The sequence below is a fragment of the Coregonus lavaretus genome (assembly GCF_964263955.1).
Source record: "Coregonus lavaretus genome assembly, contig: HAP1_SCAFFOLD_1296, whole genome shotgun sequence".
Taxonomy (NCBI): Eukaryota; Metazoa; Chordata; class Actinopteri; order Salmoniformes; family Salmonidae; genus Coregonus; species Coregonus lavaretus.
Window position 1 is genome coordinate 65,611 of NW_028163781.1, and position 72,089 is coordinate 137,699.

The 72,089-nt window shown below is 45.0% G+C and overlaps 3 protein-coding genes across 3 annotated transcripts; 1 reads left to right on the plus strand and 2 right to left on the minus strand.

Moving 5' to 3' along the window:
- Positions 1-22,600: 22,600 nt before the first annotated feature.
- LOC311117782 (centrosomal protein of 162 kDa-like) lies at positions 22,601-50,868 on the plus strand (the record flags this gene model as incomplete). The annotated part of the gene is made up of 29 exons (XM_084192696.1): positions 22,601-22,660; positions 22,881-23,043; positions 23,515-23,625; positions 27,190-27,492; positions 28,703-28,861; positions 29,074-29,269; positions 29,589-29,665; positions 30,012-30,064; positions 30,463-30,493; positions 33,435-33,557; positions 33,771-33,986; positions 34,208-34,292; positions 34,405-34,627; positions 35,015-35,261; positions 35,899-36,086; positions 36,484-36,666; positions 37,493-37,642; positions 38,274-38,386; positions 39,936-40,035; positions 40,165-40,291; positions 40,509-40,672; positions 40,835-40,933; positions 41,044-41,283; positions 43,580-43,780; positions 43,919-44,427; positions 49,851-49,992; positions 50,106-50,204; positions 50,368-50,502; positions 50,656-50,868. 29 exons carry the CDS (start codon positions 22,601-22,603, stop codon positions 50,866-50,868), a joined length of 4,710 nt encoding a protein of 1,569 aa, XP_084048822.1.
- A 3,487-nt stretch (positions 50,869-54,355) lies between these two features.
- Positions 54,356-58,981, minus strand: LOC311117779 (melanocortin-2 receptor accessory protein 2A-like; the record flags this gene model as incomplete). Its single annotated transcript, XM_084192693.1, has 3 exons — positions 54,356-54,899; positions 58,079-58,178; positions 58,858-58,981. The coding sequence occupies 3 exons, from the start codon at positions 58,979-58,981 to the stop codon at positions 54,356-54,358; spliced, it is 768 nt and encodes a 255-aa protein (XP_084048819.1).
- Positions 58,982-66,666: 7,685 nt separating this feature from the next.
- Positions 66,667-71,002, minus strand: LOC311117780 (cytochrome b5 reductase 4-like; the record flags this gene model as incomplete). Its single annotated transcript, XM_084192694.1, has 4 exons — positions 66,667-68,834; positions 69,075-69,236; positions 70,435-70,521; positions 70,852-71,002. Coding segments are annotated over 4 exons (455 nt in total), but the record flags the coding sequence as incomplete, so codon positions are not given.
- Positions 71,003-72,089: the final 1,087 nt, after the last annotated feature.

The following is a 72,089-nucleotide window of genomic DNA, read 5'->3' on the forward strand; positions in this document are numbered from 1 at the left end:
GTAATGTAGCGAGCGACCTTAACCCAACACCTAGCAATCTCCTCAAGGGGTTCAGACCTCTTGGCATAACGGTTACATTGTTGCATTGACAGTTGCTGGAGTCGGGTTTGAGAGTCCAGAGCTGTGTTCGAATACTCGCACTAACCGTACTATTTGTGATGTGAATTGAGTGTATAGTATGCTTATTGGTCATAGTATCGATATAGTTAGTATGCCAAAAGTTCCCGGATGTCGTACTAAATTCGCCAAAATCCGAAGTATACGTGCAGTGGACACTATTTCCGTGCTTTTAGGGCCCATAATGCAATTCTTCAGAAAACGGGCTTGGCTTCACAACGTTTTCAGATTTGAAGGAAATGGCGGAAAATATGTAGCCGAAGTCCGAAGAGACTGGATACAAATTCATTGTTTTAACTAATTATGACAAATGTTAAGAAAACGTTGTAAGTAATGACTTTTCAAATAAGTTACACATTATGTTGGCTGACAATTTGTTAGCTACGCTATCCTTACAAACCGCATAGTGTTACAGCATTATGTACCAGTATGTTGTTAGCTAGTTGCCTAACGTTAGTTGGCTACTAATACATCGAACTTGCCAGGCAGTATATTAACTATCTGCTATCTAACTACCCAACGTTTATTGACTTCATTGTTCACATCATTCTTAGCTAAGTGGTATCGTCGTGCGTTTCAATTGACATAGTTAATTTTTTTATTTTATTTATTTTTATTTCACCTTTATTTAACCAGGTAAGCCAGTTGAGAACAAGTTCTCATTTACAACTGCGACCTGGCCAAGATAAAGCAAAGCAGTGCGATAAAAACAACAACACAGAGTTACATATGGGGTAAAAAACATAAAGTCAAAAATACAACAGAAAATATATATACAGTGTGTGCAAATGTAGCAAGTTATGGAGGTAAGGCAATAAATAGGCTATAGTGCAAAATAATTACAATAGTATTAACACTGGAATGCTAGATGTGCAAGAGATTATGTGCAAATAGAGATACTGGGGTGCAAAAGAGCAAAATAAATAACAATATAGGGATGAGGTAGTTGGGTGGGCTAATTTCAGATGGGCTGTGTACAGGTGCAGTGATCGGTAAGGTGCTCTGACAACTGATGCTTAAAGTTAGTGAGGGAGATAAGAGTCTCCAGCTTCAGAGATTTTTGCAATTCGTTCCAGTCATTGGCAGCAGAGAACTGGAAGGAATGGCGGCCAAAGGAGGTGTTGGCTTTGGGAATGACCAGTGAGATATACCTGCTGGAGCGCAGACTACGGGTGGGTGCTGCTATGGTGACCAATGAGCTAAGATAAGGCAGGGATTTGCCTAGCAGTGATTTATAGATGGCCTGGAGCCAGTGGGTTTGACGACGAACATGTAGTGAGGACCAGCCAACAAGAGCGTACAGGTCACAGTGGTGGGTAGCGTATGGGGCTTTGGAGACAAAACGGATGGCACTGTGATAGACTACATCCAATTTGCTGAGTAGAGTGTTGGAGGCTATTTTGTAAATGACATCGCCGAAGTCAAGGATCGGTAGGATAGTCAGTTTTACGAGGGCATGTTTGGCAGCATGAGTGAAGGAGGCTTTGTTGCGAAATAGGAAGCCGATTCTAGATTTAACTTTGGATTGGAGATTCTTTATGTGAGTCTGGAAGGAGAGTTTACAGTCTAACCAGACACCTAGGTATTTGTAGTTGTCCACATACTCTAGGTCAGACCCGTCAAGAGTGGTGATTCTAGTCGGGTGGGCGGGTGCCAGCAGCGTTCGATTGAAAAGCATGCATTTAGTTTTACTAGTGTTTAAGAGCAGTTGGAGGCTACTGAAGGAGTGTTGTATGGAATTGAAGCTCGTTTGGAGGTTTGTTAACACAGTGTCCAATGAAGGGCCAGATGTATACAAAATGGTGTCGTCTGCGTAGAGGTGGATCTGAGAGTCACCAGCAGCAAGAGCGACATCATTGATATACACGGAGAAAAGTGTCGGCCCAAGAATTGAACCCTGTGGCACCCCCATAGAGACTGCCATAGGTCCAGACAACAGGCCCTCCGATTTGACACACTGAACTCTATCTGAGAAGTAGTTGGTGAACCAGGCGAGGCAGTCATTTGAGAAACCAAGGCTATTTAGTCTGCCAATAAGAATGCGGTGGTTGACAGAGTCGAAAGCCTTGGCCAGGTCGATGAAGACAGCTGCACAGTACTGTCTATTATCAATCGCGGTTATAATATCGTTTAGGACCTTGAGTGTGGCTGAAGTGCACCCATGACCAGCTCGGAAACCGGATTGCATAGCGGAGAAGGTACGGTGGTGGTCGGTGATCTGTTTGTTAACGAAATGGTCGGTGATCTGTTTGTTAACTTGGCTTTCAAATACTTTCGAAAGGCAGGGCAGGATGGATATAGGTCTGTAGCAGTTTGGATCTAGAGTGTCACCCCCTTTGAAGAGGGGGATGACCGCGGCAGCTTTCCAATCTCTGGGGATCTCAGACGTTATGAAAGAGAGGTTGAACAGACTAGTAATAGGGGTTGCGACAATTTCGGCGGCTAGTTTTAGAAAGAAAGGGTCCAGATTGTCTAGCTATCTCTGGCTATCTCCGATTTCAGAGCACTTGCGAAGAATAACTGAAGAATTTAGGAACGCTCAACACCGGTTGATTATGGCGGGTGTCAGTAAACATCGGCAAAAAAAAAAAACATAATGAAATTGTTGCCAGCAGCACAGTTACAGTCATCAGCGCTCTGGATAACATGAAAACAGCTTAACCAGCTCTGCTAGGTTAAGCTGAATAAAGTAAGTTGAGTCTATTCCTTGAAACATTGAACCGCTGTAGTTCACAACAATTCTAATTTCTAAAGTGGAAGTTGGGAGAGTTTTATTCGGGTGGTTCAGTGAAACAATTATAGTTTCTGAGGTGAAGTTGGGAGAGTTATATTTGGGAGTTTTGGTTTTACTCTCTCCTTTCCCAGATGTGTAGTTCATTTCATTCCGATCTCCTCTGCATTATTGTAGCCATTTCCTACAGCCTGTCAACTATGCCTCTGCCTATCCCTGTTCTCTCCTCTCCGCACAGGCTACACAAACGCCTCACACCGCGTGGCTGCTGCCTCTCTAACCTGGTGGTCCCTGCACGCACCCCACACCTGGAGTTCCAGGTCTCAGGCAGCCTCTGGAACTGCCGTTCTAGTGCCAACAAGGCTGACTTCATCCCAGCCTATGCTACCCTCCAGTCCCTCAACTTCCTGGCGCTGACGGAAACATGGATTACCACTGAAAACACTGCTACTCCTACTGCTCTCTCCTCGTCTGACCATGTGTTCTCGCATACCCCGAGAGCATCTGGTCAGAGGGGTGGTGGCACAGGAATCCTCATCTCTCCCAAGTGGTCATTCTCAATTTTTCCCCTAACCCATCTGTCTATCTCCTCATTTGAATTCCACGCTGTCACAGTCACTAGGCCATTTAAGCTTAATATCCTTGTCATCTATCGCCCTCCAGGTTCCCTTGGAGAGTTCATCAATGAGCTTGACGCCTTGATAAGTTCCTTTCCTGAGGATGGCTCACCCCTCACAGTTTTGGGGGATTTCAACCTCCCTACGTCTACATTTGACTCATTTCTCTCTGCCTCCTTCTTTCCACTCCTCTCCTCTTTTGACCTCACCCTCTCACCGTCCCCCCCTACTCACAAGGCAGGCAATACGCTTGACCTCATCTTTACTAGATGCTGCTCTTCTACTAATCTCACTGTAACTCCCCTCCATGTCTCCGACCACTACTTTGTATCCTTTTCTCTCTCGCTCTCCTCCAACACTACTCACTCTGCCCCTACACAGATGGTAATGCGCCGCCGCAACCTTCGCTCTCTCTCTCCCACTACTCTCTCCTCTTCCATCCTATCATCTCTTCCCTCTGCTCAATCCTTCTCCCTCCAATCTCCTGATTCTGCCTCCTCAACCCTCCTCTCCTCCCTTTCTGCATCCTTTGACTCTCTGTGTCCCCTATCCTCCCGGCCGGCTCGGTCCTCCCCTCCAGCTCCGTGGCTTGATGACTCATTGCGAGCTCACAGAACAGAGCTCCGGGCAGCGGAGCGGAAATGGAAGAAAACTAAACTCCCTGCCGACCTGGCATCTTTTCACTCCCTCCTCTCTACATTTTCTTCATCTGTTTCTGCTGCTAAGGCCACTTTCTACCACTCTAAATTCCAAGCATCTGCCTCTAACCCTAGGAAGCTCTTTGCCACATTCTCCTCCCTGCTGAATCATCCCCCCCCCCCTCCCCCCCTCCTCTCTCTCTGTGGATGACTTCGTCAACCACTTTGAAAAGAAGGTTGACGACATCCGATCCTCGTTTGTTAAGTCTAATGACACTGCTGGTCCTGCTCACACTGCCCTACCCTATGCTTTGACTTCTTTCTCCCCTCTCTCTCCAGATAAAATCTTGCGACTTGTGACTGCAGGCCACCCAACAACCTGCCCGCTTGACCCCATCCCCTCCTCTCTTCTCCAGACCATCTCCGGTGACCTTCTCCCCTACCTCACCTCGCTGATCAACTCATCCTTGACCGCTGGCTATGTCCCTTCCGTCTTCAAGAGAGCGAGAGTTGCACCCCTTCTCAAAAAACCAACTCTCGATCCCACTGATGTCAACAACTACAGACCAGTATCCCTTCTTTCTTTTCTTTCCAAAACTATTGAGCGTGCCGTCTTTAGCCAACTCTCTTGCTATCTCTCTCAGAATGACCTTCTTGATCCAAACCAGTCAGGTTTCAGGACTGGTCATTCAACTGAGACTGCTCTTCTCTGTGTCACGGAGGCTCTCCGCACTGCTAAAGCTAACTCTCTCTCCTCTGCTCTTGTCCTTCTAGACCTGTCTGCTGCCTTTGATACTGTGAACCATCAGATCCTCCTCTCCACCCTCTCCGAGCTGGGCATCTCCGGCGCGGCTCACTCCTGGATCGCGTCCTACCTGACCGGTCGCTCCTACCAAGTGGCGTGGCGAGAAGCTGTCTCCGCACCACGTGCTCTCACCACTGGTGTCCCCCAGGGCTCAGTTCTAGGCCCTCTCCTATTCTCCCTATACACCAAGTCACTTGGCTCTGTCATATCCTCACATGGCCTCTCCTATCATTGCTACGCTGACGATACACAACTAATCTTCTCCTTTCCCCCTTCTGATAACCAGGTGGCGAATCGCATCTCTGCATGTCTGGCAGACATATCAGTATGGATGACGGATCACCACCTCAAGCTGAACCTTGGCAAGACGGAGCTGCTCTTCCTCCCGGGGAAGGACTGCCCGTTCCATGATCTCGCCATCACGGTTGACAACTCCATTGTGTCCTCCTCCCAGAGTGCGAAGAGCCTTGGCGTGACCCTGGACAACACCCTGTCGTTCTCCGCTAACATCAAGGCGGTGACCCGATCCTGCAGGTTCATGCTCTACAACATTCGGAGAGTACGACCCTGCCTTACACAGGAAGCGGCACAGGTCCTAATCCAGGCACTTGTCATCTCCCGTCTGGATTACTGCAACTCGCTGTTGGCTGGGCTCCCTGCCTGTGCCATTAAACCCCTACAACTCATCCAGAATGGCGCAGCCCGTCTGGTGTTCAACCTTCCCAAGTTCTCTCACGTCACCCCGCTCCTCCGCACACTCCACTGGCTTCCAGTTGAAGCTCGCATCTGTTACAAGACCATGGTGCTTGCCTATGGAGCTGTGAGGGGATCGGCACCTCTGTACCTTCAGGCTCTGATCAGTCCCTACATCCAAACGAGGGCATTGCGTTCATCCACCTCTGGCCTGCTGGCTCCCCTTCCTCTGCGGAAGCATAGTTCCCGCTCAACCCAGTCAAAACTGTTCGCTGCTCTGGCACCCCAATGGTGGAACAAGCTCCCTCACGACGCCAGGACAGCGGAGTCACTCACCACCTTCCGGAGACATTTGAAACCCCACCTCTTTAAGGAATACCTGGGATAGGATAAAGTAATCCTTCTACCCCCCCCCCCCCCCCCCTAAAAAAATAAAATAAATAAATAAATATTGTAAAGTGGTTATCCCACTGGCTATAGGGTGAATGCACCTATTTGTAAGTCGCTCTGGATAAGAGCGTCTGCTAAATGACGTAAATGTAAATGTAAATGTAGGGTGAGTAAAATGGTGAGAGTGAGGTGTTCTCTCATTTGTATCTGGAAGGAGCTAGCCAAAGTTAGCTTGGGTTAGCTGCCGGTGTTGAACGGTCGGATCAACCCTACTCCTCAGCCAGAGCGTCCAGTGTACGTTCAGAGCGAAACACTCTGAATTTACGAACGGACAATCTGACAACGCTCTGGATTTACGAACGCCCAGAGCGCACTCTAGCACTCCAGTCCAGATTGAATTTACGAACACACCCTAAATCGTTAAATGTTTAGCTAGTTATTTGTAATACTAGCATCAACTTCCGGTAGACAGGCGAAGCTCTAGTACGCTCAATTGAAACGATACCGTTCGTTTACAGTATACTAAAATGAACTTATAGTATGTAGTATATTCTCATTAAGTATGTAGTATACAGTATGTTCGTATGGGTATTCGAACACAACTCTGTTCTGGGCTACCCCCCAAATCCGCTACAATGTTTTGGGAGTTTAACCAGGCGGAAGAATTGGCAGCGACCAAACAAACTCTCCCAAAATTTGCGGCAGCCATACCGGAATTAAAATATGTAAAAAATGTCAGTGCATATCCCAGAGACTGTAAAATATCCATGCATACAAAGACTAGCCTACCAAATAAACAACAACAATGTGGGTTGTAACCAATGATGTGTATAAACCCCGGATTACTGTATTGAAGCCACCGGGCAGCCATCTTGGCACTCCTCCTCAATTGTAAAAAAGAAAAAAAATATTTGGGAATCTATTCACCTTATTTTCAACGGAAATATGGGTGGGGTCTGTTTAGGTTTTTTTGTGGGGGACTTCCGGTTAAGCACTTTCGGCCAATAGTTTGCAGCTAGCTAACTAACTCAGTATCGCGTCTCACAACTTTCCAAGCATGGATTCACGCAAAACAGGCATTTTATGTTCGGTAAGGGGATGCCACAATAACTGGCAGAAACGGAAGCTGTTCATGGAGCAGGAGTGTTTTGTACACCTAATTTTTTTGAGGGGCGAGTGCAGTTGTGAGGCGCCTTTTGATTTGCACCCACCTCCTAAGGACGAGGAGTCTTGAACTTGAAGAAACCACCAAACCGATCCTATGTGTGTTCCTATCGCTTCGTGGACAAGAGGCCAACTGAAGAGCATCCTTTCCCTGAGAAGTGGCTGGGCTATGATGCTCCAGTACAGACCAGAAGGCGACATCTCATCAGGACATCAACACATACAGGTAGCTGTTAGCTAGCTGCTTCTCGCTAGCTATCGTCACAGATGGGTGTCCTGAATCAGGCAGAAGTTAGCTAGCTTAGCTAATTATGTTATTAGTTGGTAGCCACTCCTAAGTCCTAACATACTGTAGCTAGCTAACTGTTGCCTAACTTACTCACTTAGCTGGCTAGCTTGAGGGCAGCCCATCTGATAGTGTTGCTAGCTAACTAGCCTAGCTAGTTAGTCCCTACATTGTTAGCTGTCTAACAACTTCTGTCTGACAATGTCTCCCCCATGCCATGATTATCCCCATCATTGCTAGCATGCCACTGGTGATGCTCATAAAATGTCTAACTAGCTACATTAATAAACGTTCAAGTGTTTTTTTTTGTTCCTAACCATGACCAGTAGGCTGTCTGTGTATTTTATTGTGTTAAACTTGTGGTTTCTCTTATGTTTGTTTGACAGATGAAGACAACTGTGGTGATGCAGAATCTGAGTGTGCCAATGCCACTGCAGCATAAAGACGCTGATACTCAATGTGAGGTTCCAGCACTGACTGATCACAGCTACGTGTCAAGAGAACTAGTCAACAAGGTAGGTAGGTAGGTAGGTAGGTATTGTAGTTAGATATTGTAGGTAGTTTATTTAGGTAGTTATTGTAGGTAATTATAGGTAATTATTGTAGGTAAGTATTGTATTCGAGTGAGCCCGGCGAAGCACGAGGCTAGCTAACCTAGCGGGTAGCTACTGGTAACTTTTAGCAACGGTGGATAGTTGTTTCCAATGTTATTTCACGCTTAAGAGTACCTGTAATTAAGCCAGCTAGCTACCTACCATTCAGCTGTTTTTCTAACCTCATTATCTGAAGCATTAACCGATAGAGCTAGCTAGTTAGCGGGTAGCTACTGGTAACTTTTAGCAACGGTGGATAGTTGTTTCCAATGTTATTTCACGCTTAAGAGTACCTGTAATTAAGCCAGCTAGCTACCTACCATTCAGCTGTTTTTCTAACCTCATTATCTGAAGCACTAACGTTAGGTAGTTAGTAGCTAGTGTACTTAATTACAGCTACTGATTGCAGAAAACCACACAGACAGCTGTCGTCGGGTAAGTTTGGCTTTATGCATAGCTTGGGCTTTGTCGAGTAAGGCTTAAACTATGTATTTAGATTGTAGTTGGGTATTGTAGCTAGGCATCGTGGGTTGTTGTGGGTAGTTGTTGTATGTAGTTATTGTAGGTTACTTTTGTATTCGGCGGTGCCGGGTGTAACACGAAGCTAGCTAGCTAACTCACCAGCGGGACCAGCTGATTAGCAACGGTAGCAACTAAATACAATATCCTTTTAGCCAGCCACATTCGTTCGCACCGACGCCGTTTTTCAAACAAAGTCAACACAGCAGCCATTGCTAGCTAGCCAACACTACCAGCTAGCTGTACTGTAGTAGCTAAATACAATATATTTGTGCTAGCTAGCCAACGTTTAATTATTGCTGCGTTATGAAAGAACTAGACACGGACACAAATTATCTGTTTAGTGTGTTAACACACTATTGGTAGTTTGTTGTAACCAAGTATTGGTGCTAAACTGTGTGTTATTGGATGCTAGCATGCTAGTTAGCTATGGCGTCATAGTTAGTTAGCTGAATAAAGTAAGTTGAGTCTATTCCTTGAATCATTGAACCGCTGTAGTTTACAACAATTCTAATTTCTAAAGAAAACTAAACTCCCTGCCGACCTGGCATCTTTTCACTCCCTCCTCTCTACATTTTCTTCATCTGTTTCTGCTGCTAAGGCCACTTTCTACCACTCTAAATTCCAAGCATCTGCCTCTAACCATAGGAAGCTCTTTGCCACATTCTCCTCCCTGCTGAATCCTCCCCCCCCCCCCCCCCCCTCCTCCCTCTCTGTGGATGACTTCGTCAACCACTTTGAAAAGAAGGTTGACGACATCCGATCCTCGTTTGTTAAGTCTAATGACACTGCTGGTCCTGCTCACACTGCCCTACCCTATGCTTTGACTTCTTTCTCCCCTCTCTCTCCAGATAAAATCTTGCGACTTGTGACTGCAGGCCGCCCAACAACCTGCCCGCTTGACCCCATCCCCTCCTCTCTTCTCCAGACCATCTCCGGTGACCTTCTCCCCTACCTCACCTCGCTGATCAACTCATCCTTGACCGCTGGCTATGTCCCTTCCGTCTTCAAGAGAGCGAGAGTTGCACCCCTTCTCAAAAAACCAACACTCGATCCCACTGATGTCAACAACTACAGACCAGAATCCCTTCTTTCTTTTCTTTCCAAAACTATTGAGCGTGCCGTCTTTAGCCAACTCTCTTGCTATCTCTCTCAGAATGACCTTCTTGATCCAAACCAGTCAGGTTTCAGGACTGGTCATTCAACTGAGACTGCTCTTCTCTGTGTCACGGAGGCTCTCCGCACTGCTAAAGCTAACTCTCTCTCCTCTGCTCTTGTCCTTCTAGACCTGTCTGCTGCCTTTGATACTGTGAACCATCAGATCCTCCTCTCCACCCTCTCCGAGCTGGGCATCTCCGGCGCGGCTCACTCCTGGATTGCGTCCTACCTGACCGGTCGCTCCTACCAAGTGGCGTGGCGAGAAGCTGTCTCCGCACCACGTGCTCTCACCACTGGTGTCCCCCAGGGCTCAGTTCTAGGCCCTCTCCTTTTCTCCCTATACACCAAGTCACTTGGCTCTGTCATATCCTCACATGGCCTCTCCTATCATTGCTACGCTGACGATACACAACTAATCTTCTCCTTTCCCCCTTCTGATAACCAGGTGGCGAATCGCATCTCTGCATGTCTGGCAGACATATCAGTATGGATGACGGATCACCACCTCAAGCTGAACCTTGGCAAGACGGAGCTGCTCTTCCTCCCGGGGAAGGACTGCCCGTTCCATGATCTCGCCATCACGGTTGACAACTCCATTGTGTCCTCCTCCCAGAGTGCGAAGAGCCTTGGCGTGACCCTGGACAACACCCTGTCGTTCTCCGCTAACATCAAGGCGGTGACCCGATCCTGTAGGTTCATGCTCTACAACATTCAGAGAGTACGACCCTGCCTTACACAGGAAGCGGCACAGGTCCTAATCCAGGCACTGGTCATCTCCCGTCTGGATTACTGCAACTCGCTGTTGGCTGGGCTCCCTGCCTGTGCCATTAAACCCCTACAACTCATCCAGAATTCCGCAGCCCGTCTGGTGTTCTGGTGTTCAACCTTCCCAAGTTCTCTCACGTCACCCCGCTCCTCCGCACACTCCACTGGCTTCAAGTTGAAGCTCGCATCTGCTACAAGACCATGGTGCTTGCCTACGGAGCTGTGAGGGGAACGGCACCTCCGTACCTTCAGGCTCTGATCAGTCCCTACACCCAAACGAGGGCATTGCGTTCATCCACCTCTGGCCTGCTGGCTCCCCTACCTCTGCGGAACCACAGTTCCCGCTCAGCCTAGTCAAAACTGTTCGCTGCTCTGGCACCCCAATGGTGGAACAAGCTCCTTCACGACGCCAGGACAGCGGAGTCACTCACCACCTTCCGGAGACATTTGAAACCCCACCTCTTTAAGGAATACCTGGGATAGGATCAAGTAATCCTTCTACCCCCCCCTTGCCCCCCCCCCCCCAAAAAAAAAAAAAAACATTGTAAAGTGGTTATCCCACTGGCTATAAGGTGAAAGCACCAATTTGTAAGTTGCTCTGGATAAGAGCGTCTGCTAAATGACGTAAATGTAAATGTACTGTAACTTTGCCGGTTCCTGATAATTACAGGCATCCAATAGGTGCTGTTATCATGCCTTCTTCAATCTATTTAAAATAAAAAACATTTCAACACCAAAATGTCTTTAACAGACCAAGAGGGAAGACAACTGTTTATGAAGTGCCACACTGTTTTCTTAATTTGTGTTCTTGAAAACCAAACCCAGAATCAAACTGAAAACACATTTGAAACCCTTAGACATGCCTCCTCGTCCTTCATTTCAAAATGTTAAGTATCAAAGAAAATGTCAACAAAGTTGAATTTCATAGTGTTTTTATTAACACCATAATTTGCCAAGTGCAAGATGAATTACGGTATGCTTTGATAAATTAATTAAGTACCAGATGAAAAGAAAGAGCTATACAAGGTACAATAAAAATATTCATGAATCATAATGAGTTAGCCATAGGCATTAGATAAACATGTATGAAGAGAGCTGTACAAGGAAAGATATAAAGAAAAAAAAATATGCCAATATATTCAGGTAAATGTGCATATGAAGAGAACTGCAAGACAAAAAAAACAATAATCCGCGGATGTGGCACAGACTTGCCATTCGACTTTGAAAATGTTCTTGGTATGATCCCACGACATTTTTATCTAGCTAGCTAATGTTCGCAAAACGGCAAGAACGCCACAACAGAAGTCCTCCACAAAACAGAACGTTGGGACATTGTTTTGTTTCCGAGTTCTTAAATAAGGTGACTATAGAAATGCATTCATTAATGTTTACAATCGTTTTTGACATGTTTATTCTATTACAGACACCTTAATGCCTACTTTTAAATTATAAAATGTGAGCTAAACCTAAATAAAATAACAAATAATATATATAAATATTTTCTTTAAAGTTTTTTTTTTTTTTAGAGAGTAATAATGTTACTGTCCCCACTACAACAAAAAATACTTAAATACATTTAATTTAGTCCTTTAAACGTTTAATTGACCGAGTTTGGGAAACCCCGCGGGAGGGTGTGCCAATATGGCCGACCGGTGGCTTCAAAGCCTCTCAATGGCCAATACATAGAATCAGCAATCCAGGGTTTTTAATACGTTATTGGTTGAAACTTCAATGTCTGCGTTGAATGTGTTGCTCATCTATCCTTCAGGAGGAAACCACTCAGAGATTGACACCGACAGGAAATATGACATACCCTTCCCACGCTAAATAATAATAATAACAACTTTTCTGATACGTGAATTAATTACGAATGGACGGATTTTAAAAGGGAGTGTTGGGATCTATTTTCTTATAATTAGATGTGATGCCTAGCTTAAAAAGAATACATTAATGATCAAACATAATAGGTTTGTGCTGTACTGATATAGATTGTTTAACATAACAAGCTGTGACTAATGTGAGTAACCGTTAGGGGGGAGGCTGAGATAGACTTGCGACACACACACACTGCCTCTTTGTTAAACCGCTCAAGGACATGTGTACTGCAACAATGAAGAAGAGCAAACTATGTCTGAGGGTTGCTGACTCTCGAGACAAGTTGCAAAAAACAACTAATGCCCGGCAACAGTGAAGCGCCAAGAGGCTGGGACCAGCCTGAGCGCCAACGATAGGTTGAGTAAGTCTAAACCACACTCAGCCTCTACTCTGATAGGCCTGCCTGGAGCAGGAACTATCTCTGTCAGAGTATCAAAAGAATAACTTTGGGTTGGGACAGTTAGTTCTCTGTTTTGCCCTGCAAGGTGTTACAGTGAACCCATGTATACGAAAATTGCAATTACCATTTATTCGCTTGACTAATTATATTAATAAAAAAGCTGAGAATATATTCAGTGACTTAGTGTTAAATTCTGTTCTGATACCAGATTCGAATTACGCAACTTAACAATTGGTGACCCCGACGTGATCTGGTAGAAGGACTTCGCTGGAACTTGTCCGGCCGATTGGCCATTGCTGTCGTCGGATGGTGTGTCTCTCAAATCCTGACCGGTCAGACAAAAAGGTAAGCAGACACCTATTGTGAATAACTAAAGTTCTGCATATTGGCATTATCCAAATTTATTTTGTGAGACACCTGTTTGATGTAAGCTACCAAATTGTATAATTCATAAAGTTGAAAACGTAATTAACAATTATTAGTTGAATGTATGAAGCGTGTATTGTGGTGAATGCAATTTTAAAACCGATCGATCGTTGATGATATAACGAGTGAATGAAATGTACTAGGTAATAATTACCAGTTGTGTATGTGGTTAGTCGGCGTACTTAACCGGAATGTGTGTGGGTAAACGTAGGTATAACAACGAATGTAATGTACGTGTCACGCCCTGACTCAGGGGACGTTTATTTGTTGAGTCAGGGTGTGTATATTTCGTGTTGTGTTTATTTCTATGGTGAATATCTAGTATGTCTATTTCTATGTTGGCCGGTGTGGTTCCCAATCAGAGGCAGCTGTGGCTCGTTGTCTCTGATTGGGGACCATACTTAGGCAGCCATTTGGCACTAGTTAGTTGTGGGATCTTGTTCCGTGTGAGGTATGTTATTTGTCTACCTTGGACTTCACGTTTCGTTTGTTGTTTTGTCGTGTGTTCAGTGCGTAAATAAATATGAATGCATATCACGCTGCGCCTTGGTCCTTCTCGTTCGTAAACGATCGTGACAGAAGATCCCACCAAAATAGGACCAAGCAGCGTGTTCAGGAGCAAACGCCGGGAATTAAACAGGAGGTTACGTTAGTAGATGTCCTCCTCGGTTGGGGGAGAATCACGGAGGAGGAGGCCGTCCGTTACCGGAGGGCGATGAATGAGGATGCCCAGGTAGGAGAGGAGAAACGGCGCCAACAGTGCCGACGACGGAGACCCGAGAGGCAACCCCAATAAAAAAATTTGGGGGGGCACACGGTGTGGACGACGAGGCAGCAGGAGGCAGCGACAGGGCGGATCTGCAGGTTAGGAGAGGAGGCCACCAGGTTAAGGGGGCTATTGGTTCAGAGGGAGCAGGAGTTATTTGGTCAGAGGGAGGAGCTACAGGAGGCTATAAGGGAGAAGGAGAGTGTAGAGGCACGGCGAGAGGAGCTGGTTAGGCAGCAGAAGGAGCGGGGGTTTATAAAGGAACCCAGTCCCGCTCCTGGCACCAAGCAAGTTATGCGTGTCGCCAGTCCGGTCCGGCCCGTTCCTGATCCCTGCACTAAGGCAGTGGTGCGTGTTCCCAGTACGGCCCGACCCATACCTGCTCCCCGCACAAAGCCAGTGGTCTGTGTTCCCAGTATGGTCCGGCCCGTTCCTGCTCCTCGCATCAAGCCAGTGGTGCGCGTCGCCAGTCCGGTCCGGCCTGTTCCTGCTCCTCGCAACAAGCCAGTGGTACGCATCGCCAGCCCGGCCCGGCCTGTTCCTGCCCCTCGCACCAAACCTGTGGTGCAAGTCGCCAGCCCGGCCCGGCCTGTTCCTGCCCCTCGCACCAAACCTGTGGTGCGCGTTGCCAGCCCGGCCCAGCCTGTTCCTGCCCCTCGCACCAAGCCAGTGGTGCGCGTCGCCAGCCCGGTCCGGCCTGTTCCTGTCCCTCGCACCAAGCCAGTGGTGTGCGTCGCCAGCCCGGTCCGGCCTGTTCCTGCCCCTCGCACCAAGCCAGTGGTGCGTGTCGCCAGCCCGTTCCGGCCTGTTCCTGCCCCTCGCACCAAGCCAGTGGTGCGCGTCGCCAGCCCGGTCCGGCCTGTTCCTGTCCCTCGCACCAAGCCAGTGGTGCGCGTCGCCAGCCCGGCCCGGCCTGTTCCTGCCCCTCGCACCAAGCCAGTGGTGCGCGTCGCCAGCCCGGCCCGACCCGTTCCTGCTCCCCGCACCAAGACAGTGGTGCGCGTCGTCAGCCCGGTCCGGCCCGTTCCTGCTACCCGCACCAAGCCAGTGGTGCGCGTCGTCAGCCCGGTCCGGCCCGTTCCTGCTCCCCGCACCAAGCCAGTGATGCGTGTCCAGTCCGGCACGGCCCGTGCCTGTTCCACCGGTGCCTGGTCCGGCACCGGTCAGCTGCTCCACTCCGGAGCCAGAGCAATTCGCTCCACCGGGGTCTAGTCCTACTCCGGTCAGCGGATCCATTCCGGAGCCAGAGCAGTCCGCTCCACCGGTGCCTGAACCAGCTCCAGTCAGCGGCTCCACTCCGGAGCCAGAGCAGTTCGATCCACCGTCGTCGGGTTCTGCTCCAGTCAGCGGTTCCAGTCCAGACCCAGACATCAGCCCTTCTCCAGGTTCGGGGTCTCCCACACCAGGGTCCAGACAGGGCTTGGTACGTTGTGGGAGGAAGGAGAGGGGAAGCAGCGCGCCGAGGTCCAGACCAGACCAGGGGCGCAACAGGGAGGTGGAAAGTAAGTGGTGGTCACGCCCGGAGCTGGATCCGCCTCCGAGGCGGAATGCCCACCTGGCCCCTACCCTGTTATGTTTATGTGGCGCGGTCGGAGTCCGCACCTTTGGGGGGGGGGTACTGTCACGTCCTGACTCTGAGGACTTGTATTTGTTGAGTCAGGGTGTGTATTTTCTGTGTTGTGTCTGCTAGGTTGTTTTTCTATGTTTTAGATCTAGAATGTGTAGATCTATGTTGGCCGGGGTGGTTCCCAATCAGAGGCAGCTGTAGCTCGTTGTCTCTGATTGGGGACCATACTTAGGCAGCCTTTTGGCACCTGTTAGTTGTGGGATCTTGTTCCGTGTGAGGTATGTTATTTGTCTACCTTGGACTTCACGTTTCGTTTGTTGTTTTGTCGCGTGTTCATTCGTTAAATAAACATGTATGCTTATCACACTGCACCTTGGTCCGTCCAGTCTATAAACGATCGTGACAGTACTAGATACCGGGTATCAAGTTTGATTGTGGTTAATAAGTCTGGGACTATTATTAACGAGACTGAGTGAAGTTTGGGAGGCCAACCCAATAGTGTGAATGAAGTACATTAGATATTAGTCGGCGCACTAATATCGGGTTGAATGATCTACGGATAATGGTACAGACAGGGATCTGTGTTATACTGAGAATGGTTTACTGATTGCATGTAGTACATTAGATACTAAGTCGGCGCACTTAGTAACAGGTTTGGTTGACCTACGGGTAGATAAAAGGTTGGGGACCTGAGTTATATCATTCAATTCAGCGCTAAGGAAATGGATCACTAGGAGTAATAAATAAACTTGGATAGTTAGATCACGGTAGATTACAATTAAATATGACCAACCAGGAGACCGAGAGGGTGCTGAAAGCATTGAAGTCAGCACTAGAAATTAATGGGGGTAAAGACGGTAAGGAGTGGAAGAGAAGGGGGGAGAAATTATATAAGAAATGGATAAAAGACGGTAGTATTAATTCACCCGATGGACTCCCGGTTGACGGGGAGCCCGGCAGAATATTGGATACGTTCAAACGAAAAACAGACAAAACCTCTTCTGGTTGTATAGAGGAGAGAGAACCCATTCCTGTTGTATGAGACTGTCAGGAATTGTCAAGATTACATTGTGGGGATAAACTCCTCCGTAGAGTAGGAGATAATTCTGGGGTACTAGTCAAGAATACCTATACAGGCAGGGGTGATTCCAGGTGTTGTGGTGTGAAGCTGTTTTGAATTACCTGTTATATTGACTTGTTACATAGAAGAGGTGGCTAAGGGATTTTTAACAGTACCAACCATGGGGGGCAAATCCTCACTAGAGGTCCCAGAATTTACTGGTGACGAGAAATACTTGATGTGATTAAAATGGAATCCAGGGATGGAAGAAATCTCCATTATGTAACCAGGTAGAGGGAGAGGTATGGTTTTGAGGGACGTCTGGACGCAGATAAACTCGAATCCATGCTTAAACAGATACATAAGGTGTGTAAATGAGAAAGAAGCAGTGAGAGAGAGAGATTAGGAGGGGGCCAGTACCCACTGATAGCCTTACCTAATCTATTGGCGGGGAATGAAAGAGGCCCCAGCAACCTTAGATGTATACAGTAATGATAATAATAATATGCCATTTAGCAGACAGGCCATGAACACAGAGGATGTGGCCAGAGCGGTAGAAGGAATGACCCACCCCAAAACAGGAATAGTAAGGTTTGGGCTGCCGTTAGAGGGCAATGGGTTTCAGGGGATGCCCAGAGGAGACTTTTGCCATGGGCCGATCACGGAGAGTATGTTGGGAAAACAACTGAATTATGTAATGGCCTCAGAGAGACATGCAATCCATCATGAGCAGAATAACAGACAGGACAGAGCCAAGAAAAAGTAGACTCTAGTGAGGGGAAGACTAAGGAACCCTTTGATCCAAATTGTGAGGTGTTTGAATTGGCTACTATTGACTTAGCACTTCAACAGGAACAGAAACCTTATTTGACATTGACAGTAATGGGTAAGAAAATTAAATTCCTTTGTGATACGGGAGCCTGCAGGACAGCAATCTGTGCAACAGACAAGCCAGATGGAGTCAGGATTGATGGGGAGAAAATCATTATTGAAAGGTTATCAGCCCCAATAACCCTAAAACATGACCAATCAGGAGGAGAGGCAACCATACCCATCCTGATATCTAAGCTGTGTCCGGTAAATTTACTAGGACGTGATGTACACATAGTCAGAGACAATATGGTGGTCTGTGGGGAAGGGGAGACCATACAGAATACCCGAGTTAGGAGGACCGGAGCAGTCAGAAATAGAAATTGAGAGCTGAACACGTGTGAAGGTAGTTTACTAACCACACCCGAATGTCAGTGGTTTTGTGCCCCACAGGTGAACTAAAGGAGTAGGTGACCCACTCTATCTAACCAGGTGACTGGTGAGGATCCAGTCCCTAAAGAAGAAAAACTGGAAGCAGGCCTGTTGGGAAGGGCCCTATCAGGTTATATTGGTCACTGCTTTTGCCATTAGAATAGCAGAAAGAGCAACCTGGGTCCACGTTACCCACTGCAAAAAGGTAAGAACACATGCAAGCACCACTGAATACACGCAGAGTTAGAGAGAAGAACTACACCAATAGGGTCTGGGGATCACCTCTGTTAACGAAGATCTCCTACCCCGACCTATCATCACTGTAGTGTGTTCTCAGGGTGTGAGTATGGGTAGTACCAAGCAGAAAGACTGAGGACAGGAGAGGGTTGGCGGTTTTTGGGAATATGGGCAACTTGAGCTGAATCATAGTCTCGGCAATGGTCTTGAGATGTCAAGATCCACCACCAATTATGCTATGCCCTTACCATTGTTAAGAAGTAAAAGAGAAGAGAAGCGACCCGACATACTGACCGTCAAGGACGAGTGGCCTACAAAATGGGAGTCAGAGAAGGGCAGACTGTCGGATTCAAAATAAGGGTTAGGGACATAGCCAACGGGTGGGGTACATGTCAATAAGCAAATTGGGATTATAAAATCCCATTATATTCGTGTTCGGCCCCCACGGCGGATTGTTCCTAGACTCAAGTGTTTAAACACACTTGGGGACGGGGATATGAGACCAGGCGGGACTGAACATCCAGATGGGGGGTAAAGAGAAACAAAGACATCACCAATTATCAATTGGAGATAGTAGTAATGTGACGGACTTAAGTTCGGAAGCACAGGAGAGAATTCTAAACCTTACAGCCCCTGTAACCGATATGTGGTGGGCGTGTGCCAGTAAAGGCAGTATAAGGCAGAGAATTCCAAAAGGGTGGCTAGATACGTGCGCCCTGGTTCTACTGGTTCAGCTAGTTAGAATTAGTCACCAGGAACCAAGGATTAAACAGATGTAGGAGGAGTTTTAACAAGAAGGAGAATAGCCCTATTTAGATTGATGCGATTGGGATACCAAGGGGGGTATCGGATGGATACCGAGCTATGAAACAATTAGGGGAAGGGTTTACTACCACGTTCTTTTGGTGGGTGACAAACAAAATTGTGGATTGGATTAATTATATCTATTACGACCAACAACGATTTATTGGCTAGACTAGGGATGCAGCAAAAGGGATCTCTGAACAATTATCCGCCATCTCACTCATGACTTAGTAAAAGAGGTTGGCTCTAGATCAGGCAGAAAGGGGTGGTGTCTATAGAATGGTAAGCCATTGTTGCACATTTATCCCTAACAATACCAGTCCTGACGGGAGTATCTCTAAAGCCCTAGTTGGTTTAGATAAACTATCAGCTGAAATGAAGAGCATGGCTGGAATGGAGGGAAACTGACTGTTCTCCTGGTTGGGGGAGTGGTTTGGTAAGTATGCTGCACTGGTGGTTACTGGATTTCTGACCCTAATCGTTATGTTTTTAATTTTGATGTGCTGTGCTGCCTGTATTATCCCTTGTCTAAGAAAGTCTGTTACAGATGTCGTGCACGCTGCTGGTATGATGCCTTTGCTGGAGGCACAAGAAGGAGATGCAGACACTGAGTCTAACTTTCGGAGGAAACTGGGGTTGACAAAAGATGACCCTTGGTTTGCTATTGGTGAGGTGGTGGAGTGACACCCTAGTGGGTGTCTAAAGGGGGAATCAAAATTCCCTGTTTGTGTTTTTATGTTTTATAAATCCATTTTAACTATTGTGAATGTTTGTCTTTCCTTATGTGAAGGTTTGAAGTTCCTGCGTGGTTGGTAGCCAACCTACAGTGGGGAGAACAAGTATTTGATACACTGCCGATTTTGCAGGTTTTCCTACTTACAAAACATGTAGAGGTCTGTAATTTTTATTATAGGTACACTTCAACTGTGAGAGACGGAATCTAAAACAAAAATCCAGAAAATCACATTGTATGATTTTTAAGTAATTAATTTGCATTTTATTGCATGACATAAGTATTTGATCACCTACCAACCAGTAAGGATTCCGGCTCTCACAGACCTGTTAGTTTTTCTTTAAGAAGCCCTCCTGTTCTCCACTCATTACCTGTATTAACTGCACCTGTTTGAACTCGTTACCTGTATAAAAGACACCTGTCCACACACTCAATCAAACAGACTCCAACCTCTCCACAATGGCCAAGACCAGAGAGCTGTGTAAGGACATCAGGGATAAAATTGTAGACCTGCACAAGGCTGGGATGGGCTACAGGACAATAGGCAAGCAGCTTGGTGAAAAGGCAACAACTGTTGGCGCAATTATTAGAAAATGGAAGAAGTTCAAGATGACAGTCAATCACCCTCGGTCTGGGGCTCCATGCAAGATCTCACCTCGTGGGGCATCAATGATCATGAGGAAGGTGAGGGATCAGCCCAGAACTACACGGCAGGACCTGGTCAATGACCTGAAGAGAGCTGGGACCACAGTCTCAAAGAAAACCATTAGTAACACACTACGCCGTCATGGACTAAAATCCTGCAGCGCACGCAAGGTCCCCCTGCTCAAGCCAGAGCATGTCCAGGCCCGTCTGAAGTTTGCCAATGACCATCTGGATGATCCAGAGGAGGAATGGGAGAAGGTCCTGTGGTCTGATGAGAGAAAAATAGAGCTTTTTGGTCTAAACTCCACTCGCCGTGTTTGGCCAACAACCTCCTTCCCTCAGTAAGAGCATTGAAGATGGGTCGTGGCTGGGTCTTCCAGCATGACAACGACCCGAAACACACAGCCAGGGCAACTAAGGAGTGGCTCCGTAAGAGGCATCTCAAGGTCCTGGAGTGGACAAGCCAGTCTCCAGACCTGAACCCAATAGAAAATCTTTGGAGGGAGCTGAAAGTCCGTATTGCCCAGCGACAGCCCCGAAACCTGAAGGTTCTGGAGAAGGTCTGTATGGAGGAGTGGGCCAAAATCCCTGCTGCAGTGTGTGCAAACCTGGTCAAGACCTACAGGAAACGTATGATCTCTGTAATTGCAAACAAAGGTTTCTGTACCAAATATTAAGTTCTGCTTTTCTGATGTATCAAATACTTATGTCATGCAATAAAATGCAAATTAATTACTTAAAAATCATACAATGTGATTTTCTGGATTTTTGTTTTAGATTCCGTCTCTCACAGTTGAAGTGTACCTATAATACAAATTACAGACCTCTACATGCTTTGTAAGTAGGAAAACCTGCAAAATCGGTAGTGTATCAAATACTTGTTCTCCCCACTGTAGTACAAGTTAGGTGTAGATGGAAGGACTGAATGATTTTTTATTATCATGATTTCCTATTAATAAAAGTGTGATTCTTTTTGTTTGTATTGTATTTTAATGAGTGACACCCTAGTGGGTGTCAAAAGGGGGAATCCTAAATTTCCCTGAAATTTCATATATTGGGTTCAAACCCAGCAGTGTGAAAAGGGGGATTGTTGGGATCTATTTTCTTATAATTAGATGTGATGCCTAGCTTAAAAAGAATACATTAAGGATCAAACATAATAGGTTTGTGTTGTACTGATATAGATTGTTTAACATAACAAGCTGTGACTAATGTGAGGAACCGTTAGGGGGGAGGCTGAGATAGACTTGTGACACACACACACTGCCTCTTTGTTAAACCGCTCAAGGACATGTGTATTTCAACAATGAAGAAGAGGAACTATGTTTGAGAGTTGCTGACTCCTCGAGACAAGTTGCAAAAAACAACTAATGCCCGGCAACAGTGAAGCGCCAAGAGGCTGGGACCAGCCTGAGCGCCAACGATAGGTTGAGTAAGTCTAAACCACGCTCAGCCTCTACTCTGATAGGCCTGCCTGGAGCAGGAACTATCTCTGTCAGAGTATCAAAAGAAGAACTTTGGGTTGGGACAGTTAGTTCTCTGTTTTGCCCTGCGAGGTGTTACAGTGAACCCGTATATACGAAAATTGCATTTACCATTTATTCGCTTGACTAATTATATTAATAAAAAAGCTGAGAATATATTCAGTGACTTAGTGTTAAATTCTGTTCTGATACCAGATTCTAATTACGCAATTTAACAGGAGATAGAGATACAAGCGATCAGAAGCGGAAGTATAACGGTGGTTGGTCATTCCGTTATCGCGTCTCTGAATAGCCAACCAATGGGCTTAGAGGTCTCATACTGTTGTTGTCGCGGGAACTTTCTGGAGCTATGAACACAAAACACTTGTTAGCTGCTACTGTAGCTAACGTTTGCAAACCACCAGCCAGACATGTGTAGCTAATTATACATGTATCACACCGATTGAATATTTTGGTGGAGTTCAAATATGTTTGCAAATAAGATAGCTAGCTAGAAGACACTGTTGCCAGCTATAGCTAGCTAGGTGGCTAACGCTAACTAAAGCCAGCTAGCTAACATTTACCTAATCCGTTTAGCTAGCTTGTTACCATGTTAGCTAGCTACAACCAAATGTTTGTATAACTGTCAAGACTAGATATCTAGCCAGCTAGCGAACGACACTGGCTAAACAAGCAAGCTCGACAACATTGTGAAAAGCTACATCCACGTTGGTTGCCTAGGTAACTAGCTAGTTAGGAAGTTGAAGGGGCGCTTGAGTCTTGTTGGCTCGCAAACTTCACTCTGTTATCCGACCACTGTATTTTGTTTCGGCAAGAAACAGGTAGCTAGCCTAGCTACGTACAGGTGGCTAGCTAGCTAGTTACCTATCATCTTTGACTGGAATCATGGCACATCGACTGACGAAAGATGAGCTTGATGAACAGTTCGAGCAGTTTTTGAAAGAGGTAAGTTTAACGTTACTGCAGACACGATAGCAGCACTATGTCTGCAATTCTTGGTTTTCATATCTATAGCTAAAGTTACTCACTAATGACTGCCCTTCTTTATATCCACACCAAAGATACTGATAATCAGCCCTTTCATCTGTGTCCATACTACTATGTATTCACTCAACCAACTAGCTAGATGGCTACTTTAACCTAGTCACCATTGACTTGTGTTCAGTCTGTCTCAGATGACTCAGTGGATTTGGGTGGCACTGCTAAGCGCTCCAGTGTTCTGGACAGCCTGGGCAGAGCCTCTCAGAAACTACCACCAAAGAAGACATCAGCTGCCCCTGTGCCATGGTGGCAGGAGGAGGAGGACAGCGAAGAGACACCTGGCAGAGGTAAGCAAAGCCAGGGATGTGTAGGTTGATGTGCTACCCACAATGCTTTGATAGGCTTCAGTTCAGTTAGGATTCTGTGTGTGTTTGTGCTTGTCATTTTAGTTATTTCTCTCTGTGTGTGTGTGTGTGTGTGTGTGTCTTTGTGGTTGTGTGTTTCATGTCCTGCTGTCAGGTTAAAATATATTTAGAGGGACACTGTGATTCTGTGCTGATTTCTCATCATCTGCTCTGTTATTCCTGGAACATCTGTTGCATTTAATTTCACCATCATAACATGTCCATCATAACCTGTTCCCTGCTGCTACTCCCCTGATAATGATGGTTTGACTTCTTTCATGAGTTCATCTTCGATTGGTTTACATCAGTCGACTCTTCATGACTCATTTGTATATCAGTCCTGTTCTCTAGCTGTCTGTCTCCCACCTTCTCTCCTTTCTCTTTCATCTCCTCTTTCCTTCCACCTGTCCCCAGCAGAGGCTGCAAAACACAGGTTCACTAAACCCAAAAAGCCCCAGCACCAGGCTGTGGTGAAAACTCAGGAGGACGAGAGTGAGAGCAGCCCAATGAGAAGCCCCCCTCAGGGTATAGGAATCACTACTGTAACCCCCTAGTTCCTTAGGGCCACTCAATAGCACATTGTCTCCTCATCATTGGTGTTAGTGCGGTGACATGCTTCCAACCTTCACTTTCTCTCATTATCTTTAGTCCTGCCCTCTACTCTCTCCTTAGCTATATATACAGTGGGGAAAAAAAGTATTTAGCCAACCACCAATTGTGCAAGTTCTCCCACTTAAAAAGATGAGAGAGGCCTGTAATTTTCATCATAGGTACACGTCAACCATGACAGACAAAATGAGGAAAAAAAATCCAGAAAATCACATTGTAGGATTTTTTATGAATTTATTTGCAAATTATGGTGGAAAATAAGTATTTGGTCAATAACAAAAGTTTCTCAATACTTTGTTATATACCCTTTGTTGGCAATGACACTGGTCAAACGTTTTCTGTAAGTCTTCACAAGGTTTTCACACACTGTTGCTGGTATTTTGGCCCATTCCTCCATGCAGATCTCCTCTAGAGCAGTGATGTTTTGGGGCTGTCGCTGGGCAACACAGACTTTCAACTCCCTCCAAAGATTTTCTATGGGGTTGAGATCTGGAGACTGGCTAGGCCACTCCAGGACCTTGAAATGCTTATTACGAAGCCACTCCTTCGTTGCCCGGGCGGTGTGTTTGGGATCATTGTCATGCTGAAAGACCCAGCCACGTTTCATCTTCAATGCCCTTGCTGATGAAAGGAGGTTTTCACTCAAAATCTCACGATACATGGCCCCATTCATTCTTTCCTTTACACGGATCAGTCGTCCTGGTCCCTTTGCAGAAAAACAGACCCAAAGCATGATGTTTCCACCCCCATGCTTCACAGTAGGTATGGTGTTCTTTGGATGCAACTCAGCATTCTTTGTCCTCCAAACACGACGAGTTGAGTTTTTACCAAAAAGTCATCTGACCATATCACATTCTCCCAATCCTCTTCTGGATCATCCAAATGCACTCTAGCAAACTTCAGACGGGCCTGGACATGTACTGGCTTAAGCAGGGGGACACGTCTGGCACTGCATGATTTGAGTCCCTGGCGGCGTAGTGTGTTACTGATGGTAGGCTTTGTTACTTTGGTCCCAGCTCTCTGCAGGTCATTCACTAGGTCCCCCCGTGTGTTTCTGGGATTTTTGCTCACCGTTCTTGTGATCATTTTGACCCCACGGGGTGAGATCTTGTATGGAGCCCCAGATCGAGGGAGATTATCAGTGGTCTTGTATGTCTTCCATTTCCTAATAATTGCTCCCACAGTTGATTTCTTCAAACCAAGCTGCTTACATATTGCAGATTCAGTCTTCCCAGCCTGGTGCAGGTCTACAATTTTGTTTCTGGTGTCCTTTGACAGCTCTTTGGTCTTGGCCATAGTGGAGTTTGGAGTGTGACTGTTTGAGGTTGTGGACAGGTGTCTTTTATACTGATAACAAGTTCAAACAGGTGCCATTAATACAGGTAACGAGTGGAGGACAGAGGAGCCTCTTAAAGAAGAAGTTACAGGTCTGTGAGAGCCAGAAATCTTGCTTGTTTCTAGGTGACCAAATACTTATTTTCCACCATAATTTGCAAAAAATTCATTAAAAATCCTACAATGTGATTTTCTGGAATTTATTTCCTCAATTTGTCTGTCATTGTTGACGTGTACCTATGATGAAAATTACAGGCCTCTCTCATCTTTTTAAGTGGGAGAACTTGCACAATTGGTGGCTGACTAAATACTTTTTTTCCCCACTGTATGTACAGTGGGGGAAAAAAGTATTTAGTCAGCCACCAGTTGTGCAAGTTCTCCCACTTAAAAAGATGAGAGGCCTGTAATTTTCATCATAGGTACACATCAACTCTGACAGACAAAATGAGAAGAAAAAATCCAAAAAATCACATTGTAGGATTTTTAATGAATTTATTTGCAAATTATGGTGGAAAATAAGTATTTGGTCAATAACAAAAGTTTCTCAATACTTTGTTATATACCCTTTGTTGGCAATGGCACAGGTCAAACGTTTTCTGTAAGTCTTCACAAGGTTTTCACACACTGTTGCTGGTATTTTGGCCCATTCCTCCATGCAGATCTCCTCTAGAGCAGTGATGTTTTGGGGCTGTCGCTGGGCAACACGGACTTTCAACTCCCTCCAATGATTTTCTATGGGGTTGAGATCTGGAGACTGGCTAGGCCACTCCAGGACCTTGAAATGCTTCTTACGAAGCCACTCCTTCGTTGCCCGGGCGGTGTGTTTGGGATCAATGTCATGCTGAAAGACCCAGCCACGTTTCATCTTCAATGCCCTTGCTGATGGAAGGAGGTTTTCACTCAAAATCTCACGATACATGGCCCCATTCATTCTTTCCTTTACACGGATCAGTCGTCCTGGTCCCTTTGCAGAAAAACAGCCCCAAAGCATGATGTTTCCACCCCCATGCTTCACAGTAGGTATGGTGTTCTTTGGATGCAACTCAGCATTATTTGTCCTCCAAACACGACGAGTTGAGTTTTTACCAAAAAGTTATATTTTGGTTTCATATGAGATTCTCCCTATCCTCTTCTGGATCATCCAAATGCACTCTAGCAAACTTCAGACGGGCCTGGACATGTACTGGCTTAAGCAGGGGGACACGTCTGGCACTGCAGGATTTGAGTCCCTGGCGGCGTAGTGTGTTACTGATGGTAGGCTTTGTTACTTTGGTCCCAGCTCTCTGCAGGTCATTCACTAGGTCCCCCCGTGTGGTTCTGGGATTTTTGCTCACTGTTCTTGTGATCATTTTGACCCCACGGGGTGAGATCTTGCATGGAGCCCCAGATCAAGGGAGATTATCAGTGGTCTTGTATGTCTTCCATTTCCTAATAATTGCTCCCACAATTGATTTCTTCAAACCAAGCTGCTTACCTATTGCAGATTCAGTCTTCCCAGCCTGGTGCAGGTCTACAATTGTGTTTCTTGTGTCCTTTGACAGCTCTTTGGTCTTGGCCATAGTGGAGTTTGGAGTGTGACTGTTTGAGGTTGTGGACAGGTGTCTTTTATACTGATAACAAGTTCAAACAGGTGCCATTAATACAGGTAACGAGTGGAGGACAGAGGAGCCTCTTAAAGAAGAAGTTACAGGTCTGTGAGAGCCAGAAATCTTGCTTGTTTGTAGGTGACCAAATACTTATTTTCCACCATAATTTGCAAATAAATTCATTAAAAATCCTACAATGTGATTTTCTGGAGAAAAAAATTCTCAATTTGTCTGTCATAGTTGACGTGTACCTATGATGAAAATTACAGGCCTCTCTCATCTTTTTAAGTGGGAGAACTTGCACAATTGGTGGCTGACTAAATACCTTTTTTCCCCACTGTAAATTTTTTAACCTTAGATCTTCTCTTCCTCCAAGCTAACCCTTAAATATTTCTAGCTCACATTTAGTAGTTCTGTCCTTTTGCCCACCTAACCATGCATGTACTCTTTGAGGGTGTCCCTTTCCCTGAGTTCCTTTTATTTGTGTGTACAGAACATGATTCCTTTCTCATCTTTATCTACCCTCTTATCTTCCTACTTCATGCTGCTTATTGGTTAGCTGTCACAGTGGAAGCCCCCACTAGGCCCACCCCCAAGCCTCGCAGCAAAGCTCTGGATAGGCTCAGTCAGCTGGACAAGATCCAAAGAGCCAATCAGGATGCTTCTTCTCACGTTGCCGCGGGGCCGGAAAATAACAGCCCAGAACACGACTCCTCCCACTCTGCCAGCCAGGGGAGCCCCCCCACGAATGAGAGCTCCCATAATGCATCAGGAGAGAGGAGTCCTGAGGGGAGTACCTCCCTCTGTGACACACCAGTGGACAGTCACAGCAGTGATAGTGACTCACAGGGCCGTGAAGATGGTAAAGTGGTAGTAGCTAGACTAGAGACAAATCCCCAAAACCCTGGTAGACTAGTAGTTAGACTAGTATAGTATAATGATAGTAGCTAGAGACAGCTCCAAACCTGCTACCCTGGTAGACTAGAAAGTAGAGGCTAGAGGTGAATATTCAACATCAGTATGACTGTAGTCTCGTGTTGCCACACTTCCCAGACCCGTATCCACATTAGAAAGGTGGAAATCAATGTTTGAATGACTGAAACCATGATGAACCATGATTTTAGAGTGAAACCTGGATTTAAAACATACTGTTTACTGTCTTTGTCTCCTTTTCACTTCTTTTCACATTTAGTTCTTTTGTTTTCCTCTGGTAATGGAGTGGTGTAAATAAACAGTGACCATAAAAGCATAGCATTGGAAAAAATAAAGAACTTTCTGGACCTCAAGGGCAGTTGTTATGGTTACTGGTGCTAAATCCGGTCATGTTCTTTCACCGTCAGACAATTCAGTGTGTCGAGGCGAGCTTTGATTCTGTGCTTCTAGCAGACTATTTTACCATTAGTGTTAGTGGTTCATTTGGGCATATTTTCCCACTAGTAAAATTACTCCCAACTGCTTTTACTAGTCTAACTCTGGAGAGCCTGATAGATTAGCTCTTGTTTTTTTACTGTAACCAGTGCTTATTTTCACTTCTGTAAATGTCATGATGATCATTCAGTGCTGAAATTGAAAAGTTAGGCCTGTTTTGCCATGGTGAGACTAATTTAGGAAAAGTTTTTTTCTACCTTTTTATCTTGACAGCTATTTTTACTGCAAGACCATTTTAGTATTTATGAGGATATGGGACTTTTCTACAGTAACCTCCCTTCAGTAGACTGACAGCAAGTGGTTGTGGAGCTGATATCAAAGTTAGCTCTACTGTTCTGTCTTCTCTTTTCTGTGTGTACTGTTCTCCACTTAAATGGACCGCATGGCCTTTGAGGGGCTCTGCAGGCCTGTATACCCCAGGAAGTCAATGTCCTGTGAATGATAAAACACAGAGCTAATGAGCTTAATTTCCATAGCTGGGTTTCAAATACTATCTGGAATACTGACAGCTTGGTGTCCGGATGGATGAACTCCTTTTTGAGCTCTTTTTTTTTTTAAATTCAGGAAGTAGCCTAAAGCAAGAGCAATTTCTGTTTCCTGGAATTACCTGAATTGAACGCTCCAATATTTTTCTGTTTTTCCAGGATTGCTGGGATCTGAGAAGTTCTGTAAGTCTCTGAGGAGATCCCAGCCCATCCAGGAGGAGGAAGAGGAGCTGCAGCCTCAGGGAGGAGAGAAGGGTTCGGAGGAGGAGGAGGGGGCAGAGCCTGTCATCTTCAGCAGAGACAGTCTGGAGCCTGAGGGTTAGTCTGCTCTGGAGAGATGGATAGATAGATCTGGTGACATCATAGAGAGTATCTCAATCCAATGCTAACCTGACAGGGTAGTGACATGAAAGCAGCTGTACGTGCCAGCTAAAAACTATTTTGCTTTAAGCTCTTTGAAAACCTCTGTGTGAAAATAGCAAGGGTTGAAATGTGTATGTCTGTGTCTGCCCGTGATTGTGTCTACCCAGACTCTGTGATGGCGTCCGGACCAGGTCAGAACGCTGCGGTGGGTCTAGGTCTGGGCATGGACACCCTGGAGGAGGAAGAGGAGAAGGCCCGCTTCTTTGCCCACCTGGAGGGAGGTGCGTCCTCCACCATAGACTACTCCAGACTCAACAAAGACCTGGATTCCACCACCGCCTCCAACACTGCTACCACCCTCAGGTATATATGACACTCAATGGAGCTAAAGGGGATGTGGTCTCTACACACTGGTCTCAGGTTGGTTTTGCATTTCCCCTTCGAATGGTTAAGGTTAGGACTTGGTGAAGACAAGCTGATCCTAGATCTGTACCTAGGGGCGCCTTCACTCAGGAGCATGACACTCCGAGTCGCCCCAGGCCTAGCTGTAGCTGCCTTTTGAAGCCACTGCTGGGGTTGTCCCAAGGAGACCCTCAGTGTTGCAGACAGTGGCTGGGTAAGATAATTACTGTCACTCCCAGTGTGTGATCTGTGAATGACACTTGTTCTGCTGTTTCTCCAGGAAAGCAGAGGTGGCTGTGGCGGGGGTCTATCAGAGAGAGGAGGAGAGAGCTATGGAGTCTGACAGACTCTCCCCAGGTAGGAGAGATGATGCACACATAGAATTAGGAATTATAATAGTAATTTAATAGGATCTCTATGCTCACACTACTCCAAACCTTGCTTGGTTCAATAGGTTTTGTTTTCTTTCAAATACTTTGAAGTTGGGAGGGGGTTTGCGCTTTTGGGATGATTCCGTTGGTTCAGTTGCAACAGGCAAGCTCAATCAATTGCTGTTAAAGGATTTGAAAGGAAACAAATCCTATTTGAACCCAGGTCTGTTGTCATTTACAGTGGCACTCTGTCAGACAAGTATTTGCACATACCTCATCTGCATGACTCGAGCTCATCAGTGAATCTGTCATTCTGTCTGTGCCTGCTGCAGCCTCCCCCCGCTACAGCGAGGATGAGGACTTTGAAGATGAGGTCATTGAGGAGGTGAGAAATTGGGTGAGACTGGGTTTTTTGCAAGTCTGGTTTGAAAATGCAGTCGTTTAGTTCTAATAACTCTTTGTAAGGGCGTGCTTTGAACTAGAGGTTTAAACCGAAAGTTGATTGTAATTGCGGCATGTAGAATTGCCCCATGATAAGTTGTAAGCAGGAGTTGTTTGTGCTGCTCACATGCTAATCACTCTGGGTTACAAAAGCCACAGTGAATAAAGGCAAGGCATTCAGCAGTTATCCCAGCTCTCTCTCAAGAGGTAGAGTGAGAAGAAGGGGTCTTTTAATGGGGAGTGTGCCAGGTCTTGTCTGTGATTGGCTGTGTATGTGGTGGGCGACTGACTGCATGGCTCTTCTGTTTTGCTCATCTTGTTTCTTCTCTCTCTTTCTTTTAGAAGCCTAAAATGGCTGCCATGCTCACCAAAGGTATTATAAACAAACATCCATTTTTCTTTTCTGGGTCAGAGTGGGTTTTTAAGTCAGCACAAGTATGTGTTTCAAGTTTTATTAGCCGTATGTACGGCATACACATGGTATACCGTCCAAAGAAATGTTTACTTGCAGTTTCCTTCTCGACAATGCAACAGCAATAATAAAATAGAAGAATACAAACATAAAGTAAATGGCTCAGTAGAATAGAATAAAGAAACGTCCTCTCACTGTCAACTGTGTTTATTTTCAGCAAACGTGTAAATATTTGTATGAACATAACAAGATTCAACAACTGAGACATAAACTGAACAAATTCCACAGACATGTGACTAACAGAAATGGAATAATGTGTCCCTGAACAAAGGACGGGTCAAAATCAAAAGTAACAGTCAGTATCTGGTGTGGTTACCAGCTGAATGAAGTACTGCAGTGCATCTCCTCCTCATGGACTGCACCAGATTTGCCAGTTCTTGCTGTGAGATGTTACCCCACTATTCCACTAAGGCACCTGCAAGTTCCTGGACATTTCTGGGGGGAATGGCCGTAGCCCTCACCCTCCGATCCAACAGGTCCCAGACGTGCTCAATGGGATTGAGATCCGGGCTCTTCGCTGGCCATGGCAGAACACTGACATTCCTGTCTTGCAGGAAATCACGCACAGAACGAGCAGTATGGTTGGTGGCATTGTCATGCTGGAGGGTCATGTCAGGATGAGCCTGCAGGAAGTGTACCACATGAGGGAGGAGGATGTCTTCCCTGTAACGCACAGCGTTGAGATTGCCTGCAATGACAACAAGCTCAGTCCGATGATGCTGTGACACACCGCCCCAGACCATGACGGACCCTCCACCTCCAAATCGAACCCGCTCCCGAGTACAGGCTTTGGTGTAACGCTCATTCCTTCAACGATAAACGCGAATCCGACCATCACCCCTGGTGAGTCAAAACCGCGACTAGTCAGTGAAGAGCACTTTTTGCCAGTCCTTTCTGGTCCAGCGACGGTGGGTTTGTGCCCATAGGCAACGTTGTTGCCCGTGATGTCTGGTGTGGACCTGCCTTACAACAGGCCTACAAGCCCTCAGTCCAGCCTCTCAGCCTATTGCGTACAGTCTGAACACTGATGGAGGGATTGTGCGTTCCTGGTGTAACTCGGGCAGTTGTTGCCATCCTGTACCTGTCCCGCAGGTGTGATGTTCGAATGTACCGATCCTGTGCAGGTGTTGTTACACGTGGTCTGCCACTGCGAGGACGATCAGCTGTCCGTCCTGTTTCCCTGTAGCGCTGTCTTAGGCGTCTCACAGTACGGACATTGCAATTTATTGCCCTGGCCACATCTGCAGTCCTCATGCCTCCTTGCAGCATGCCTAAGGCACGTTCACGCAGATGAGCAGGGACCCTGGGCATCTTTCTTTTGGTGTTCAGTAGAAAGGCCTCTTTAGTGTCCTAAGTTTTCATAACTGTGACCTTAATTGCCTACCGTCTGTAAGCTGTTAGTGCCTTAACGACCGTTCCACAGGTGCATGTTCATTAATTGTTTATGGTTCATTGAACAAGCATGGGAAACAGTGTTTAAACCCTTTACAATGAAGATCTGTGAAGTTATTTGGATTTTTACTAATTATCTTTGAAAGACAGGGTCCTGAAAAGGGGACATTTCTTTTTTTGCTGAGTTCATTTTAGCATAATTGTATAGGAAGGAAGAATATAGTCCAATATTAACATGTGTTCTGGGGAAAGGGGAATTGGGGGGCAAGTCTTTAGTGTGTGTGTTAGTGTTGCACGGTATACGAAACTTCTGTACTTTTTTGATACTAGAACATGGAAAAGCGGTTCGGTACTAGAATTATTGTTACTTTTGGTACTCACGTCGTCTACTGATTTGAAAGGGGATCAAGTCTGTGTCTATCAGCATAGCTGATGTTCCCTTGTAGCGCGAGAGCACTGTGCCTGCTCCTCTTACTCATTGCTAGCCTGTCCTAAGGAATCACTGCACTTATGCTGCACAGAAGTTAACACTTAAATAATGCAACACGGCATGTCAATGTTGAAACTGTTCATTACTGTTACAAAAATAATGTCCATTACAGGCTACAACACTTTACAATGCAAGAAGATACCAGTAGCTTTCAGCTTTGTAGGCTAACATGCCTTGCTAGCTTACAGCTGAAGCTATTATCAATTCACTACCCTAGTACCTTGTTTGTGATATGAAAATATTGCTGATTCTCCCCCAAAACTTGATTAATTCACGCCTCACGTCTCTCCCAGTCAAGATCATCTTTGCTCGAGCCTTATGGAACACCGTTTGGGTCTTTGCATGTCAAAAAAGATACACGTCAATTTTTTTGACACACAGACCCAAATGCCTTTCCATAGAGCCTCAAACTGAATGTTTGTGTGAATGACATCATGGGTCTTAAAAGAGACAGCCCACACTTTTATAAAAGAAGAGATTGCTTCTTCTATGTGAATGTTGTTGATCAGTACAATAAAATAAGTCCCAAATGGAAGGGAAACAGATAGTTTTTCATCTGTAGCCCCATGAAATCAGCTAAAACAAGCTCAATAACTCAATACATGCACACACTCTTATTACTTCATCTTGATTTTACCAAATTTAGTTTTCTGTGACTTTGGCTAATACGCCTTCTTCTTTTGCTGTGGAATCGTTTTGGTATTGAGTATCGTGATGGTATAGAGTATCGTGATACTAAACATGGTATCATGACAACACTAGTGTGTGTTGTGTACACAGTATGTCTATACAGTGTCTCTGGTTCCTCTAACAGTACCCCTGTTTCACAGTGATGTGATATTTCCTGATGAATAGTTTCCTGCTTTTATGACACCATCCTCTATTCATACAGTATTGAAACTGACCTACCCTTAAAATCAATATTCTATTTGTCCTGATCACATCATTTCCTGGTGTAAGTGTCCCTCCATGATTCACTGGACTCGACCGGTGGACTCCTGCCCCCTGGAGCGGACAGTGACACCAACGAGGAACCAGGGAGGAACCAGGGAGCAGAGGAGTCCATAGAGACGGCACTACCAGGTGAGACCAGGCTATCATTCAGGTCCTATTAGATGTAACTATCTAAACATGGTGGGAACAGAGATGACTTTGGCCCTTTCCAGAAATAACCCCTAGCCACTTATGTGGATTTGAATGTATTGGTTAGGTTGACAAGCAATAGGGTCCATCTGTGTCAGTTTGGTGATGGCGGATGATCGTGAACTTGGTGGTGTTCCTGTCTGGTCTGTGTAGCCCAGTCGTATGGACAGAGTGGGGCCAGTGAGATGGAGGCTCTACAGGAGGCCTACAGACAGATCAGTGGCTCTCTGGAGGACTCAGACCATCACCACCCTTCATCACCAGTCAGGAGGGAGAGGAGAAGGAGGAGCAGTCCTGTTCCTGTCTCTCCCTCTGTACCTGAGCTCTCCAGAGGAACACTACTACCACCAGTCTCCACCACAGAGTCAGGTTGGTCAGTCTCAAACACTGATATGTCTGTGGTGAACCTGTCAAGTACATAGTTTTGATTGAAGAGCATATTCTAACTGCAGATCCACACATGTCCATGCATATTCATATCTGACAAGATGGTATATTTTAAGTTGTTAGATAGTGTTGATATATTGTTGAGGTGTTACAAATGGACTTGAATGTCTGATTGATTGATTGACTTCGATATGTTTTCTCAGAGCTGCCCACTGCAGAGGAGCTGATGCGTCCCATCCGACCAGACAGTATGGACGACACCAGAGGCTTCACTCTGCAGCCTGCCAGGTGAGTCTACAGCTGTCTGTCACACAGGGCTTTAGGAGGGAAGGACAACAGACACTGGCTGGAAGGTACAGAATGGAGTGGAAAGACGTTAACATGAGCTGTATGTTCACAGTGGGACCCAGCTCAGCCCAGAGAAGACTGGCCAGTCCTTAAGCCAAAGATTCCATGAGTCAAGCCCAAGATGCTCAGCAGAGCCAGACACTCCTCTGGCCTCCCCAGGCCCCCGTCCCAGAAGCATCAGAGAGGAGGTACAGAGGCTGATGATGCAGGATCAGGACAGCTCCTCCCTTGACCTGACCTCCACTCAACCCAGCAAAGCCAAAAGACGCCAGCAGGTAAGGGACGGAAACGGAGCCCTTGTTAATAAGCACTAAACCCTACCATACATAACCACACTGATTCAGGCTTTCACACCTGCCAGAACTGTGTTTCCACATTACATAGCCATTGCTCCGACAATCTCGTCCAAATATTTATATATTTCTTAATTCCATTCTTCTACTTTTAGATTTGTGTATTGTTGTGAATTGTTAGATACTACTGCACTGTTGGAGCTAGGAACACAAGCATTTCGCTACACCCGCAATAACATCTGCTAAATATGTGTATGTGACCAATAAAATGTGATTTAATTTGCATCAAAGGTGATTATCATGTACAATGTAGACGGTGACATGGCAATGATTTGTATATTGACATTGACAATAACATATTTTGCATAGGTTCCTGGACGCTCTACGGTAGCTGGTCCCTTCACATCCTCGTTGAGGAAGCCTTATGTTGCCCCTGGTAGAGGTAGAGGGGAGAGTAAACCATCAGCCGTGGCCACCAGGACCTCTGGAGCTAGTCAATCTGGTCCTACCAGACCTGGGGCTGCAGCCAAGCCCCCCTCTCCTCTAACCCAGAGGAAGCCTCTCAGCCAGGCAACATACCAGCGCCTCAGCCCCATCCTCTCAGAGAGAGATAAAGGTAGGAGAAAAGGAACTCCTCACACACTGACCAAAGCTAGTATGTGTAGTGTAAGCGTGCTTACAGTGACACACTTGTGTGTTTGGCAGACACACAACTAAAGATCTGTTGTATCAGAGCTAGAACTATATCTAAGTAGTATAGCACATAACAGTAGTCTAGTATAATACATAACACTAACATTTGCCACATGTTGCTGTGTGGTTGTACTCCTGATCCAGACTAATGTTGCTGTATGGTTGTACTCCTGATCCAGACTAATGTTGCTGTGTGGTTGTACTCCTGATCCAGACTAATGTTGCTGTGTGGTTGTACTCCTGATCCAGACTAATGTTGCTGTGTGGTTGTACTCCTGATCCAGACTAATGTTGCTGTGTGGTTGTACTCCTGATCCAGACTAATGTTGCTGTGTGGTTGTACTCCTGATCCAGACTAATGTTGCTGTGTGGTTGTACTCCTGATCCAGACTAATGTTGCTGTGTGGTTGTACTCCTGATCCAGACTAATGTTGCTGTGTGGTTGTACTACTACCAGGTCCAGACTGTGGTGGTCTGATGGTGAGCTGGTGGTGGGTGTCCAGTCCTTCGCTGCCTTAATGTTAGCTAAATGTTGATGTGTGGTTGTTCTTTAGGTCCAGACTTTGGTGGTCTGAGGGTGAGCAGTGAACTGGTGGCGGGGGTCCAGTCCTTCGCTGCCTTCCTCCAGCAGCAACATCAGATGGAGACGAGAGGTCGCCAGGATACCAGTCACACTGTCTCTTGGGAAACCAAAGGTCAGCAGGAAGCCAGCCAGACTCAGGAGACTGAGCGTCCATCAGAGAGGAAGGTAAGTACTGGAAGAGGAAGTAAGTCAACATACTGGAGTAGTTTTTCAGTCTGTGGCGCATCAAGTTTGTACATCAGTGTGCTGGAATTTCTTTTCAGATAAGTATGCAGTGTTTCTCCATTCACCTGGTCATACGATAGGGGTGTGACTTATACTTTTATGGGTCGTCCAACTTAGCTGATTGCTTCTTGCTCTGTTATAAGTCTGACTCATTTCAGTTCAGATCTTATGTAGTGTGTGTCCATACCTGGATGACTATAGCAGTCACATTTCTTTGTATTCTATGTTTCTATTTTTGCAATTAAGGATCAAGCCAATATTATGGCCTTCAAAACACATTCAAGCGCTAGCAAGTATCCAGTATAAAGACTAACCATGTTACCCCTCTGTCTGTCAGAGTGAGCCCAGGGAGGAGGAGGGCAGGGCTGGGGAGGTGGAGGAGAGCCCCCTAGTGTCAAGGCTGAGACTACAGCTAGCCCAGAGGGAGAGAGAGCTCCACACCAGAGAGGAAGAACTACTGCTGCAGCATGACACAGAGCTCAGCTCACTGAGACAGGAGAACTACCTCCTGCAGAGCAAGGTAGACTGAGTCACACACACAGGCACACACACACACACACACACACACACACAATTACATTCACATGGACAGTAATGTCTGTAAAGAGCATAGTAGCATAGTTCCATCTGTTTGGTCACCTGTGGCTTCCTACATCTTTCTGTTGTAACAGAAAATAATATGTTCTCATTGACTGTCGGAACAGTTTAAAACCCCTACGTCAGCACTCTTGTTGCTATGGCACTAGCAATGCTCATTTTATTTAGCTGCTTTGTGTGTGAATTTTGTAATACTGTTATTCAAGCCATTGAATAAAGCAGTTGTGAAGGACCCAGCTGATACAGGAGAAAAATAAAGCATCCCATTAAACAATAGCATGTTATCTAAGACATCTCTGCCATCCACTGAAGGCCAGTTAAATGAGCTCCAACTGTAGTAGATGCAGACATCACTCATGTGTTATTTGTGATGTGTTATTTGTGACTCCTGAGTGGCGCAGTGGTCTAAGGCACTGCATCGCAGTGCTAACTGTGCCACTAGAGATCCTGGTTCGGATCCAGGCTCTGTCGCAGCCGGCCGTGACCGGGAGACTCATGGGCGGCGCACAATTGGCCCAGCGTCGTCCAGGGTAGGGGAGGGAATGGCCGGCAGGGATGTAGCTCAGTTGATAGAGCATGGCGTTTGCAACGCCAGGGTTGTGGGTTCGTTTCCCACCGGGGGCCAGTATAAAAAAAAAAATAATAATAATAATGTATTCACTAACTGTAAGTCGCTCTGGATAAGAGCGTCTGCTAAATGACTAAAATGTAATGTAAATGTAATGTGTATCTTGTCCCCTGTGTTTCAGCTGCACAGTGCAGAGGAAGCCAACAGCAGGAAGAAGGGCCGGTGGGGTCTGGGTCTGGACGAGCCCTCGGACCCCCTCACTGAGGACAAACTCAGACTGATTGAGAAAGAGGTGAAGGAACAGGAGACCATCATCCAGGGATACCAGCAGGTCTGTACACATGTCTGTTTGTCTCTGTCTACTCAGCTCTATTTGTCTGTGATTGTTTGGCCGTCTCTCTGGGTCTTTTCTCTTCCAGTCTGTGTTTTAAGGAAAGAAGACTTAATTGTACTGCATTTGTTCAGCGCCAGGCTGTGGGTGACTCATTGCCTTTGAATCCATCCCAATTACCCAGAGTCTCTGAGACTGGAGGTTATAGACAGGCCACTGTTCAGGGTAATGAATGGAATTCCTCTGTTCACTGACTTAATTCCTGGAGGGTGTGTGGGTTTGTGTTAGGCAGCACAGTTAGCCTTTTTTCCTCCAGATTGTGAGCAGCTTAGAGATATGACATAAACACTGTCTGATAACCTCTCATAATCACAGTGCCTACAGCTGAGCTCCTAGAATCAGTGGCTACATACACACCACCAAGGTGGAACTGTAGCAGTTCTTAATTAGGCATGGTGAATGCATTTCCTCATTTCACAGCTTCTAATCATATTCCTTTCTAGTTTTATTTTATGTCGCCTAAATGCGTAGAACAGGTATTTCTGATCAAACAATTTACCCAGATGGGCCCATAGTTGAGGCACTTAATGTGATTCTCTCTCTCCTTGCTTGCGGCGTGTGTGTGTAACAGGAGAATGAGAAGTTATACCTGCAGATGAAGGCTCTTCAGGCTCAGGGTAAACTCAATGAAGAGGCCATGTTCACAGAGAACCAGAGGCTGCTAAACGAACTGGCCTTTACCAAGTGAGTTGACACATACAGTTGAAGTCGGAAGTCTACATACACTTAGGTTGGAGTCATTAAAACTCGTTTTTCAACCACTCCACAAATGTCTTGTTAACAAACTATAGTTTTGGCAAGTCGGTTAGGACATCTACTTTGTGCATGACACAAGTAATTTTTCCAACAATTGTTTACAGACAGATTATTTCACTGTATCACAATTCCAGTGGGTCAGAAGTTTACATACACTAAGTTGACTGTGCCTTTTAAACAGCTTGGAAAATTCCAGAAAATGATGTCATGGCTTTAGAAGCTTCTGATAGGCTAATTGACATCATTTGAGTCAATTAGAGGTGTCCCTGTGAATCTATTTCAAGGCCTACCTTCAAACTCTGGTACGCAAGTATAAACACCATGGGACCACACAGACGTCATACCGCTCAGGAAGGAGACACGTTCTGTCTCCTAGAGATGAACGTAGTTTGGTGCGAAAAGTGCGAATCAATCCCAGAACAACAGCAAAGGACCTTGTGAAGATGCTGGAGGAAACGGGTACAAAAGTATCTATATCCACAGTAAAACGAGTCCTATATCGACATAACTTGAAAGGCCGCTCAGCAAGGAAGAAGCCACTGCTCCAAAAACGCCATAAAAAAGCCAGACTACGGTTTGCAACTGCACATGGGGACAAAGATCTTACTTTTTGGAGAAATGTCCTCTGGTCTGATGAAACAAAAATAGAACTGTTTGGCCATAATGACCATCGTTATGTTTGGAGGAAAAAGGGGGTGCCTTGCAAGCCGAAGAACACCATCCTAACCGTGAAGCACGGGGTGGCAGCATCATGCTGTGGGGGTGCTTTGCTGCAGGAGGGACTGGTGCTCTTCACAAAATAGATGGCATCATGAGGAAGGAAAATTATGTGGATATATTGAAGCAACATCTCAAGACATCAGTCAGGAAGTTAAAGCTTGGTCGCAAATGGGTCTTCCAAATGGACAAGCATACTTCCAAAGTTGTGGCAAAATGGCTTAAGGACAACAAAGTCAAGGTATTGGAGTGGCCATCACAAAGACCTGACCTCAATCCTATAGAATATTTGTGGGCAGAACTGAAAAGATGTGTGCGAGCAAGGAGGCGTACAAACCTGACTCAGTTACACCAGCTCTGTCAGGAGGAATGGGCCAAAATTCACCCAACTTATTGTGGGAAGCTTGTGGAAGGCTACCTGAAATCTTTGACCCAAGTTAAACAATTTAAAGGCAATGCTACCAAATACTAATTGAGTGTATGTGAACTTCTGACCCACTGGGAATGTGATAAAAGCTGAAATAAATCATTCTCTCTACTATTATTCTGACATTTCACATTCTTAAAATAAAGTGGTGATCCTAACTGACCTAAGACAGGGAATTTTTACTAGGATTAAATGTCAGGAATTGTGAAAAACTGAGTTTAAATGTATTTGGCTAAGGTGTATGTAAACCTCCGACTTCAACTGTACGTACGCACACACACACGTACCTATCCACGTCATTGAATGTTAACACTGACACTTATTTATGCCCAGGGAGCAGATGAGCAACTCATCAAGGACTGTAGGAAATGTAGGCTGTGTGGACCATATTCAGCGCATCGCACAGCTGTTGGGCCAGATGCAGGCAGCACAGGTGAGTGTTCAGAGTCACGTCACACAACCACCTCTAAAAGGAAGGCCTAGATGATGCTTTGGAGATTAATCAATCAACTCATCTTAAAAGGGAAGGACCAGTCTCACCTTTGACCGTGTGTATGTGTAGAGGACTGAACAGAGACTGGTGGAGGAGACCCACAGGCTGAAGCAGGAGAAACAGGCCCTGGAGGTGGACCTTCAAATGATGAGGAAAGAGAGAGACCTGGTCAAAGCACAGGTGGTCTACACCTCAGGTTAGTGTGTGTGAGACATGGAGGCTTGAGTGTGCAGTCAAATCTCTTGTTTCTACTCCCAAAAGACAATGAAATATTCCCTGTTTACAGACGTGGTTTAAACCTCCATTAAAACATCCCATTGTTGTTTTAAATGACTAAAATGTAAATGTTGTGGTTGACAGTCAAGTGGAGCTCTGTGACATGCTGTGGTCTGTATTGTCCTTGTCTCTGCCAGAGGATAAGAGCTTTGAGCTGCGGGTGGCAGAGGACAGGCATAAGGAGGAGGTGTGTGTTCTGAAGAAGAGGCTCCAGTGGTACGCTGAGAACCAGGAGCTGCTGGACAGAGACTCTGCCAGACTGAGGGCTGCCACCGCAGAAACACACCAACTCGCAGAGCAGGTAGGACCAACTCACAGACCAGGTAGGACCAACTCACAGACCAGGTAGGACCAACTCGCACAGTAGGTTAGACTTACTTGACCTTATTTGAGAGTGTGTATTGTATTACTGTCATTTCCTGTAGGTCAGTATTTTGAATGAAAAGTTTGTTCCTCCAATCAGGTGGAAAAGCTGAAGATGGAGGTGGGGAAGAGAGCCAATCAGAATAAGTCTAAAGAGAGAGCTGGAGACGCTAAGAGGATACAGGACCTAGAACGACAGGTGAATCAGTTGAGAAATATTTCCTGTGTGCGTGCGTGCACCTATCCCTGATTAACGGCATACCTCTCCTTTCTCTCATGACTAATATTTATCCTCCCCCTCTCTCCCAGGTGAAGGAGATGGAGAAGATTCTCAGACATAGGAACCCGAACTCCCTCACAGCGCTCATCTACGCTGCAGTCAACGCACCTGCAGTGGATGAGGATGGAGGGGCCAAGAGCTCCCCGCCCACTCAGACCAGGGCCCTATTGGAGCGGCGCATCCAGAGGCTGGAGGCGGAGCTAGAGAGCCGTGACGACGAGGCCAAACGCAGCCTCCGAGCCATGGAACAGCAGTACCAGCGGATTAAGGTCTGTTCATACTCTCAGCTGTGTGGCACTGTTATGTACTCATACAACCCTGTGTTCCCATTCCCTGTCACTAGGCCTCACAGTCCTGTACCAATTAACTCTCTACACATGCTTATGATGACTTACTCTGACATACAGTACCAGTCAAAAGTTTGGACACACCTACTCATTCCAGGGTTTTTCTTTTCTTTTTACTATTTTCTACATTGTAGAATAATAGTAAAGACAACAAAACTATGAAATAACACATATGGAATCATGTAGTAAACAAAAGTGTTAAACAGATCAAAATATATTTTATATTTGAGATTCTTCAAATAGCCACCCTTTGCCTAATGACAGCTTTGCACACTCTTGGCATTCTCTCAACCAGCTTCATGAGGTAGTCACCTGGAATGCATTTCAGTTAACAGGTGTGCCTTGTTAAAAGTTAATTTGTGGAATTTCTTTCCTTCTTAATGCGTTTGAGCCAATCAGTTGTGTTGTGACAAGGTAGGGGTGGTATACAGAAGATAGCCCTATTTGGTAAAAGACAAAGTCCATATTATGGCAAGAACAGCTCAAATAAGCAAGGAGAAACGACAGTCCATCATTACTTTAAGACATGAAGGTCAGTCAATCCAGAAAATGTCAAGAACTTTGAAAGTTTCTTCAAGTGCAGTTTCAAAAACCATCAAGCGCTATGATGAAACTGGCTCTCATGAGGATCGCCACAGGAATGGAAGACCCAGAGTTACCTCTGCTGCAGAGGATACGTTCATTAGAGTTACCAGCCTCAGAAATTGCAGCCCAAATAAATTATTCACAGAGTTCAAGTAACAGACACATCTCAACATCAACTGTTCAGAGGGGACTGTGTGAATCAGGCCTTCATGGTCGAATTGCTGCAAAGAAACCACTACTAAAGGACACCAATAAGAAGAAGAGACCTGCTTGGGCCAAGAAACACGAGCAATGGACATTAGACCGGTGGAAATGTGTTCTTTGGTCTGGAGTCCAAATTGGAGATTTTTGGTTCCAACTGCCGTGTCTTTGTGAGATGCGGTGTGGGTGAACGGATGATCTCTGCATGTGTATTTCCCACCGTAAAGCATGGAGGAGGAGGTGTGATGGTGTGGGGGTGCTTTGCTGGTGACATTGTCTGTGATTTATTTAGAATTCAAGGCACACTTAACCAGCATGGCTACCACAGCATTCTACAGCAATACGCCATCCCGTCTGGTTTGGGCTTAGTGGGACTATCATTTGTTTTTCAACAGGACAATGACCCAACACACCTCCAGGCTGTGTAAGGGCTATTTGACCAAGAAAGAGAGTGATGGAGTGCTGCATCAGATGACCTGGTAGTGTACATGGCCTTGCTGTAAACACAACAGCTTCCACACATTGCCACAACGGTCTCATACACGTAACGGTGTCCACACACACACAAAATGGCCTCACACACAACAGATGACTCAAATTGCCTCTTAGAACTACTTGAAGATGTTCATCCTCAACACAAAACACTCACTGAAAGTCCTCTCTCACAAAAAGGAAATATGAGAACATGGTGATGACTCATTACTCTTCACATGTCTTTTTAGAGAGGGGTTAGAGAGGGCAAGTTCCAACAGCCTTGTACAACACAACACTTGAATTGAAAGTTCTGTTAAAAGCTCACGATGGAGACCTTGAGGATGTCAATGATTCACTCCCTCCTCCTCTGTATAATATGTGTGCGAGTGGCGCAGTGGTCTAAGGCACTGCATCGCAGTGCTAGCTGTGCCACTAGAGATCCTGGTTCGAATCCAGGCTCTGTCGTAGCCGGCCGCGACCGGGAGACCCATGGGGCGGCGCACAATTGGCTCATCGTCGTCCAGGGTAGGGGAGGGAATGAACGGCAGGGATGTAGCTCAGTTGGTAGAGCATGGCGTTTGCAACGCCAGGGATGTGGGTTTGATTCCCATGGGGGGCCAGTATAAAAAATTATGTATGCACTCACTAACTGTAAGTCGCTCTGGATAAGAGCGTCTGCTAAATGACTAAAATGTAAATGTAAAATGTGTTATCATTTCCAAATGTATGATGTCATTAGTCTTAATGTAATGGTTCATAAGACCAACACTGCACTGGAAAAAGCTTTTTATTTTTCAGAAAATGTGTTGTGAGATGAATAAATTGTATGAATGGAAATAATTCCCTTAAATATAGAAGTAGACTCACTTACATTGTGTGTGTGTGTGTGTGTGTGTGTGTGTGTGTGTGTGTGTGTGTGTGTGTGTGTGTGTGTGTGTGTGTGTGTGTGTGGCTCCAGTATGAGCAGCAGATCAGTAGTCTGGAGCAGCGGTTATCCCAGAAACACCAGGACCAGACCGGGTCTCCTGGGGTCTGGCAGGCCCAGGTCTGCTCCCTGCAGCAGGAACTGGAGCACCTGAAGGAGAACCATCAGAGTAGAGAGAAAACCCTACAGGCTGAGGTCCACTCCCTACAGGAGCAGCTCACACAACAGGCACAGGTAGGCCTTCTTGTTAGCCCACCTAAGAGCACCACTTTGGAAATAAGCCTTAATAATTCATCCTGGATAATTGTTTTAAATGTATGTCATGTTACCTGGAGCAGGTGTATGTGTATTTTAATCAAATAAATTGATCAGTCTACCAACGAGCCAGAGAGAGCCCCCCAGCGCAGCCCGTCCCGCCACCAGCGCCAAACAGAGACGGCCCTGGGGGTCCGGATAGAGAGACTCAACCAGGAGCTGTCAGCCAAGACCCGCAGCGTCCAGGAGCTGAGCCGCACCGTGGAGAGACTCCAGAGGGAGAGGAAGACCATGCTGTGTGGCCCTGGCCCCAGATCGGAGGGCCGTGTTGGGCCTGGCGAGGCCAGACGGCAGGCGACCGGATCCAAAGGACCCATGGTGGTGGTGGTGGCTACCCCAAGGGAGAGGGGAGGCACGGTGGGAGGAGGGGGAGAGACCGCAACCTTCCCTCCCACTCAGGATGAGAAGGACTACCAGCCCACAGCGTTCTCTGGGAGCCATATCTCAGAGGTGCTGCAGGAGAGCGAGGGGTTAAGGCTGCGTCTAGAGCAGCTGGAGCTGCAGAGGGACAAGGAGAGGGTGGTACTGCAGGCTGCAGCCACACAGGCCCAGGCCCAGCTACGCAGGTATGTAGACACACACTCATTTTGAATGCTTTATTTCAGTACAAAGGACTCCAATAGTTCAGTGGTTATGCAGGTGCCTGAACATTGTTCATTGATAGAACTTCTGTAAGGCTTTTTCACAATGATGTGTACAAACACTGTCTGTATGGAGGAAACTTACTGCCCATAACAGCAGCCTGAATTCATATTCCACCTCAGGGCTCAACATTAATACTCTTCCTCTTGTCCGGGCCAAGTATTTTTATTTAATGTTTTATGTCGGAAAATAAGAAAATAGATTTGAGTAAGTAAGAAATCACACGTCACAATGTCAAACAATTTCTCCGAACAGAATTGGATCAGAGAGGCCAACATTAGAATATTATTCCAATCTATTTTTCATGTACATAAATAAAAAAGCCAAAGTGTAGGTGATATGCATATTGGCTACAGCCTCATGTCCAAACCAATGCTGACATGAGGGAGGTACCATTAAATGTAGCCAAACTTTAATGAGACTCATTACATAAATATAGGCTAAACGGCAGTCTTGTTTGACAAATATAATGAAGGATGATTAACATTAGCGTCTAAAGGCTTGATTCTGTCGACATACTCAAGCCACAGTTCGTTCAGATCAAATGGTCACGAGCATATAGTGAAGGACAGTGTCTGTTGTGCACCACTCATCACCCACCTTGAATCTTGAGTGGAGGCGGTCAGCCTTTTGAAACTATTTAACCATAAACTTAATTGTTTAAAACCTGGACGTTTTATGAAGCATGTTTTACCTTGTTTCAAAGTAGCCTAGCCTAGCCAAAATACATAGAAATGTTGAGGGTATTATTTTATAAACACTTAATATGCCATTTCAAACCAGCATTTTTCTCATGTTCCTTTGTTTTTCATATAAATGTTTTCTAGTCACCTGAAACCGCTCACGCATGCAGTGAACTTTTGAGAACTGTTTTCCATCTAAATTACATTTTGGAATATTCCTGTGTAGTTTACAGCCATGTGCACGTTGTTGAGCTTATAATATGAAGAAAAAAAACGTTATCAACATTTTAAACTAAACAGTCTGATCTGTTTCATCAGCCTCATTGCTTTTTAAAATTGTATGTGCAGCGGTTGTATGAATTTTGGATCTATCTTCCCAGAGCTGTCCCAGAGTCTGTTTTGAATACCTTTTTTATCGTCCCAGGGACGATGGGACGCCCTTAATTTCGAGCACTGGCTGGAATTATTTTATGAAGACATAAAAATAATTTGGTTGTAATTGTGATGTTGCAATATTTCATAGGCTAACAAGTGGCCAACTGTCCTCCAGGAGAGCCTTAAAGGGGCAGTGTTGTATTTTGAGACAGGCTTGAATATGCAAAGAAGCCAATAGGCAGAGTGTAGCCTACATTTTTGTCTGATTCTCTATGGTAAAAAAGATAGTGGTTCCTTGCATCATATAATGAAGTAAGAAATGGTGTTACAGATTGTTTTGTTGTTGTGGGGGACAAGTGACCTAAGCTTTTGGACAAGTAAAAAAAAATGTCAAGCCCTGCACCTGGTTAGCTGTTTTTCTCTGGCAGCCCTGCTGCAAACTGCAGCCCACGCTAATGCACAAAAAATAAACTCCCAGAAATGGCTCTCTAATCCGAGGCTGGTGGTAATTTATAAAGATAATTGCGACACACTCAGGTACTCAGAGAGATGTCAACATGGTTCTCAATACCAAATAGACCCCTAATCCCTACACCCTAGACATGCATTTGATGCCGTCCCATTCATCCAGCCATTACATTGAACATGTCCTCCGATTTTTAAAGTCACACCAGCCTCCACTGGTATGTAATGTAATATGCAACCATGTGGTGGTTTTTACTACCTCCGAGGTCCAGGGGCCTCATTTATAAACGTTGCGTTAATTTCGCATTAAATATCTGCGTAAGCCATTTCTGAAAAGAATGCATACATATGCAAATATTGAGATTCATGAACTTGGCATACATCATACATACGCATGCTTCCCGTTATAAATCAGACCCATCCTAAAACTGAACGCATTGTGAACGAGCATTATAACTCCACCTGGAAAACGCCAGTCATTCACCTATTATGGTGACAATAACACCCTTATTTTCCATATAATTTGGAACTGTTGGAATTAGCCCAAAGCGGTTTCTAAAAGAAATTGCATTGGCAAATGTGATGAAATGTTTTTGCATGTTGTTATTATACTTTCCAGTTTTTTTAAAGTTTTTTTTTTAATGAAATAGCGTGTCATTATATCCCTTATTTGCATAAAATACTACTCGCCTCATTGCAATGCATTACTTCAACCACTAGAAATTGTGCGTACACATGGTCTAAAGTTTGCGAGGAGGTAAGCAGTTTCTCACGTCAAGTTTAGTTTTTGTAAATGCCAACTTTTGTGTGGAGTATGTTTTGTGGTATATGCTGTACATACGTAATGTTGTAAATAAATCCTCTGGTGTGATGACCACCAGAGGATTAGGGTTAGATGATATGTGATGGTGTATCATGTGTCTACCTGTCCTACAGGGTCCAGAGCCATATACTACGTACCTGGTTTGAGGAGTTAGCGAGTTAACTTTGGTGAACTCTGAATTCAACTCAGGATAACCTGTAGTATGAAAGTGTCTCACCTTTTAGCCAGGTACATTTCTTTGGCAACGAATCCTTCACAACTACCCTGCTCCAGGGCAGGCTAACTCATGGCCGACTCCATTTATCCTGAATGAAGTGTCTGAGCCACGAGTTGAGGACCAATGAATTCAGATTCTCTCCCTCTCGCAAAGATTACGTCATCATCCCTTCATTTGAGGATAAAATATTTAATTAATGTTTTTTGTGTTTAAAATGCCTATCACATTACACATTTATTAATAACAGAATGCATTTGAAACTTCATGCACAGTAAAACATTGGTAATACAATTATTTTATCAATAGGAGTGGGGAAAAAAGGTGCTTGTGCATTGATAAACACACCAAAGACGGCATTAACAATAAGTAATAAAATAAAGACGGCCATTCTAAAAGGGTCCTACTAATCACCCCAAAAGTACCCAAAACAACCACAAACCGGTACCCAAAAGTAGGGCATTAATTGGCCAGCCAAATGACCGCAGTGTCCGTAATAACCGTTGGAATAGCAAAAAATATATATATACCTTTTTCTGTACGCAATTATAAAAAAATGTCTCTGCTCCTGACTGCATGTGCTGCCATAGATTCTATTTCTGTGTGCCTCTGCTGCATCTTGCCTGCACCTTTTGTATATGTACTCGTTTGCTACAACACCTTCCTTGTTTCAGCAAGGCGCAACAAAGTTTCATCACGTTGTTATAAGTGCAGAAATGGGCTCAACTGCACGAATGCCCAGCCGGTAATATGGTAATTGTGCCAGCCCTACACTAAAGAACCCAACACAACCACAAACAGGTACCCAAAACAACCCCAAAATACCTAAAAGAACCACAAACTGTCTCCCCCCCACCTGTCTCCCCCGCCAGGTGCTGGTAAAGGTCAGGGGTGGTTGGGCAGGTACTGAACCACATCTGTCCCCATCCCAGAGAGGGAGGAAATCTCTCGCTCTCTCTCGCCATACTACTACCTGTCTAATAAACGGTCTGATTATGGCTGGGATGAAGGATGACTGATGGGCTGTGTGAAGGGTGATGATGGGAGGACTATCCTCCATGATGACCTACTTTATGTATGTGTGTCCCAAATGCCACACTATTCCCTATAAAGTGCACTACCCATAGGGATCTGGTCAAAAGTAGTGCACTATATAGGGAATTGGGTGGCATTTGGATCTCAGCCTATGTAGCAGAGGAGGACGTAGCTCCCAGCCAGTGATTCACATATTGATCTGATCCATAATAGGGTGATTGGGTTGATCACATGATCGATCGGCAGTCACTAACCTTGTTACTGTCTGAAGGTGACATACGGATTTCCATTATTTCATACAGAGCGGGGAGACTACTCTGCGTCCCAAATTGCAACCTATTCCCTGTGTAGTACACTACTTTTGACCAGAGTTCTGTTCAAAGCAGTGCACAATAAAGGGAATAGGGTGCCATTTGGAACACAGACAGCGTCCCTGGCCATCTGGTGTTGGCAGAACCTTGTCCCAACATCTGTATGCGTCAACAGACTGGGCACACGGATCTACATACTAATCACAGGTAATCTCATTGAAGGAGGAGAGGTGGCTCTGCCAAAACATGTAGTAGGGTGTCAAACCCACTCTGCCCAGAGCTTTTGTGATGAAATTTCACTTCCTTATGTTATAAATTACATTTTACTAAGACATATGATTATTCATGTTCTGAATCGTTCAGTGGTGTTTTTCTTTAACATACACTACCAGTCAAAAGTTTGGACACACCTACTCATTGAAGGGTTTTTCTTTATTTTTACTATTTTTTACAATGTAGAATAATAGTGAAGACTTCAAAACTATGAAATAACACAATCATGTAGTAAACAGAAAAAAAGTGTTAAACAAATCAAAATATATTTTATATTTGAGATTCTTCAAATGGCCACCCTTTGCCTTGATGACAGCTTTGCACACTCTTGGCATTCTCTCAACCAGCTTCACCTGGAATGCTTTTCCAACAGTCTTGAAGGAGTTCCGACATATGCTGAGCACTTGTTGGCTGCTTTTCCTTCACTCTGCGGTCCGACTCATCCCAAACCATCTCAATTGGGTTGAGGTCAGGGGATTGTGGAGGCCAGGTCATCTGAGGCAGCACTCCATCACTCTCTTTCTTGGTCAAATAGCCCTTACACAGCCTGGAGGTGTGTTGGGTCATTGTCCTGTTGATAAACAAATGATAATCCCACTAAGCCCAAACCAGACGGGATGGCGTAACGCTGTAGAATGCTGTGAAAGCCATGCTGGTTTAATGTGCCTTGAACTCTAAATAAATCACAGACAGTGTCACCAGCAAAGCACCATCACACCTCCTCCTGCATGCTTTACGATGGGAAATACACATGCGGAGATCATCTGTTCACCCACAACGCATATCATAAAGACACGGCGGTTGGAACCAAAAATCTCCAATTTGGACTCCAGACCAAAGGACACATTTCCACCGGTCTAATGTCCATTGCTCGTGTTTCTTGGCCCAAGCAAATCTCTTCTTATTGGTGTCCTTTAGTAGTAGTTTCTTTGAACTACTAAACTGCATGCGCAGTTACACGACTGATAGTTAGCGGCAGGCGGCTGAGCAATATCCACCGTTGTAATACGGATGAAGCCTGTGCAGGAATGTAAAGCTGGCTAGCTTTAAAAAACCCTGAGTAAATCTAGCTAGCATTGTAGTATACCCCTCTGGAGCACTGACCACCAGAGATTTAGGGTTAGAGGATGCTAGATGATATGTGATGGTGCATCTACCTGTCCTGCAGGGTACAGGAGCATTCAGCAGACCAGGTGTCCTCTCTCAGGGCTGACCATCAGAGGGAGCTGGAGCGCCTGCTTACCAGCCACGCCCTCGCCCACTCCTCCTCTAAAGTGGCCGAACTGACCAATCAGGTGACCACGCAGGAGGTAAAGGCTCACAATGGACCAATCACATGTCAACTAATAGTTATTGGTGTTGTTCTTCCAGGTATAACGTATCAACAGGATAAACAGGTTTGTGTGTCTTTATGAACCTTCAGATCAGGGTGCAGCACTTGCGTGACCAGGTGAAGGAACTGCAGGGGACCAAGGATGCTCTGGCTGTGTCCAAGCTGAGGGAGGACACCCTACAGAACCAGGTACTTATGATTCAGATAACATATATCGTCTTCTCAACTTCATCAACACACTAGTGTTATCACAGTACTTGAAGTGTCATAGCAAGGAAACAACACAAGGTGAGTATTTCCTGGGGATAGCTCAACATGAATGGTTGTTTCATCTCTTTAACGCTCTCTTTAGCTGACGAAGCTGTTGGAGGAGCTGAAGCAGGCCAAGGAGTGCCACAGCCCAGAGCTCAGACACTTCACTAGCCTGGAGAGAAAGATCCACAGCATGGAGCTACGACACACTCAGAGGGAGAAAGAGCTCCAGCAGGTGAACACACACACACTATCCACCCACACACACACAGAGGAAGAAAGAGCTGCTGCAGGTAAATACACACACCACCCACAGAAAGAACACTGAATAACACACACTGACCAAACACTGAACATTAACACATATGTCCACGGTGCCATCCTGCAGGTGATGGGTCAGACTCGGCTGGTGGTGGAGGCTGAGCAGCAGTCTGAGGTGGAGCGTTGGAGGAGGCTGGCTCAGGGGAAGACCCGGGAGCTGGAGGTGTTCCGTCTGGAACTGGACTCTATCCTGGACGTCCTGAGAGAACTACAGAGACAGGGAGTGGTCGTCCCTGCTCCAGACCGGGATTCTGCTGTACCCTTCACCTGGAGGACCTGAACCATGGGACATAGGCTCTTTCTAATTACTTACAAATCTGTCCTCACCTTGTCTGATCTGAAAGAATTGACCAGGTGAAAGCCAGCCTAATGATGAGCTTCCACTATTGTTTACACCTGTTAAGTATTTTTTGTTCAGTGCAGATGAAGGGGAGGAGAGGGCGGATTTGTAAGCAATTGAGAGCCAACTCACACACCCTTTAGGAGAACCCATCATTGTACTGAACAATCAGGTAATTTATTTTTCTAGATTTGTATTTTTATACTTGATCATTGGAATTTAATTTAAGTTATTCAATGCGTGTTAGAAAAATAAAGGACCTTTTGTATAATTTTTTCCTGTGTGTTTGAATTTGTAACAAGTGTTCAGTAAAGCACAAAGTTGAAACATCTCAAAGGTGACTAACAAATGATTGAAATTCAGACATTCTGAAATTGGTCTATTGTTATCCCCAAGATGATTGTTGCTGTTGACTCCAGTTGTGGGTTGTTGCTACTCATTAGCATATCATCAAAGCTCCTTTACATGTATTAGCATAACATCTGACAAGAAGAAAGTGGCTGTAATTATTTATGATAGCGAAGTGTTTTGTTCTGCAGGTGCACAGCAGGGCTTTTCGCTCTCTTGTAAACCCAACACAATAATGTTAGGTTTATTCTCCCCTGGTCTAATCCTTAGAATTAGATGATTGTAAATGAAACTCTGCATCAAACACAGCAGGGATTTTAAAGTTCTACTCTAGTCTCCTTTTCACCTCATTTACTTAGCAAAAGGCACATCTCAATAGGTGGTCCAGGTAACTCATGACATAGCACAAGTTGGGGGGCGGGCCTTTCCTCTTTTGTTCTCTTGTTTCTCAAGCAAGTGGGGAGGCCGATGACATCACATCAGACCAACTCCCTGAATGCCCTACTCCTTGAAGTTTGCAGTTGTCTAAAAAACACTAATGTATTTTAGTGTGTACTTTACTGTATTTATACTTGGGATATCACTTTTCAAAAGGGAAAGTTAAATCCTGTAAAAATGGAGAAAAAAAACAATAGTGAAACAATTCACCACTTGTTTTTATCTTCAGAATTAGAGAACTTTCTGATTCATGGTTCCAAGTTACTTTGAAATGGTTATATAATGTTCACAATCAGCTGGCGTTTTAAATAGTTTTATTTAGTCACAACCTTCTATAGACTTGGCAGATGAGACATTGATATGACATGTAGGCAAAAGCATTGACAGGAGCAACACGGTATATAAAAAGTTATGTACAGTTGAAGTCGGAAGTTTACATACACTTAGGTTGGAGTCATTAAAACTTGTTTTTCAACCACTCCACAAATGTCTTGTTAACAAACTATTGTTTTGGCAAGTCGGTTAGGACATCTGCTTTGTGCATGACACAAGTAATCTTTCCAACAATTGTTTACAGAGATTATTTCACTTATAATTCACTGTATCACAATTCCAGTGGGTCAGAAGTTTACATACACTAAGTTGACTGTGCCTTTAAACAGCTTGGAAAATTCCAGAAAATAATGTCATGGATTTAGAAGCTTCTGATAGGCTAATTGACATCATTTGAGTCAATTGGAGGTGTTCCTGTGGATGTATTTCAAGGCCTACCTTCGAACTCATTGCCTCTTTGCTTGACATCATGGGAAAATCAAAATAAATCAGCCAAGACCTCAGAAAAACATTGTAGACCTCCACAAGTCTGGTTCATCCTTGGGAGCAATTTCCAAACGCCTGAAGGTACCACGTTCATCTGTACAAACAATAGTACGCAAGTATAAACACCATGGGACCACGCAGCCGTCATACCACTCAGGAAAGAGACACGTTCTGTCTCCTAGAGATGAACATAGTTTGGTGCGAAAAGTGCAAATCAATCCCAGAACAACAGCAAAGGACCTTGTGAAGATGCTGGAGGAAATGGGTACAAAAGTATCTATATCCACAGTAAAACGAGTCCTATATCGACATAACCTGAAAGTCTGCTCAGCAAGGAAGAAGCCACTGCTCCATAACCACCATAAAAAAGCCAGACTACAGTTTGCAACTGCACATGGGGACAAAGATTGTACTTTTTGGAGAAATGTCCTCTGGTCTGATGAAACAAAAATAGAACTGTTTGGCCATAATGACCATCGTTATGTTTGGAGGAAAAAGGGGGTAGCTTGCAAGCCAGGAGAATACCATCCCAACCGTGAAGCACAGGAGGGACTGGTGCACTTCACAAAATAGATGGCATCATGAGGAAGGAAAATTATGTGGACATATTGAAGCAACATCTCAAGACATCAGTCAGGAAGTTAAAGCTTGGTCCCAAGCATACTTCCAAAGTTGTGGCAAAATGGCTTAAAGACAACAAAGTCAAGGTATTGGAGTGGCCATCACAAAGCCCTGACCTCAATCCTATAGAACATTTGTGGGCAGAATTGAAAAGCGTGTGCGAGCAAGGAGGTTTACAAACCTGATTAAGTTACACCAGCTCTGTCAGGAGGAATGGGCCAAAATTCACCCAACTTATTGTATTATTAAAGGCAATGCTACCAAATACTAATTGAGTGTATGTAAACTTCTGACCCACTGGGAATGTGATGAAAGAAATAAAAGCTGAAATAAATCATTTTCTCTACTATTATTCGGACATTTCACATTCTTAAAATAAAGTGGTGATCCTAACTGACCTAAGACAGGGAATTTGTACTAGGATTAAATGTCAGGAATTGTGAAAAACTGAGTTTAAATGTATTTGGCTAAGGTGTATGTAAACTTCCGACTTCAACTGTATATAACAGTTTAGAGTGATGAACAGGTGTGCTACGATTAGTACTGAACAAGGACAACATTTAGACTGCTGTTGAATTGAAAACCCAATAGAAGAGTCTTGCCTTTCTGGTGCATTTTGGTTATTGCATCAAATTGTCCTTACCTCGTCTTGTCTCCATCCCACAAGGCCTCCACCACTATACATTCTAATCAACTTGAAGCTGGACTTCCAGTTTAGCGTTGATGTGACGTCACAAGTTCTGGCTCTGCGTAGGCAACTTCGTTGACATAAAGATTAGAAAAGTAGCTCATCTCACATATGTACATTTAAATGATTATATTTGGACTATTTTAGCCTGAACCAAATCTGAACAGAATGAAAAGGGCAGGATGTACAGTTACAGTAAGAGGATCCATAATAATCCATAATGTCCTAACAGAGGTGGTGTGAGAAGCTGGAACCACAGCCTAATTTGGAGAGCTTGCACTGTACATGACCGGCACAACACAGAATGTTAGATTAGAACCTATTTGAACCTCCATAAATTTGGTTGACACAACTCTCTCTATATAAGGCTGGTGAGTCCTGTGATGTCCTCATAATTATCCATAATGTCCTAACGGAGGTGGTGTGAGAAGTAAGCTGGACCATAGTCTATTGTGTGATGGGCAGGACAGTCCATCTTGTGAAGGGCGCTGCGTGGCCGATGACACTCCCCCTCTAGGATGATTGGCGGTTCCCCCAGTCAATCGTGTGATGGGCCCCATGGGAACGACACTCCCCCTCCATGATGATTGGCGGCTCCCCCAGCAGCAGATCGTTCTCCCCCAGGGCGGAGCTGTGCTCGGAGTTCACAACGTTAGGGATGTTGAAGTGGGACAGGAACATTGCCTCTCTGTGGTCAGTCCGGTTCCCCCCCAGCATGGCAGCCCCTTGCAGGGCAAGGCTGACACCTACCCCTACTCCTATCCCCACCACCACCCCCTCCTCCTCCTCCTCCTCTGGGCTGCCTGACCTGCCTTGCCCCGGCCCCTGGACCAGCCCTCCTCTGGGTGCTCCCACAGCTCCTGCCCCAGCTCTAGGCCTAGACCCCCCCTGGGCCTGGGCCTGTTCCTCATTGATGTAGCAGTGGAAGAGGGAGCGGCTGAGAGAGGAGTCCAGTAGGGGGCGATGGAGGCAGGGCCGGTTGACAGGGTCTGCAGGGGGGCAGAGGTCCTCCACACAGCTGGTCAGATGAACACGCTTGTTACGGGGCTCAGCTCCTCTGGACAGGGGACAGTTGAGGACCAGGAGTGTATCAGAAGAAAAATAGGTGTGACTACCTCACAATTAAAAGTGAAAAACATCAATTGCCTTAATCAGAATCAGGGAGGACAGGGAGAGGGAAGAAAGAGACATGGATGTTAGGTAAGAGAGGGTATCATGTATTCCCTTTTGGGGCGTATGACTCTTCATTCATGCTCTCATTTTGGTGCAAAAATCTTTGGATTGTATAATCGATGCATGTTTGGAAAGAGCTGTGTTGCACATCCGTGCGCTAAGTCTGTGTATATTGGCTCAACACCATATTTCTATCCTCTTAGCGGCGTGTGTTTGCTTTTTGTCTTTAGCTCAGCTCAGTATAGAGAGGAAGTGAGAGGGAGGGAGAGAGAAAGCTGAGTAAATGGATGTCATGGTGCTGGACTGGAGCAGTGGAGTGCTGTGATCAGCAGACCTGGGAGGTTAACAGGCTTGGCCCTGAGGTTTGTCTGTAAGGGATCCCAGAGCTGAGCCTGGCAGAGATCCACTCCAGAGGATCAGATACATACAGACTCACTGGCTCAGCTCTCTGACAGCTAATGAGAGAGCCGTGGCACCCGCCACACACACAGTCACAGGGATAAGGGTGGTTCATAGAGTGAAAGAAAACGTTCACAGGGGAGAATTGAGCTTAAAGAAAGAGTCAGCTTAGAGAGAGTTGAGAAAGGGAGACTGGCAGAGAGAGAGAGGGGATGGAGCGCCAAGAGAAAGAGAATTCAGACACTGCATGCAAACAGACTGCATCATCACATTGCCGTACGATAATTGCTATGCAATTGTTGCAGTCTATGCACCGCATCACCACAATCAGCATCACGCAACATGGACGTTTGAATCATTATCTTTCAGCCACATGCCGTGTGTGTGTAACAACAGGCTACACTTTATTATGAATAAAAGCAGCAATAGCAATGGCAAAGGCCTATATTACATAAAACATAATTGGTAACACTTTACTTGACACCCAGCATCATAACACGTTATGACACAGGGATAACCATGTCATAATATGTGATAACAGCTGACATAACCGGTTATAATATGGTCATAACACTGTCATGACACATTTATTTAGACCTGTTGTGACGTATATTGTGTTATTTTATGGCTGGTTATGACACCTACATAAGAGTGTCAAAACCCACAAAACCTACCACACAAGGCAAAACATTCCATTTCACTATAGCCTACTTGTCAACAGTATGTTTATGTTATATAATTGATATTTAATTTTTTATTGACCATGTTAAATTATCATTGTAATTGCGCACACATTGATGTCAGACATGCACCCACCCCAATGTCCTGTTAATGATGACTGGGATGAATGCAGGAGCAGATTTCAGGAGCAGGATAAGACACCCTCTTTTGGACTGATGACTGATGTAAGGGCATGTAAGTGATAGGCGTTTCTGGCTTATATGATTATGATGGTCATATTGCTACTTGGCAGTGTCATAAAGTGTATTTTTTTTAGTCTAAGTAAAGTGACACAGGATGGTCATAATGCTTCATGACAGTGTCATAAAGTGTATTTAAAATATGATGAAAAAACATGACTGTAAAGAATTCATTACAACAAAAACAAAGGATTTAAGAGACATACTTTCAAATGAAAGGAAACTTCTTGGCAGGGAAAAAAACTAATTTGAATAAATGTAGGCTTTCACACTCTTATGAAGGTGTCATAACCAGCCATAATATAAAATAACACCATGTATGTCACAACAGGTGTACATATATGGGTCATGACAGTGGTATGACCATATTATGACAGGTTATGACAAGTTATGTCAGCTGTTATGACATATTATGACAGGGCTATGACCGTGTCATAACGTGTTGTGACACTGGGTGTCAACTAAAGTGTTACCACATAATTGCATACAATTATAAACATCATAAACTTTGATCTTGTACTTTAAATGTATTGACCTGTCAAAAATGTCTTGTTGCTATCCCATAAACACACAAAAAAGCTACAGATTTGCAGTCTTCTGTGGTTAATCTGCTTCCGTTTCTGAGATCGCACGGCAAAGCAATGCACAAGTTGGAAAATTCCAAAGTATGCAACACACTGCACACACCGACCGCAGCCTAGTCCGGCAGATGAGTCGCAGCGGTGCGGCTTGCCTCCCATTGAAATGAATGGACTTCCACCGGAACGCATACAGTTTACCGCAGTTTGTTTGCACGTGGCTAGAGAGAGAGATGAGGGGAGTGGGAGAGAGACAGGGCACAGAGGGAGGCAGAAGAGAGGGACCACCAAGGAAGAGATCTCTGACTGAAAAGGAGAGAGAAAGGATAAAGAGAGATGCAGAGAGTGGGAGAGAGACAGTGCATTGATGGAGGGGTAAGAGAGGGAGGGACCACCAAGGGAGAGATCTCTGACTGAAAAGGAGAGAGAAAGAAGGATTGAGGCAGAGCTTATAGTAAGAAAAATGAGGGCGCTGACAGAGAGAGAGAGAGAGAGAGAGAGAGAGAGAGAGAGAGAGAGAGAGAGAGAGAGAGAGAGAGAGAGAGAGAGAGAGAGAGAGAGAGAGAGAGCACAGTGTGCAAATGAGACTACAACCATGGAGACTACAAACATGGATAAAAGGGAAGAGGGCTGCTGATAATTAGAATACTTTACTAAGATGTCATCAAACATCAGAGTGCACTGAGACTGGGAGGGAGAATTGTCTCACTTACAGAGAGGAAAACCAAGAGACACTCTAGCATAATGCTGAAGCTCTCCAAACGATGATCTGAACTAGGTGCTCTCTGTGGTGCTGAAGCAGAACTAACCACAGCCTGTGTAAGGCTCTGCCACTAACACGCCTGGTGCTATCCATGGTGCTGAAAACAAAGTACCACAAAACTTGGGATATGAAACAGCCACACTGACAATGGTATTTACCTGGTGTGAAAAATGATTGCGCATGCTAAGAACCTGTCCGTGGTGCTGAACCACCACTAATAAGCATGGTGCTGTCCATGGTGCTGAAAAGCACCATGAAACTTGGAACATGGACCAGTCACACTGTCTATGCCATTTACCTACAGTGGAAAATAATTGTGTACATGTTAAGAGGCACTGGGGGTTGGTGGACTGCTAAGTAATTCACTTGATTTACGTGATGGCTGGTTGATAAGGAGACTCACTCGGGATGTGGAGCTCCTGTCTTGGTGAGCAGCGTCAGGACAAAGAACATGAAGATGACAAAGACAGCCAGGCCCACCCAGAAGCCTATCACAATAGAGTCTGCAACATAACAAGATTTGATTGACAGGTCAAATACATGTTTTAGTTCCAATGTATAGTAGGCTATTATATCTATAGCATGACAAAAACAACATTATTTTAAGCACAATGAGATGGAGAGTAGAGAGAGAGAGAGAGAGATAAAGATATGAAAATGTATTATGGTCTATGTGTCTAGACTGAGTTGACATTGATTTGTGCATGTCATCCTAGAGGGAAAATAAATGTATTGATTGTGTGTGTGTGTGTCTAATGTTAAAAGGCTGACACATACAGGCCTAAACAAGGAACCCCCTTACTCAGACACTCTCAGCATTGATATGCTTATATTTCTCTGCATGGTTTCCACTCTACGGCTGTCCCTGACAACACAAAACGGACCCCCCACCCCTCCTGCTCTCTTTCATAAACCACACACACACACCCTCTACCTCTTTGTCACTATGTAGAATATCCGCTCTACTGACATTCTAAATTGCCACTATACTTAACTTTAACTTCTAGCCAGAAATATGAATGTGATGCAATGAGCAATGGCAATTCTCAGGTATAAATACATGCACACATGATTTGATCACAATTCCTTTCTACAATAAAGTAATGCATGCGTAACGGAAAGTAGATGGGTGAAAGGGATGGAGGGGCAGCACAGTACTTTAAACAGAGATCCCGTACTTACATCGGTGCGCTTTGAGTCCCTCGAACGAAACAGGCTCCTCATCGTCGTAATATTCATATGTCCACTTGTAGTCCGGGTCCGGAGCGTTTCCGCCTGATATATTTGATTGGTTAAACTCGGACATCTCCAAAAAGATCCAAGAGCGCAGGAGATGAAAAACAACCAAAAAGGCTAACGTTAAATGCCACACCGTAATGTGCCAAACAATTTCGAGTAGTGGTCATCAGTAGATTCGCAAGCTTCAGTCATTCGACACCGGACAATGTTGGTGCGGTGCGTGCGCAGTGAGACAGGTTTATTCCCTCACATCTAAAAAAATTAAATATATATATAGCGAAGTAGGCGAGGATTTCTGAAATTGACTCTCCGTTTAATAAAAGCATAACATAGTTATTATATGAGGTATACTAAACTTCACCACACGCAGCTATGTGCTTCCGTCGTGTTCTTACACCGCGCGCTCTCCCTCTCTGGATTCGGAACGAAGGTGTGCCTCTCCATTGACATCATCTTGGATTGCTTTCGGACTCGCGCGCTTGGCTAGGATGCGCAGAGCAATAATGAGTTGGAGGACGGTAAAATGGAGAGCGGTAAGTAGGATATGTAGACTACAATTTTAGAAGAGAGGGGCTGCGATGTGGAGTGATCTTAACACTATCCATCAATGAAAATATTTATGCAAAGGCACTAGTGGCTTTAAAGATGTTCTGGACCTGTGTTTTGGAATACTGTCAATAGTCCATCATGTTCAAAGGTCAAGTGTACTCTGTTTTATTGTCACGAAGTCGGAGAGTGAAATTACAGCAGCAGAATCCAGGCTATTCTTCATCTATGGTTCAACAGTTAATTAATCAGTGGATGTTTGGAAAGTGATGACTTTCAGAAGATACATTTAATTCATCACTCTTTGTTCATCATTGTCTTTCTTTCTCAGAGCTGAAATGGAAATCAATTATCTTGTTTAAAATGATATTTAGGGATTAAATATTCCCCAGGCAGTGAAGATTAACTGAACTGATGCACAATACACTATACAAGCAAGGGCTTTTGAAGATATTAATTTTGAGGTGAAAATGGAACAATCACTTTAAAATTGGTGTAGGCCTATCATTGTAGTGCACATAAAAGATGTGGGTGAACTCACATTGCAGTTACAGTAAGATAGCAATTTTCACTTTGAATGCTGAACCATAATGGCCTTGGCCTGGTCATTATAGTACACATTCTTAACCCTGAGGCATCTTGTCCATGCCTCTAATTGATCACCTAGAGGGTCAAGACTAAAGAGAAAGCTCTATGTCTGAAATGATCAATAGCCTACCTAAGCAACCTCTCAAAGATAATAAGGGAACATTAATCAAAGCAGGCACGTATAAAAAACACACAGTTACTGTAGGCAACATGAAAGATACAATTAGTAAATGCACTGGTTCCCTTTTACAGTTAAAATATGCCAGCAGATTATAGACTATATCTGGCTTTACTGTAGGCGTGTAACCCTGTGCGATCTGCTGTGTGAATAGCAGGTCAGGTGTGCTATTCTATTGAGTCATCCTTCCAGACCTGAAGGTCAGTGTTTAGGTCTTGTTAACCAGAGCTCAGGGACCACAACAAACACACACACACACACACACACACACACACACACACAACGTCTCTGCTACAGCTAATTGGACCGCAGGACAACAGTACCATATAATTGTACAGCGCACCTGGGATATGGATCTGGTTGGTACACCCTGAGCTGAAAATTTAATTAGATTCACAAAAAAAGAATGAATTCAGCATTATCCTGTTATCTCTTGTGTTATATAACCAGTTATAGAGTACTCTGTTAACCATGCTTGTTAAATATGACCTTCAGGAGAACACATGTGGATCATGGTTTTCAGTGCCGATGATTGGTTACTATGCCGCCTACAGTGCATTCTGACCTCTCCCTCTCATGATATGATTCAGGGTTTTGTAGTACCTGATACAATCAGTGTTTGATTGCTGATCCACAGGCGTCATCAGCCCGGTCCACCTCTCACTGGACTTTTCAACTCCTATCCAGGAACGCCCTCAAGATGGTGAGTCGACAGAAATTGGCCAAATCACTGCCCGCCTGTGGATGGCTTCCAGTTTGGTGCAGATCTTTTCGACCATAACCAGCAGGATGCCTTTTCAGCAGCACTTGCTAGGCGCTATACCGCAGATCTTCTGTCCTTTCCTTTGATGCCCAGAGTGGAAAGCAGTCTCCATGTTGATTTTGCAGGGAAGCCATGCCAGCTGACTTTAACTGGGTAAACCCAGACAGTAGTGGTCCCTGCCCTCGCATCTTATCTGCCAGGATTTCATACTTTCCCTTCTTGCGCTGGTATGCTTCCATGCACCTCTCTGAGGGCACTGTGAGTTCCACAGTCACCAGCTTTTTCTCCTTCTCCGCCCATATGATGATATCTGGACAGAGAGTGCTGACAACCATGTCAGGGGGGAAGCTCAGCTGTTGGTCTAGGTCAGCACGCATCTACCACGATCTGGCATCTACCACATTCTGGCTTGTTCCAGGATGCTGTCCTGGGTCTGGCTGCTTCTGCTTCTCGTGGCCTGACTAAGTTGAAGTGGTGGCCTTTGTTGGTGGGAGTCCTCTTTTTCCTCTGTTGATTCTCGAGGATCATGGCCAGTTCCCTCAAAACTTGGTCGTGCCTCCATTGAATTTGCCTAGGGAGAGGGCAACGGTGCAGTATGTTAAAACATTCTCCATGGTGCCAGGTTTGTTGCAGAGAGGGAAGTTTGGGTTTTCAGTGAGACCCCACCTGTGTAAGTTAGTAAGGGATGGGAGCACGTCATAGATAGATCTTAACAGGAACATGATTCTGGTAGGCTCCATCCTCCACAGCTCACCCCAAGAGAGAATCCTCTCGGTTTCCCACCTTGTCCAGGCTCCCTGGGCTCTCAACCTCACTGCTTTGGCCCTACTCTGTTCCTCCATTTGCCTTACTTCCTGCTGCACCAGGTGCCTCCTTTCAGTGGTGTTGGCTTTGGCCTAGCATGAGGTTTGTGTTGTTTCAAGGCCCTGTCTTTATTAGCAGATGTTCCCCACTTTTCGCCAGCATCATATCACCCTGCATCCCACTGCTGGCTTGCTTCTGAAGCTAAGCAGGGTTGGTCCTGGCTGCTTCCTGGATGGAAGACCAAATTCTACTGGAAGTGGTGTTGGAGGGCCAGTAGGAGGCACTCTTTCCTCTTGTCTAAAATAATATCCCAATGCCCCAGGGCAGTGATTGGGGACATTGCCCTGTGTAGGGTGCCGTCTTTCGGATTGGACGTTAAACGGGTGTCCTGACTTTCTGTGGTCACTAAAGATCCCATGGCACTTATCGTAAGGAATGGGTGTTAACCCCTGTGTCCTGGCTAAATTCCCAATCTGGCCCTCATACCGTCATGGCCACCTAATCATCCCCAGCTTCCAATTGGCTAATTCATCCCCCTCCCCCTGTAACTATTCCCCAGGTCGTTGCTGTAAATGAGAATGTGTGCTCAGTCAACATACCTGGTAAAATAAGGGTAAGAAAAAAAAAGACTACAAAAATGTCACTGTGCTTCAGCCTGGTTGACGGCTTTGGTGGCAGACCACTTTCTTTGTGTCCTGACCTCAATCATGGCACCTTGTATCTTCAGGTCTTTGGAGTCCCTGAGGGTCATCACCAGCCTGGCCTTTGCCACTTTGAATTCTTCTACCAGTGATGAGATTGGTAGTTGTAGCTTTTCTATTCTACTGTACAGGCCCACACATGAGAAGCTGGGGGGAACGCCAAGCCATCTGCGTAGGTCTCGGTTCGCAATTCTCTCTAGTGCCTCTGTTGTTGATTGGGTGACCTCGTACAGCAGGGTTCTTCAATTCCGGTCCTGGAGGGCCGAAACACCTCTGTTTTTCATCCTCTCCTTCTAATCAGGGGCTAATTCAGACCTGGGACACCAGGTGGGTGCAATTAACTACCAGGTGAACTAAAAAACAGAAGTGTTTCGGCCCTCCAGGACTGGAATTGAAGAACCCTGTCGTACAGGGTTAGCGGCCAGGTTATTCGGGGGAGGACACCGTGCTGGTTCATCCAGGATTAGAATTTCCTGGGGAGCCCTGTCTTGTGGATCTTCTTTCAGCTGGACCTGTAGGCGCTTGATGTTTTGGCTGTCCTTTAGGGTCTCGTCATTAGGGTCTTGTCATAGCATTTTCCAGGCACTTTACGGGGTTATTGACGATTGATGGAATTTCTTCTTTCTGGATCATCATGGTGAACCTGTCTTTCTGTCACCTTTCCTTATCACCAGGTTTATTAATCAAAAGTAAAACATTTAATTTAGTAAAAATGTTCAAGCACTCAGCATAGTTAAACATAATTACTGTCAGTTAAAGTGAATAATTCTTTGCAACACAATACATTCAATAATGTGTTGAAATTAGATTCATTTTGTTCCTCTGGGTTCCTTTGTTTCTCTGCTACAGAAAGAACAACAGGAAAACCTTCTTTAGCTTTAGACCCATCTTTTTAAGTGTTTCAGCAAAGCCTCTCTCCCTCTACCTCTGGTCACAACTGCACTAAGCCAGAGGGGGAGTCATGTTATCAAAGAACTTACTCAGTGGTAGGCGGCCTCAGGAGGAGTAAACCCCTCGTCTCCTCTATCTGATAAAAGCAGTTTCTTTTGAAGATGAGGATGTGTACTGGGGCTAGGCTGCTGTTGTGTTGAACTCATACAGAGAGGGGATAGCAATTAGATGAAAAATTAAGCAGGATCAAGCTCCACATTACTGGGGAGTGGTGGTCGTGCACTTTAAAATGAATCATTCTGTGTGTAATAGTTCACATGAATTCATCCAAAGTGGATCAGACATGTCATTAACGGAACCAGCTCAATAAAACATGCATCTGTTCTAATGGATTCTCTCTAAAGATACTCTTGTCTTCTCCACTGTCACGCTGTACGTTGGAGTGGACGGATCTGGGGAGCACTACGCTGAATGTTAAGGGGCCAGTATTGATTGATTGGCCAGTATTGATTGATTGATTTGCTCAACAACAAACTTCTCTCTAACTCAGAAAAACATTAGATATAATTCAACATTGAAGTACACCATAATCTATATTTACATATTATTTGCTTTACACATTGCAGCAGCCGAGAATTAGCCTACAAGGTTGTCGCCTGAAGCAGTGATGAAAACGAATGAAATGTAAATTAGTTCTAAAAAAATATGAATTAGTCAAATTAAATAAAAAGGATGTGAAGCACATAGAACAACAAAAATATAGGATATATAGGATATATAGGATATGAATCAACACACTCATTTGTCTTTTTTATCACCTACACTACAGTCGTGGTCAAACGTTTTGAGAAGAGACACAAGTATTGGTCTTCACAAAGTTCGCTGCTTCAGTGTTATGAGATATTTTTGTCAGATGTTATTATGGTATACTGAAGTATAATTACAAGCATTCCATAAGTGTCAAAGGCTTTTATTGACAATTACATTAACTTTATGCAAAGAGTCAATATTTGCAGTGTTGACCCTTATTTTTCAAGACCTCTGCAATCCGCCCTGGCATGCTGTCAATTAACTTCTGGGCCACATCCTGATTGATGGCAGCCCATTCTTGCATAATCAATGCTTGGAGTTTGTCAGAATTTGTGGGTTTTTGTTTCTCAATGGGATTAAGGTCTGGGGAGTTTCCTGGCCATGGACCCAACATTTCGATTGTTTGTTCCCCGAGCCACTTAGTTATCACTTTTGCCTTATGGCAAGGTGCTCCATCATGCTGGAAAAGGCATTGGTCGTCACCAAACTGTTATTGGATGGTTGGGAGAAGTTGCTCTCTGAGGATGTGTTGGTACCATTCTTTATTCATGGCTGTGTTCTTAGGCAAAATTGTGAGTGAGCCCACTCCCTTGGCTGTGAAGCAACCCCACACATGAATGGTCTTAGGATGCTTTACTGTTGGCATGACACAGGACTGATGGTGTTTTCCGGATGCCCCAAACAATCGGAAAGGGGATTCATCAGAGAAAATGACTTTACCCCAGTCCTCAGCAGTCCAATCCCTGTACCTTTTGCAGAATATCAGTCTGTCCCTGATGTTTTTCCTGGAGAGAAGTGGCTTCTTTGCTGCCCTTCTTGACACCAGGCCATCCTCCAAAAGTCTTCGCCTCACTGTGCGTGCAGATGCACTCACACCTGCCTGCTGCCACCACCGATCCCGCAGCTGAATCAACTTTAGGAGATGGTCCTGGCGCTTGCTGGACTTTCTTGGGCGCCCTGACGCCTTCTTCACAACAATTGAACCTCTCTCCTTGAAGTTCTTGATGATCTGAAAAATGGTTGATTTAGGTGCAATCTTACTAGCAGCAATATCCTTGCCTGTGAAGCCCTTTTTGTGCAAAGTAATGATGACGGCACGTGTTTCCTTGCAGGTAACCACGGTTAACACAGGAAGAACAATGATTTCAAGCACCTCCCTCCTTTTAAAGCTTCCAGTCCGTTATTCTAACTCAATCAGCATGACAGAGTGATCTCCAGCCTTGTCCTCGTCAACACTCTCACCTGTGTTAACGAGAGAATCACTGACATGATGTCAGCTGGTCCTTTTGTGGCGGGGCTGAAATGCAGTGGAAATGTTTTTTGGGGGATTAAGTTCATTTTCATGGCAAAGAGGGACTTTGCAATTAATTGCAATTCATCTGATCACTCTTCATGACATCCTGGAGTATATGCAAATTGCCATCATCAAAACTGAGGCAGCAGACTTTGTGAAAATTAGTATTTGTGTCATTCTCAAAACCTTTGACCACGACTGTACAGTGAATGGAGGCTTGTAATGCCCAAGCCAGATCAAGCTATGCAGCAGGTGACAGATAGTGAGTGCCACTCCAGTCTCAAGCACCACTCTCAGTGTGTCAGGTACTGGTACTCTCCTCACCTCCTACACAACTCCCCTCAGCTTTCACAGTCAATCATAGAGCTGCTGCTGCTAGACTGGATAGGGGCTTTCTCGCCTGTCTGGAACAACATGCTGTTTGCACTACATGTGTCATATCAGTCAAATCAAATTCACTGAAAAGCATCTGTAATGCCATGATAACAACAGATTTAGATATCAATGTGACCTCACCTCTCCATTATTTCCCTTGAAAGTACCCTATTTACAACGTTGAACATGCCCTCACCCTACGAAGCCAGTTTCCCCTGCAATGATGCTAACTAGTCAGTCCACTTATATTCTGACTCGTTTATCTAAAGAGAATTCCCAATGCGAAAGCTTTACACTCCCATTGTCAGACTCGCGCTCTACACCCCCTCCTGAAGGTAGACACCGTAAAGCTCATTGAGAATCACAGTGTTTTTCATCTATGGTGACCTTTGATTTTCATCTGCCAAGACATGCAATTTCATCGTATTGCCTAGTGGGAACCTATACCTATAGGGAAGGGCTGGCCACCAACATGATGAGATTTACTAAGATAACTGTGTGTGTGTGTGTGTGTGTAGAGGGTCCTGAGGGCAGATGGGGGGACAGAGACAAACAGAGACACAGTGAGTGAATGAGAGAGACCGCAGGGTGTATTGGATAATTAAAGCTTTGCATATGTGTCTTTCAGTGTAAGTCTTTAAAATCCTCTACTTCCTGGTGTGGTTGTGAAATCATTCCCCTGCACATTTGAATTGCCTCTTCCCTAAGGTGAAGGATTTAATTAATGAATTTACTGTAGTACATTTCAGCCAGAAACAACTGAACACAATACAACCAGGTCTCCAAATCTTAACACAACAAAAACGTTTAGTGCATCTTTTAATTTGCTTCAGGACAGCTCATATGATTGACATGTTAAGTTATAATGTGCATGATGTACAAAGCTGGATATGCATTAAAATATATCTGGTTAGATCAAGATTAGATGAGCTACAAAACCAAGTGAAGCTCAATCTAAATAATCAGCTCCTGTATTTCTTTATAACCAGAACCCAAGACATTTCAGTCATTGTTTCGCCTGTCAAAAATAAACTGGTACTTTCATCAAGTAGTCTTCATCCATAGAAGTGTAACTGTTATAGTATTGCACGTAGCATGGCCATGTGTGTTACGTTGACAGGTGTGATCTTTGAAATACTTATGTTCAGTGGTAAGAAATGCTGCAATTCATTTTGTGTGAAAAAGGAACAAATGTACCATGACATGATGTACTTTCATGTTATTAAAAAGTAAATACCACGCAGGGTAAGGTTTATAAATGGTACCTTCCACCTTCCTACAGAGTACAAATTAGAGACATAATTGTAAAAAGGCGAAGATCGCATGGACATCCTTTCTATATACCAATGTCCAATATAAAATACTCTTCCTCCAAACGACATGTCCTAGACTTCATGAAAACACAACTTGAATTTCATGGACATTTCGTTCCATTTTCACCCAGATTGATTCAGTAATGATGTCTGAAAGGATACATGTAAAGAGGCAGATGGACTGACTGCAGCTGGAAACATCCAGATAAGAGCCTCTCTCATTAGGTTAATAGATGAGCTACATCTTACCAGAGTGAGCACTCATAGCTTAGACAAACTCTGCAGGATTGACATAGTTCTGTCTGGCAGTTTGATGTTCCACAAGGAAAAAACTGGATGATTGTGAGCTGCATTACTTAGCAGCACATCTAGTTGGTGTCTTACCAACCTCATGTATTTCACAAGAGTGAGAGAGAATAAAGGGTTCTCTGACGCATTTTAGAATAATTTAACTGCATCAAACGCCAAGCACTTAAATCAGATCACTGTGGGCTTTAGGTATTCATGAATTAATTAAATAAATACATTTAATACAAATATAATTTAATTAATTAAATACATTTACGTAGGTGTGTAATGTATTGCGTAATGTATTCCCATTGGTATGCATCACCTACTGTGAGTACTACAACATCAACCTGTGAGAGAGAGAAAGAAAGAGAGAGTAAATGTACTGATTCTGAAGACTGGTCTGCTTAACCATCAGTCTCTCTCAAACAGAACCACAGGCTGCAGAACAGACCAGAACAGACCAGAGGCAACAGCAGCAGCACAGCCATAGCAACTAGCTGAAGAATAATAACTCTCTGTAGGAAGATGTCTAATATGCCAACAGCAGGTTGGAAATTCTCATTACTTCTTAAACAAAAGGAAGATGTAATGATCAGAGCTAATGAAACGCTCACAAAGTCCTGCTTTTTGGGAGGACCGACAGCAAAGATAACATCACAATGTAGCGGGTGTGAGTGGACTGGGAGATAGATTGAGATGTTGTAAGACATGGTAGTGACGTCTCATAAACAACCCCAGACCTCTCTCTCTGTGGTCAGAGCAGAGGAGTGTACAAGGACCGGACTGTTCAAAGAACTCTGGTACAGAGAGAGACAGACAGTGAGCTGAAGATGTTGACCTGAGGTTTCAGTGCTGCTGGGTAATTGGCCATTCATCCTTTGTGTGTCATTCACCAGCTCAGAGAGCCCAGCGGTCACGTCCTTAGCGACCAGAGAGAATGACTGTCCATCTGTGTTTCAAAGCACCAGAGAGAGAGACAGAGAGAGTGAGGCAGACACACACACAGAGAGCGAGAGACAGAGACAGAGAGAGAGACAGAGCTGCTTTCCTTCCAGCCTCAAAGAGCCTCTGTGGGTCTCTGGCATCGCTGCTAACCACAGGAGTCAGGTCCATCAGTTCAGTCTACAGTGCATAGAAAGACATTGTTCCAAAAAACACATTGGCCGGTGGCCTAACAACATCTATTTTCTCTCACACACTCTCTCACACCCTGTGTCTTCTCTCTCTCACACACACACGTCGCTTTCACACAATGTCCCGTTGACACCTCAGGCTGTGAGGTTGAGATATGTCAGGTCTGACACTCCATAATCAGCCCTGGAACGCATGAATCTCCTCGTCACTGAAACAATACTGTCTCATCAACCTGAGAAAGAGAGGAGGGAGATTGAGAGAGGTGAGAGGGGGACTCAGACAAAGCCTAAAGGTGGGAAAAGTAATCCAAAGTTAACCAATGTTATACAAGTTAACTTCCTTGCACTGCATAACCTGAAATGGTTTGAATCTACTACATCAACATTAACATAAAAACATACTGCATGGGTTCTACATTTAGAAATGTAAATGCCTAACTGGAGTGTGTATAGGGGTGTGGAGTGTCACTCACCCCACAGTCAGCTCGGTGAAGGCTGAGGGGCCACACACACACACAAAGACCTTTGAGCCCTCAGGCCTAACCAGGAAGTCAGTCAGCATGGAGGCCTCAACTCGCCCCTTCCTGCCTGTCCACCCATCACATGGCTCTGACAGAACATACTCCACCTGGAACCTGGAACCATAGAATAGAGCACAATAGAACCTATCACACGGCTCTGACAGAACATACTACACCTGGAACCTGGAACCATAGAATAAAGCAGAATAGAACCTATCACACAGTTCTGACAGAACATACTCCACCTGGAACCATAGAATAGAGCAGAAAAGAACCTATCGCATGGTTCTGACAGAACATACTCCACCTGAAACCTGGAACCATAGAATAGAGCAGAATAGAACCGATCACACAGTTCTGACAGAACATCCTCCACCTGGAACCATAGAATAGAGCAGAATAGAACCTATCACACGGCTCTGACAGAACATACTCCACCTGGAACCATAGAATAGAGCAGAAAAGAACCTATCACACAGTTCTGACAGAACATACTCCACCTGGAACCATAGAATAGAGCAGAAAAGAACCTATCGCATGGTTCTGACAGAACATACTCCACCTGAAACCTGGAACCATAGAATAGAGCAGAATAGAACCTATCACACAGTTCTGACAGAACATCCTCCACCTGGAACCATAGAATAGAGCAGAATAGAACCTATCACACAGTTCTGACAGAACATACTCCATCTGGAACCATAGAATAGAGCAAAAAAGAACCTATCACACAGTTCTGACAGAACATACTCCACCTGAAACCCGGAACCATAGAATAGAGCAGAATAGAACCTATCGCATGGTTCTGACAGAACATACTCCACCTGGAACCTGGAACCATAGAATAGAGCAGAATAGAACCTATCACACGGCTCTGACAGAACCTCCTCCACCTGGAACCATAGAATGTAAGAAACGAAAATGCATCTTCTGCCTTACGAATTGACAGATGGGTCATCAGAACATACTGTACACTCTGAGTAACCATAGAGATCAAGAGAGAGAACATTCTCTGCCTAGCGGCAAGACTAGATGTACAGTCCATGCATGTGTTAATGCTGCTTCACAGGTAATGTAGTCAATATGGTAATGATGTGATCAAAGGTTATGTTGGGGAGTATTCACACACCATGAAGACATGCAATCATAGACATCTGGAGCGGGCAAGAACACACACACACACACACACACACACACACGCGCTAATGATCAGATTCACCACAGAGGGTCAGTCTTACTGACATCTAACGCAGCCAGCCTCATAATGACCACCCTCAATACGAACACACAGTGCAACCGCACACACACACACCTCTCATCTTTAGCAGCGAGGCTGTCAAGTTCAGAGTGCCACAGGATGTCTCTTTCTTGTCGGTTGAAGAACATCAGCTTGGTTTTCCTAGAACACACAAACATCTAATGCCGTCAGAACAACGTGCCCTTTACAATGTACACAAATCCTTAGAAAGAGAACAATGACAGCCATGCAATAACACAGGAGTAAATCAGAGTATAGCCTCCTTCAGTTTCTATTCAGTCACAAGCATCAATGAAATACTCTGAAAGAAAGAGATCATCCACAATATAGCAGTATATATTGATAGGATAGGCAGAATATTTTCCATACTGCTTATACCTATCCAATTCTTTCATATCTACATGAAGTGCTTAGGGGGAAGGGGCTATACTAGGGGTTGTTTCTGGGTGGAGCCATGACAGCGTATTTCACCTGAGTGAGCCCAGGTCCTGGAGGGCCAATCGGATCACCCGAGCCATGGGTGTGAACCCCGTGCCGGCTGCTAACAGGTAGAGGTGAGTGACCTCACGCAGGAGGCGGAGACTGAACGGACCATCCGGGCTGCTGACAGACAGGTGGTCACCTAGGCAACCAGGGAAGAGGAGAGAAGGAAACCATTAAGCTGAGAAACCACACAAACACAAGAATAAGCAATAACAGATGGCAATAAAAAATGAGTACAAATCAGGATAGCTTGAATAATGAATACAGAAAGTGTCTGTCATTTCCTACCATCAGCTATCCATTTCCTCTTACATTATGTTTCTGTTTGTACTGTCCAGCTACTCTTTGTTATTAGGTGTTATCTAGATGTAATGTATATCAGTGAAAGGCACATGGTACCGTTATAATGGAGACGTTTTCTCTTCTTTAACTGACTGACTGGGAACTAAACATCCTCCATCTGTCCCAATGTTGCAGCTGGGCCTGCAGCACCAGGCAACCAGACACACACGTGCGCAAGTTCACGTGCACACACGCACAACACTAGGAAATATTCAGGTAATGGGGGCCAGATGAGGAGAATTACATAGCCTGAAGCCCTGTCAGTGAGCATAGTTTACACCGAAAGATAGAGACAGAAGCGTCTATATTTCCTGTCCACTTCTGTGCAGATGGACTGGTAGGACAATGACTTTTCCAGGAAGGAGAAGGTCATGGATTTAGATATGTATTGATTCCACTGTTAAGAGGACAAGACAAGACAAAGCCAGGAAATCCGATCTTGGGGGTGGGAAGGAAAGGAAAGGAAAGATGGGTTATATTCTGGCGCCTGACTATGTATAAGGCTAGACTCTGGAGAAGGGGTCAGGAGGATAGATGAGATAAAATGGACCTTTTATGAGTCTTTAAATAGAAACTAATTACACCATCAATCCTGTTTGGGAGCTGAGCAATCTCCCCCTGTAATTGATTTATCTGAATAGTAGCCTGCTTCTGCTGATGTATGATAGAGAGAGAGAGAGAGAGAGAGGGAGAGGGAGACAGAGAGACAGAGAGAGAGAGGACAGAGAGAGAGGGAGACGAGAGAGAGTGGTAGACAGAGAGAGAGGAGACAGACAGAGAAAGAGGGACAGAGAGAAAGGGAGACAAAGAGAGAGAGAGAGAGAGAGAGAGAGAGAGAGAGAGAGAGAGAGAGAGAGAGAGAGAGAGAGAGAGAGAGAGAGAGA